At 43.7% G+C, this 72089-nt stretch overlaps 3 protein-coding genes across 10 annotated transcripts; 2 read left to right on the top strand and 1 right to left on the bottom strand.

Moving 5' to 3' along the window:
• The first annotated feature begins 19308 nt into the window (after positions 1-19308).
• Positions 19309-47748, top strand: LOC142663754 (uncharacterized). Of its 8 annotated transcripts, none has more exons than XM_075842584.1 (9): positions 19309-19586; positions 26001-26111; positions 26713-27828; positions 33649-33727; positions 44316-44401; positions 45313-45450; positions 46418-46562; positions 46645-47179; positions 47657-47738. In XM_075842584.1, exons 7-8 carry the CDS (start codon positions 46536-46538, stop codon positions 47161-47163), a joined length of 546 nt encoding a protein of 181 aa, XP_075698699.1. In that variant the 5' UTR covers positions 19309-19586; positions 26001-26111; positions 26713-27828; positions 33649-33727; positions 44316-44401; positions 45313-45450; positions 46418-46535; the 3' UTR covers positions 47164-47179; positions 47657-47738. The 8 variants fall into 8 exon arrangements, 6 of the variants coding, with proteins under 6 accessions (XP_075698699.1, XP_075698695.1, XP_075698694.1 ...); XM_075842580.1 differs by adding an exon at positions 25744-25928 and having other exon boundaries at positions 19311-19586; positions 46645-47748; XM_075842579.1 differs by having other exon boundaries at positions 19311-19586; positions 46645-47748.
• A 160-nt stretch (positions 47749-47908) lies between these two features.
• LOC142663743 (uncharacterized) lies at positions 47909-49779 on the top strand. Its single transcript, XM_075842566.1, has 2 exons — positions 47909-47997; positions 48812-49779. Exon 2 carries the CDS (start codon positions 48820-48822, stop codon positions 49663-49665), a length of 846 nt encoding a protein of 281 aa, XP_075698681.1. The 5' UTR covers positions 47909-47997; positions 48812-48819; the 3' UTR covers positions 49666-49779.
• Positions 49780-65227: 15448 nt separating this feature from the next.
• Positions 65228-67159, bottom strand: LOC142663757 (oocyte zinc finger protein XlCOF29-like). Its single transcript, XM_075842587.1, has 5 exons — positions 67122-67159; positions 66939-67049; positions 66156-66329; positions 65950-66073; positions 65228-65855 (listed from the first exon to the last, which is right to left on the bottom strand). The coding sequence occupies exons 1-5, from the start codon at positions 67137-67139 to the stop codon at positions 65659-65661; spliced, it is 624 nt and encodes a 207-aa protein (XP_075698702.1). The 5' UTR covers positions 67140-67159; the 3' UTR covers positions 65228-65658.
• Between the last annotated feature and the right edge of the window lie 4930 nt (positions 67160-72089).

The following is a 72089-nucleotide window of genomic DNA, read 5'->3' on the forward strand; positions in this document are numbered from 1 at the left end:
TTACCAGCATTATGTGCCTGTTCCTTCTTATTACCGGCATTATGTCCCTGTTCCTTCATATTATCGGCATTATTTCCCTGTTCCTTCATCTTACCAGCATTATGTCCCTGTTCCTTCATATTATCGGCATTATTTCCCTGTTCCTTCATATTACCGGCATTATGTCCATGTTCCTTTATATTAACGGAATTACGTCCCTGTTCCTTCATATTACAGGCATTATGTCCCTGTTCCTTCATATTACAGGCATTATGTCCCTGTTCCTTTATATTACAGGCATTATGTCCCTGTTACATCATATTACCGGCATTATGTCCCTGTTCCTTCATATTACAGGCATTATGTTCCTGTTCCTTCATATTATAGGCATTTTGTCCCTGTTCCATCATATTACCGGCATTATGTCCCTGTTCCTTCATATTACAGGCATTATGTACCTGTTTCTTCATAATATAGGCATTATGTCCCTGTTCCCTCATATTACCGGCATTACGTCCCTGTTCCTTCATATTACAGGCATTATTTCCCTGTGCCTTTATATTACCATCATTATGTCCCTGTTCCTTCATATTACATGCATTATGTCCCTGTTCCCTCATCTTACCAGCATTATGTGCCTCTTCCTTCATATTACCGGCATTATGTCCCTGTTCCTTCATATTACAGGCATTATGTCCCTGTTCCTTCATATTACAGGCATTATGTCCCTGTTCCTTCATATTACATGCATTATGTCCCTGTTCCCTCATCTTACCAGCATTATGTGCCTCTTCCTTCATATTACCGGCATTATGTCCCTGTTCCTTCATATTACAGGCATTATGTCCCTGTTCCTTCATATTACCGGCATTATGTCCCTGTTCCTACATATTACCAACATTATGTCCCTGTTCCTTCATATTACAGGCATTTTGTCCCTGTTCCTTCATATTACTGGCATTATGTCCCTGTTCCTATATATTACAAGCATTATTTCCCTGTTCCTTCATATTACCGGCATTATGTCCCTGTTCCTTCATATTACTGGCATTATGTCCCTGTTCCTACATATTACAAGCATTATTTCCCTGTTCCTTCATATTACCGGCATTATGTCCCTGTTCCTTCATATTACCAACATTATGTCCCTGTTACTTCATATTACAGGCATTTTGTCCCTGTTCCTTCATATTACCGGCATTATGTCCTTGTTCCTTCATCTTACCGGCATTATGTCCCTGTTCCCTCATCTGAACCGGCATTATGTGCCTGTTCCTTCATCTTACCGGCATTATATCTCTATTCCTTCATATTATCGGCATTACGTCCCGGCTCCTTCATATTATCGGCATTACGTCCCTCTTTCCTCATCTTACCGGCATTATGTCCCTGTTCCCTCATTTTACCAGCATTATGTCCCTGTTCCTTCATATTAACGGCATTATGTCCCTGTTCCTTCGTCTTACAGGCATTATTTCCCTGTTCCTTCATATTACCGGCATTATGTGCCTGTTCCTTCTTATTACCGGCACTATGTCCCTGTTCCTTCATATTACAGGCATTATGTCCTTGTTCCATCATATTACCGGCATTATGTCCCTGTTCCCTCATTTTACCAGCATTATGTGCCTGTTCCTTCTTATTACCGGCATTATGTCCCTGTTCCTTCATATTATCGGCATTATTTCCCTGTTCCTTCATCTTACCAGCATTATGTCCCTGTTCCTTCATATTATCGGCATTATTTCCCTGTTCCTTCATATTACCGGCATTATGTCCATGTTCCTTTATATTAACGGAATTACGTCCCTGTTCCTTCATATTACAGGCATTATGTCCCTGTTCCTTCATATTACAGGCATTATGTCCCTGTTCCTTTATATTACAGGCATTATGTCCCTGTTACATCATATTACCGGCATTATGTCCCTGTTCCTTCATATTACAGGCATTATGTTCCTGTTCCTTCATATTATAGGCATTTTGTCCCTGTTCCATCATATTACCGGCATTATGTCCCTGTTCCTTCATATTACAGGCATTATGTACCTGTTTCTTCATAATATAGGCATTATGTCCCTGTTCCCTCATATTACCGGCATTACGTCCCTGTTCCTTCATATTACAGGCATTATTTCCCTGTGCCTTTATATTACCATCATTATGTCCCTGTTCCTTCATATTACATGCATTATGTCCCTGTTCCCTCATCTTACCAGCATTATGTGCCTCTTCCTTCATATTACCGGCATTATGTCCCTGTTCCTTCATATTACAGGCATTATGTCCCTGTTCCTTCATATTACAGGCATTATGTCCCTGTTCCTTCATATTACATGCATTATGTCCCTGTTCCCTCATCTTACCAGCATTATGTGCCTCTTCCTTCATATTACCGGCATTATGTCCCTGTTCCTTCATATTACAGGCATTATGTCCCTGTTCCTTCATATTACAGGCATTATGTCCCTGTTCCTTCATATTACAGGCATTATGTCCCTGTTCCTTCATATTACCGGCTTTATGTCCTTGTTCCCTCATATTACAGGCATTATGTCCCTGTTCCTTCATATTACAGTCATTATGTCCCTGTTCCCTCATCTTTGAGGCATTATGTCCCTGTTCCTTCATATTACCGGCTTTATGTCCTTGTTCCCTCATATTACAGGCATTATGTCCCTGTTCCTTCATATTACAGGCTTTATGTCCCTGTTCCTTCATATTACAGGCTTTATATCCCTGTTCCCTCATCTACCAGGCATTATGTCCCTGTTCCTTCATCTGAACCGGCATTATGTGCCTGTCCCTTCATCTTACCGGCATTATGTCCCTGTTCCCTCATATTATCGGCATTACGTCACTGTTCCTTCATATTACCGCCATTACGTCCCTGTTCCCTCATCTTATTGGCATTTTGTCCCTGTTCCCTCATCTTACCGGCAATATGTCCCTGTTCCCTCATTTTACTGGCATTATGTCCCTGTTCCTTCGTATTACCGGCATTATTTCCCTGTTCCTTCATATTATCAACATTATGTCCCTGTTCCTTCATATTAGAGGCATTTTGTCCCTGTTCCTTCATATTATCGGAATTACGTCCCTGTTCCTTCATATTACAGGCACTATTTCCCTGATCCTTCATATTACAGGCTTCATGTCCCTGTTCCTTCATATTACAGGCATTATGTCCCTGTTCCCTCATCTTCGAGGCATTATGTCCCTGTTCCTACATATTACAGGCTTTATGTCCCTGTTCCTTCATATTACCGGCATTAAGTCCCCGTTCCTTCATATTACCGGCATTATGTCCCTGTTCCTTCATATTACCGACATTATGTCCGTTCCTTTAAATTACAGGCATTATGTCCCTGTTCCTTCATATTACAGGCATTATGTCCTTGTTCCTTCATCTTACCGGCATTATGTCCCTGTTCCCTCATCTGAACCGGCATTATGTGCCTGTTCCTTCATCTTACCGGCATTATATCTCTATTCCTTCATATTATCGGCATTACGTCCCGGCTCCTTCATATTATCGGCATTACGTCCCTCTTTCCTCATCTTACCGGCATTATGTCCCTGTTCCCTCATTTTACCGGCATTATGTCCCTGTTCCTTCATATTAACGGCATTATGTCCCTGTTCCTTCGTCTTACAGGCATTATTTCCCTGTTCCTTCATACTACCGGCATTATGTGCCTGTTCCTTCTTATTACCGGCACTATGTCCCTGTTCCTTCATATTACAGGCATTATGTCCTTGTTCCATCATATTACCGGCATTATGTCCCTGTTCCCTCATCTTACCAGCATTATGTGCCTGTTCCTTCTTATTACCGGCATTATGTCCCTGTTCCTTCATATTACCGGCATTATGTCCATGTTCCTTTATATTAACGGAATTACGTCCCTGTTCCTTCATATTACAGGCATTATGTCCCTGTTCCTTCATATTACAGGCATTATGTCCCTGTTCCTTTATATTACAGGCATTATGTCCCTGTTCCATCATATTACCGGCATTATGTCCCTGTTCCTTCATATTACAGGCATTATGTTCCTGTTCCTTCATATTATAGGCATTTTGTCCCTGTTCCATCATATTACCGGCTTCATGTCCCTGTTCCTTCATATTACAGGCATTATGTCCCTGTTCCCTCATCTTCGAGGCATTATGTCCCTGTTCCTTCATATTACAGGCTTTATGTCCTTGTTCCCTCATATTACAGGCATTATGTCCATGTTCCTACATATTACAGGCTTTATGTCCCTGTTCCTTCATATTACCGGCATTAAGTCCCCGTTCCTTCATATTACCGGCATTATGTCCCTGTTCCTTCATATTACCGACATTATGTCCGTTCCTTTAAATTACAGGCATTATGTCCCTGTTCCTTCATATTACAGGCATTATGTCCTTGTTCCTTCATATTATCGGCATTATGTCCCTGTTCCTTCATATTATCGGCATTACGTCCCTGTTCCTTCATATTACCGGCATTACGTCCCTGTTCCCTCATCTTATTGGCATTTTGTCCCTGTTCCCTCATCTTACTGGCATTATGTCCCTGTTCCTTCGTATTACCGGCATTATTTCCCTGTTCCTTCATATTACCGGCATTATGTCCCTGTTCCTTCATATTACCGGCATTTTGTCCCTGTTCCTTCATATTATCGGCATTACGTCCCTGTTCCTTCATATTACCGGCAATATGTCCTTGTTCCTTCACATTACCGCCATTATGTCCCTGTTCCTTCATATTATCGGCATTACGTCCCTGTTCCTTCATATTACCGGCATTATGTCCTTGTTCATTCATATTACCGGCATTATGTCCCTGTTCCTTCATATTATCGGCATTACGTCCCTGTTCCTTCATATTACCGGTATTATGTCCTTGTTCATTCATATTACCGGAATTATGTCCCTTGTTCCTTCATATTACAGGCATTATGTCCCTGTTCCTTCATCTTACCGGCATTATGCCTCTGTTCCCTCATCTGAACCGGCAATATGTCCTTGTTCCTTCACATTACCGCCATTATGTCCCTGTTCCTTCATATTATCGGCATTACGTCCCTGTTCCTTCATATTACCGGCATTATGTCCTTGTTCATTCATATTACCGGAATTATGTCCCTGTTCCTTCATATTATCGGCATTACGTCCCTGTTCCTTCATATTACCGGTATTATGTCCTTGTTCCTTCATATTACAGGCATTATGTCCCTGATTCTTCATATTACCGGCATTACGTCCCGGCTCCTTCATATTATCGGCATTACGTCCCTGTTCGCTCATCTTACCGGTTTATGTCCCTGTTCCCTCATATTACCGACATTATGTCCCTGTTCCCTCATCTTCCCGGCATTATATCCCTGTTCCTTCATATTATTGGCATTACGTCCCTGTTCCTTCATATTACAGGCATTATGTCCCTGTTCCTTCATATTACAGGCATTATGTCCCTGTTCCTTCATATTACAGGTATTATGTCCTTATTCCATCATATTACCGGCATTATGTCCCTGTTCCTACATATTACAAGCATTATTTCCCTGTTCCTTCATATTACCGGCATTATGTCCCTGTTCCTTCATATTACCGGCATAATGCGCCTGTTCCCTCATATTACAGGCATTATGTCCCTGATCCTTCATATTACAGGCTTCATGTCTCTGTTCCTTCATATTACAGGCATTATGTCCCTGTTCCCTCATCTTCGAGGCATTATGTCCCTGTTCCTTCATATTACAGGCATTATGTCCCTGTTCCCTCATCTTCGAGGCATTATGTCCCTGTTACCTCATCTTACCAGCATTATATGCCTGTTCCCTCATATTACAGGCATTATGTCCATGTTCCTACATATTACAGGCTTTATGTCCCTGTTCCTTCATATTACAGGCTTTATGTCCTTGTTCCCTCATATTACCGGCATTATGTCCCTGTTCCTTCGTATTACAGGCATTATGTCCCTGTTCCCTCATCTTACCAGCATTATGTGCCTGTTCCTTCCTATTACCGGCACTATGTCCCTGTTCCCTCATCTTACCAGCATTATGTCCCTGTTCCCTCATCTTACCAGCATTATATGCCTGTTCCTTCATATTACCGGCATTATGTCCCTGTTCCTTCATATTACCGGCATTATGTCCCTGTTCCTTCGTATTACAGGCATTATGTCCCTGTTCCCTCATCTTACCAGCATTATGTGCCTGTTCCTTCATATTACCGGCATTATGTCCCTGTTCCTTCATATTACCGGCATTATGTACCTGTTCCTTCGTCTTACAGGCATTATGTCCCTGTTCCCTCATCTGAACCGGCATTATGTGCCTGTTCCTTCATCATACCGGCATTATATCTCTATTCCTTCATATTATCGGCATTACGTCCCTGTTTCTTCATATTACCGGCATTACGTCCCGGCTCCTTCATATTATCGGCATTACGTCCATGTTCCCTCATCTTACCGGCATTATGTCCCAGTTAACGCATCTTACCGGCATTATGTCCTTGTTCCTTCATCTTACCTACATTATGTCCTTGTTCTTTCATATTACCGGCATTATGTCCCTGTTCCCTTAACTTACCGGCATTACGTCCCTGTTCCTTCATATTACCGGCATTATGTCCCTGTTCCCTCATCTTACCGGCATTATGTCCCTGTTCCTTCATATTACAGGCATTATGTCCCTGTTCCATCATATTACTGGCAATATGTCCCTGTTCCTTCATATTACAGGCATTATGTCCCTGTTCCTTCATATTACTGGCATTATGTCCCGTGTAGGAGGGCACAGGGACTTAATGCCGGTTATATGTCCCTGTTCCCTCATCTTCGAGGCATTATGTCCCTGATCCTTCATATTACTGGCATTATATCCCTGTTCCTTCATATCACAGGCATTTTGTCCCTGTTCCTTCATATTAACGACATTATATCCTTGTTCTTTCATATTACCGGTATTATGTCCCTCTTCCTTCATATTACCGGCATTATGTCCCTGTTCCTTCATATTATCGGCATTACGTCCCTGTTCCTTCATATTACCGGCATTACGTCCCGGCTCCTTCATATTATCGGCATTCCGTCCCTGTTCCCTCATCTTACCGGAATTTTGTCCCTGTTCCCTCATCTTACCGGCATTATGTCCCTGTTCCTTCGTCTTACCGACATTATCTCCTTGTACTTTCATATTACCGGCATTATGTCCCTGTTCCTTTATATTACTGGCATTACGTCCCTGTTTCTTCATATGATCGCCATTACGTCCCTGTTCCTACATATTACAGGCATTATGTCCCTGTTCCTACATATTATCGGCATTACCTCCCTTTTCACTCATATAACAGGCATTACGTCCCTGTTCCTTCATATTACAGGCATTACGTCCCTGTTCCTTCATATTACAGGCATTATGTCCATGTTCCTTCATATTACAGGCATTATGTCCCTGTTCCATCATATTACAGGCATTATGTCCTTGTTCTTTCATATTACCGGCATTATGTCCCTGTTCCCTCAACTTACCGGCATTATGTCCCTGTTCCTTCATATTACAGGAACTATGTCCTTGTTCCTTCATATTACAGGCATTATGTCCCAGTTCCTTCATATTACAGGCATTATGTCCCTGTTCCCTCATCTTCGAGGCATTATGTCCCTGTTCCTTCATATTACCGACTTTATGTCCTTGTTCCCTCATATTACAGGCATTATGTCCCTGTTCCTTCATATTACAGGCGTTATGTCCCTGTTGCCTCATCTCCGAGCCATTATGTCCCTGTTTCTTCATATTACCGGCTTTATGTCCTTGTTCCCTCATATTACAGGCTTTATGTCCCTGTTCCTTCATATTACTGGCTTTATGTCCCTGTTCCCTAATCTACCAGGCATTATGTCCCTGTTCCTTCATCTGAACCGGCATTATGTGCCTGTCCCTTCATCTTACCGGCATTATGTCCCTGTTCCTTCATATTATCGGCATTACGTCCCTGTTCCTTCATATTACCGCCATTACGTCCCTGTTCCCTCATCTTATTGGCATTTTGTCCCTGTTCCCTCATCTTACTGGCATTATGTCCCTGTTCCTTCGTATTACCGGCATTATTTCCATGTTCCTTCATATTACCAACATTATGTCCCTGTGCCTTCATATTACAGGCATTTTGTCCCTGTTCCTTTATATTACCGGCATTATGTCCTTGTTTCTTCATATTACAGGCATTATGTCCCTGTTTCTTCATCTTACCGGCATTATGTCCCTGTTCCCTCATCTGAACCGGCATTATGTGCCTGTTCCTTCATCTTACCGGCATTATATCTCTATTCCTTCATATTATCGGCATTACGTCCCGGCTCCTTCATATTATCGGCATTACGTCCCTGTTCCCTCATCTTACCGGTTTATGTCCCTGTTCCCTCATATTACCGGCATTTTGTCCCTGTTCCTTCATCTTACCGTCATAATGCCGGTAATATAAAAGTACAAGGACAAAATGCCAGTAATATGAAAGTACAAGGACATAATGTCCCTGTTCCCTCATCTTATCGGCATTATATCCCTGTTCCTTCATATTATCGGCATTATGTCCCTGTTCCTTCATATTACAGGCATTATGTCCCTGTTCCTTCATATTATCGGCATTACGTCCCTGTTCCTTCATATTACAGCCATTATGTTCCTGTTCCTTCATATTACAGGCATTATGTCCCTGTTCCTTCATATTACAGGCATTATGTCCCTATTCCTTCATATTACAGGTATTATGTCCCTGTTCCCTCATATTACCGGAATTATGTTCCTGTTCCTTCATATTACCGGCATTATGTCCCTGTTCCTTCGTATTACAGGCATTATGTCCCTGTTTCCTCATCTTACCAGCATTATGTGCCTGTTCCTTCATATTACCGGCATTATGTCCCTGTTCCTTCATATTACCGGCATTATGTCCCTGTTCCTTCGTCTTACAGGCATCATGTCCCTGTTCCCTCATCTAACCAGCATTATGTGCCTGTTCCTTCATCTTACCGGCATTACGTCCCGGCTCCTTCATATTATCAGCATTACGTCCCTGTTCTCTCATCTTACCGGCATTATGTCCTTGTTTCCTCAACTTACCGGCATTATGTCCCTGTTCCCTCATCTTACCGGCATTATGTCCCTGTTCCTTCATATTACAGGCATTATGTCCCTGTTCCTTCATATTACTGGCATTATGTCCCTGTTCCTTCATATTACTGGCATTATGTCCTTGTTCCTTCATATTACCGGCATTATGTCCTTGTTCTTTCATATTACAGGCATTATGTCCCTGTTCCTTCATCTTATCGGCATTATGTCCCTGTTCCCTCATCTTACCGGCATTATGTCCCTGTTCCTTCATATTACAGGCATTATGTCCCTGTTCCTTCATATTACTGGCATTATGTCCCTGTTCCTTCATATTACTGGCATTATGTCCTTGTTCCTTCATATTACCGGCATTATGTCCTTGTTCTTTCATATTACTGGCATTATGTCCCTCTTCCTTCATCTTACCGGCATTATATCTCTATTCCTTCATATTATCGGCATTACGTCCCTGTTCCTTCATATTACTGGCATTATGTCCCGTGTAGGAGGGCACAGGGACATAATGCCGGTAATATGTCCCTGTTCCCTCATCTTCGAGGCATTATGTCCCTGATCCTTCATATTACAGGCATTATATCCCTGTTCCTTCATATCACAGGCATTTTGTCCCTGTTCCTTCATATTAACGACATTATGACCTTGTTCTTTCATATTACAGGCATTATGTCCCGGCTCCTTCATATTATCGGCATTATGTCCCTGTTCCTTCATATTACCGGCATTATGTCCCTGTTCCTTCATATTACATGAATTATGTCCCTGTTCCCTCATCTTACCAGCATTATGTGCCTCTTCCTTCATATTACCGGCATTATGTCCCTGTTCCTTCATATTACAGGCATTATGTCCCTGTTCCTTCATATTACAGGCATTATTTCCCTGTTCCTTCATATTACCGGCATTATGTCCCCGTTCCTTCATATTACAGGCATTATTTCCCTGTTCCTTCATATTACCGGCATTATGTCCCTGTTCCTTCATATTACAGGCATTATGTCCCTGTTCCTTCACATTACTGGCATTATTTCCCTGTTCCTTCATTTTACCGGCATTATGTCCCTGTTCCTTCATATTACCGGCATTATGTCCCTGTTCCCTCTTATTACCGGCATTATGTCCTTGTACCTTCATATTACCAGCATTATGTCCCTGTTCCTTCCTATTACCGCATTATGTCCCTATTCTATTACATCGTGTAGAAGAAACCAGAGACTGCTCCTCCAATAACCAGGCAATCACAATAACGACTAAACACACTAGAGTTTGCGGCTCCAATAACCGTGCACCAAAAAAAAGAAACAACAAAGTTTGCTCCACCTGTATTACAATAACCCTGAACAGACTAGCAACTATAGTCTGCTCCACCTGTAATACAATAACCTGGAACAGACTAGCAACTATAGTCTACTTCACCTGTAATACAATAACCCGGCACAGACAAGAAGCTATAGTCTGCTCCACCTGTATTACAATAACCCGGAACAAACGAGCAACTATAGTTTGCTTCACATGTAATACAATAACCCCGCACAGAATAGACACCAGAGTCTACTTCACCTGTATTCATAAAACCCAGCACATACGTATTGATGTAATACAGATGGAACAGATTCTAGTGTACTGTAACAGACAAGACATTAGAGTACGCTCCACCTGTATTACAAAAAAACAAAGTCCCAGCACATGCAGTACGCTAGAATCTGCTCCACCTGTATTACAATAACCCAGCACAGGAAAGACACCAGCGACTGCTCCTTTCGTAATAGAATGACCAGGCACATACAAGACACTATAGTCTGCTCCACCTGTATTACAAGAAACCAAGTCCCAGCACATGCAGTACGCTAGAATCTGCTCCACCTGTATTACAATAACCCAGCACAGGAAAGACACCAGCGACTGCTCCTTTCGTAATAGAATGACCAGGCACAGACAAGACACCATAGTCTGCTCCACCTGTATTCAAATTACCCAGCACAGACAAGACACCAGAATGCTCCTATTTTACTACAATGAGCCGGAAAAGACTAGAACTAGAGCAGGGGTGTCAAGCACTCGGCCCGCGGGACACAGAGCCACTAATACAGGCTCTGCTCCGGGACTCTGTGGAATTCCCTGACATCGTTGTCCATATATGGACAGTGTTGTCACGGTCTTCCCTAGAGCGGAGTATCGTGCAGAGCGCTAGAATCGGCTCTGCTCCGGGACTCTGTGGAATTCCGTGACATCGCTGTCCATATATGGACAGAGTCCCGGAGCAGAGCCGATACTAGCGCTCTGCTCGGGACTCTGCTCTGGGGAAGACCGTGACAACACTGTTCATACATGGACAGCGATGTCAGGGATTCTACAGTGTTGTAAGTGTCTTCCCAGAGCGGAGTCCCAGTTAGAGTGCTAGTATAGGCTCTGCGCCAGGACTCTGTGGAATCCCCTGACATCGCTGTCCATATATAGACACGCAATGTCTAGGGTTTCCTAGAGCCGGAGTCCCAGGCAAAGCGCCAGTATAGGCTCTGCTCCGGGATTCTGTGACATCACTATCCATATATGGCACTGTGGCAGCATATACAGAGGGCACTGTGGCAGCAGCTACAGAGGGCACTGTGGCAGTATCTATAGGTGGGTGTGTGGCAGCATCTTTAGAGGGCACTGTGGCAATATCTACAGAGGACACTGTGGCATTATCTATGGGTGGTGTGTGGCAGTATCTACAGAGGACACTGTGGCATTATCTAGGGGTGTGTGGCATTATCTACAGCTGGCACTGTGGCAGAATTTACAGAGGGCACTGTGGCAGCATCTACAGTGTGCACTGAGGCAGCATCTACCGAGGGCACTGTGGCACCATCTACAGAGGGCTCTGTGGCAGCATCTACAGAGGGCTCTGTGGCAGCATCTACAGAGGGCACTGTGGCAGCATCTACAGAGGGCTCTGTGGCAGCATCTACAGAGGGCTCTGTGGCAGCATCTACAGAGGGCTCTGTGGCACTATCTTAAAAGGGGCTGCCCCATCATGGCATTTGTGTGTCTGCCAAACGCTTAGCGACACTTGATTGCTGAAATGCAGCCCGTCAACTTCTATTTATTCATATATGTGGCCCACTTACCCGGCCGAGTTTGAGACCCCTGAACTGGAGGCTGTTCCACTTGTATTACAATTACTAGACGAGACACTAGAGTCTGCTGCTACTCTTCTACAATAAACCAGCACAGATGAGACACCACAGTATGCTAATCATGTGTAACAATAACAAGACATACAAAACACCATAGTCTGCTCCGCCTGTACTACAATAACTTGACAGAGAACACACTGTAGTCTGCTTCACCTGTATTACAATTACACGACATACACTCAATACGCCAGGGCCGCACACTCTACGGCTTCGGAGGTTAATTCCGCTCCTGCTCAGCTCCATCTTACACAACACAAAGGCTCTTCTCAGAGCCGCCACATCCTCTATAGATCAGCTATGATGTCTGCTGATGACCGCTCGTGTATAATCTGAGCAGCGACCTTCTACTTCTATATACACGGGGGTAGGGGCTTCAGTATCACGTCGGTCTTCCAGTGAGGTGCCGGATATGTGGACCGCAGTGTGTTCCCTAATGTAATCCAGGTGAAGAAGACTATGTCGTGTAATTGTAATACAGGTGAAGGAGACTGCAGTGTCTTGTCTGTCAAGTTATTGTAGTACAGGTGGAGCAGACTATGGTGTTTTGTATGTCTTGTTAGGGTATGTTCACACGACCTATTTTCAGACGTAATGGAGTTGTTTTACGCCTCGAATTACGCCTGAAAAGACGGCTCCATTACGTCGGCAAACATCTGCCCGTTGCTTGCAATGGGTTTTACGATGTTCTGTGCAGACGAGCTGTAATTTTACCCGTCGCTGTCAAAAGACGGCATGTAAAAATACGCCCGCGTCAAACAAGTGCAGGACACTTCTTGGGACGTTTTTGGAGTCGTTATTCATTGACTCCAATGAAGAACAGCTCCAATTACATCCGTAAAAGTCGGCGCGAAAAACGTGAGTACTTGCAATTACGTCTGAAATTCAGGAGCTGTTTTCGCCTGAAAACAGCTCCGTAATTTCAGACGTATTTTGCGTTTGCGTGTGAACATATCTTTATTGTTACACATGTTTAGCAGACTGTGGTGTCTCGTCTGTGCTGGTTTGTTGTAGAAGAGTAGCAGCAGACTCATTGGCGTAACTACCGCGGTAGCAGCCGTAGCAGCCGCTACGGGGCCCGTGGCTTGTGGGGGCCAGTGCCGCCAGCTGACACGCTCCCCCCATATGCTCGGTGGCGCCACTAGCAGCCGTTATGGCTAGTACAGCGGTAGTGCTGCTATTATGGGGCGCACGCCTCCGAGTCTCTAAGAAGTATGGGCAGGACGACACAGGCCCTCTCATGCCCGTAGACGTCGCTACCACCGGAGGGGATCCCGGTGCTAGCGACAGTCAAATACATGCATTAGCGCTGAATGGCCGGGCATGTTAGGTGCCTGACCATTCAGTGCCTTACAATGACGCTGATTGGCTAGCGGCGCGATCTCATCCGTGCTTGAAAGGTGCTGATTGACGGGGCAAGTCATTCTGCCCCGCCAATCAGCGTCATTGAACGACGTGTCGTTCAGCTCCTGCAGACCCGCTCAGAAGAGAGCATGTCTGCATTGTCAGCGGACAGGGTGGGAACGGGGTCATGTGAGTATGTAAAGTTTTTTTCTCATAAATCTGTGAGTAGCAGTATCTATAGTGGGGGCTCTATCTACAGGGGGGTCGTCTATATGTGGGCCACTATATACAGGGGGGTTTATTTGTGGGGATGTGGGGCACTATATACAGGGGAGGGTCTATATGTGGGGATGTGGGGCACAATCTACATGGGGGTCTATATGTGGGGAAGTGGGCAACTATATACAGGGGGGTCTATATGTGGGGATGTGGGCCACTATATACAGGGCGGTCTATATTTGGGCCACTGTATACTGGGGTGGTCTATATGAGGGCCACTACATACAGGGGGTCTATATTTGGGCCATTGTCTACAGGGGGGTCTATATGTGGAGATGTGGGTCACTATATACAGGGGGGTCTATATTTGGGCCACTGTCTACAGGGGGGTCTATATGTGGGGATTTGGGGCACTATTTACAGGGGGTCTATATGCGGGGAACTATGTACAGGGGGAGCTATATGTGAGACGATACAGGGCTGGGCTATATGTAGAGCACTATCTATAGAGGAGCTATTTTTTTTAGGGCACTTTCTATAGGGTGGACTATATGTGGGACATATATGGGCTATATGTGGGGCACTATATACAGGGGGTGGGTTATCTGTGGGGCACTAGCTACAGGGTGGCTATATGTAGGGCACTGTCTACAGGGGTGGGCTATATTTGGGACACTATATACAGGGGGAGCTATATGTGAGACTATCTACAGATGTGGGCTATACATTGGGCACTGTCTATAGGGGAAGCTATATGTATGGTGGCTTAGTGGTTACCACTATTGCCTTGCAGCTCTGGAGTCCATATGTGGGCACTATCTACAGAGGGCTGTATGTGGGACACTATCTACAGGGGCTTCTATGTAGGTCACTTTCTACAGAGGCTCTATGGGGGTCACTATTTATAGGGGGCTATGGGGGCACTATCTACAGGGGGCACGGTGTGTGTGTGACAGTGTATGGTACGATTATAATCAGGGACACAGTGTATGGCGTGTGAAGGATGGTTTATTTGCTTATATTCTCTGTATGAAATTACATTGTGAATTATCAAGCAGGAGGCCGAATTACTAAGATATGTAATATGTGAAAGTGATGATAATGTGTAAATGATTTAGTTTCGTGCAGCAGCGTCTTGTCCGGAGTTCCCATCTTGTCTGGAGTTCCCATCTTGTCTGGAGTTCCCATCTTGTCTGGAGTTCCCGTCTTGTCTGGAGTTCCCGTCTTGTCTGGAGTTCCCATCTTGTCTGGAGTTCCCATCTTGTCTGGAGTTCCCATCATGTCTGGAGTTCCCATCTTGGTTTTATTGTAGTGAATAGAAAAGTCATTGTTCCTTTAATACAAGTAATGTTGATTTCGTATGTTTTATCTTTGACCTTGGTTCCCATGCGAAGTTTGTAGAGAATGGACAGGGAGTGAGATGGGAGGATGGCAAGTATGCGTGAGGGAAGGTCTCCCCCATCTCCACGAGAACATTCTGTCCAAAAGAGATAAGGCCACCTGCAAACCTAATGTGTGAAGAATTGTAATGATGTATCTGGGATGTATTTTATTGTATGCTTTTTACTGAATAACAAATATTGTTACATTGTCTCTGATTGGTTAACCTCAAGCCTACACCCCTTCTGAATTTCAGTTTAACAGTTTGAGTCTGGTAATAAATCCTTCAGAGGAGTATTTTTGAGCATATCAGCGTGTCTGTGTGTTTTCTTCTCCTCTCTCGATATATATCGGTGAAATATCCTAATTAGGATACTGACTAATGGAGTCTGGCCTTGAGAGTCTGTTTGGACTTGTCTAAATTTCAGTCTAACATATTTTGAGCCTTCCACGACAGGCGCTATTATAGTTAGAGGTGCAGTGTATGGCGCTTTATTATATTTAGAGGTGTTGAGAATTTTAACTTCGTTTATAGGTGCAGAAATGGTTTAGAAGTGAGAAGCTGAAGATATCTGAGCGGAAAACTGCAGAAATGGGTCATGGCCGGTAGAAATCCATCATAGAGGTCTGGACCGGAGGGAGAAGAAAAGAACTCGAATCTGAGATGTCACCGGTGAGTCACTTAATGTGAATGTTTATTCTACCTCTAATCAGCACTGTAGTCACTGTATGATCTGCAGCGAGATGATGGGTGGTATGATATATTTTGTGTGAAACAGCATCTCCCAGAATGTCCTCAACATTGTTCAGGCCATGCTGGGAGCTGTAGTTTTACACCGTATAAACCTATACGGCAGGGGTTGCACTAAATTGAGCTGTATTTGATCTGGTGTTGTATATATGTACTACTCTTGGTTCTAATGCTGTATGTAAGTACTGAGCTTGGTTCTGGTGCTGTATATACGTATGAGATTTGTTTTGGTGCTGTATATATGTAATGAGTTTTGTTCTGGTGCTGTATATATGTAATGAGTTTGGTTCTGGTGCTGTATATATGTAATGAGTTTTGTTCTGGTGCTGTATATATGTAATGAGTTTGGTTCTGGTGCTGGATGTATTCATGTACTGAGGTTGGTTCTGGTGCTGTATTTATGTACTGAGGTTTGTTCTGGGGATGTATTTATGTACTGAGCTTTGTTCTAGTGCTGTATTTATGTACTGAGCTTGGTTCTAGTGCTGTATTTATGTACTGAGCTTTGTTGTGGTACTGTATTTATGTACTGAGCTTGGTTCTAGTGCTGTATTTATGTGCTGAGCTTGGTTATAGTGCTGTATATATGTACTGAGCTTGGGTGTGGTACTGTATATATGTCAGAGCTTGGTTCTAGTGCTCATTTTATGTACTGAGCTTGGTTCTAGTGCTGTATATATGTACTGAGCTTGGTTGTGGTACTGTATATATGTCAGAGCTTGGTTCTAGTGCTCATTTTATGTACTGAGCTTGGTTCTAGTGCTGTACATATGTACTGAGCTTGGGTGTGGTACTGTATATATGTCAGAGCTTGGTTCTAGTGCTCATTTTATGTACTGAGCTTGGTTCTAGTGCTGTATTTATGTGCTGAGCTTGGTTGTAGTGCTGTATATATGTACTGAGCTTGGGTGTGGTACTGTATATATGTCAGAGCTTGGTTCTATTGCTGTATATATGTACTGAGCTTGGGTGTGGTACTGTATATATGTCAGAGCTTGGTTCTAGTGCTCATTTTATGTACTGAGCTTGGTTCTAGTGCTGTATATATGTACTGAGCTTGGTTGTGGTACTGTATATATGTCAGAGCTTGGTTCTAGTGCTAATTTTATGTACTGAGCTTGGTTCTAGTGCTCATTTTATGTACTGAGCTTGGTTCTAGTGCTGTACATATGTACTGAGCTTGGTTCTGGTGCTGTATATATGTCAGAGCTTTGTTCTAGTGCTCTTTTTATGTACTGAGCTTGGTTCTATTGCTGTATATATGTACTGAGCTTGGTTCTATTGCTGTATATATGTACTGAGCTTGGTTCTGGTGCTGTATATATGTCAGAGCTTTGTTCTAGTGCTCTTTTTATGTACTGAGCTTGGCTCTATTGCTGTATTTATGTACTGAGCTTGGGAGTGGTACTGTATATATGTCAGAGCTTGGTTCTAGTGCTGTATTTATGTACTGAACTTGGTTGTGGTGCTGTATATATGTCAGAGCTTGGTTCTAGTGCTCTTTTTATGTACTGAGCTTTGTTCTAGTGCTGTATATATTAACTGAGCTTGGTTGTGGTACTGTATATATGTACTGAGCTTGGGTGTGGTACTGTATATATGTCAGAGCTTTGTTCTAGTGCTCTTTTTATGTACTGAGCTTGGTTCTATTGCTGTATATATGTACTGAGCTTGGTTCTATTGCTGTATATATGTACTGAGCTTGGGTGTGGTACTGTATATATGTCGGAGCTTGGTTGTGGTACTGTATATATGTCGGAGTTTGGTTCTAGTGCTCTTTTTATGTACTGAGCTTGGTACTGGTGCTGTATATATGTCAGAGCTTGGTTCTAGTGCTGTATATATGTCAGAGCTTGGTTCTGGAGCTGTAATTATATAGGATATATTTATAACAAAATTGCAGGGCAGATGGCATTTTTCTCAATTCATTGTATATTTCATGGGAACCTGTCTGGTAGTTTTAACCCCTTGGACCGTCACCATGCGGTAATACATGATCTGACAGTATTCCCCTGTATGTTTTTTTCAGATGCAGCAAAATCTTTAAAATCCACTTTTAAAACGACGCACACTATATGCAAATTACTCATTAGAGGGTCATGGAGCGGTGCCGATATCCTCACGAGTCACATAGTCCTGCCTCCAAACCCACCTTTCCATGTATGAGTGACATCTCACTGGCTGATACAATTTTCTCGGATGCGCCATTGCCTTGTGGCACTATACACAAGGGGGAGAGATGTGTGGCACTATACACAAAGGGGGGCTGTGTGGCACTATACACAAGGGGGAGCTGTGTGGCACTATACACATAGGGGGTCTGTGTGACACTATACACAAGGGGGAGCTGTGTGGCACTATACACATAGGGGGGCTGTGTGGCACTATACACAAGGGGGAGCTGTGTGGCACTATACACAAGGATGAGCTGTGTGGCACTATACACATGGGGGAACTGTATGGCACTATTTACAAGGGGGAGGGATGTGGCTCTATCTACAGGTGGCTGAGTGTGGCACAATCTACAAGTGTCTGTGTGTGCCACTATCTACTAAGGGGGGGGGGCTGTGCTGTACTTTCTACTAAGTGGGGCTGTGTGGCACTATATACAAGGGAGGGGGCTGTGTGGCACTATATACAGTGGGCACTTTATGGCATTCTACAAGGGAGAGGTGGGGGTGCTATCTACAAATGGGGTGACACTGTCTATAGGAGGGGCTATATAGCACTGTCTACAGGGGGGCTGTATGGCACATTCTACAAGGGGCACTATTTATAAGGGGGGGTCCCGGGCCAAGAGTTTGCTATGGGGCCCAGTCTTTCCTAGTTACGCCCCTGAGCAGACTCTAGTGTCTCGTCTAGTTATATAATGCAATTGGAACAGCCTCAATAGATGATGCGCTGCAGGAAAAAACGTACAATGTATAATGTAGAGCGCCACGGTATGGTCACCGAGGGGAACTGTTTACTTTCATGGATGAAGTAATAGCGCAATTATGTGGTCATCGCTGGTACTACTGACTATATTTTACGACCTTATTACTTATGGAAGGCTGCATTGGCTATACGGCGCAATAGCGCCATCGTGTGGTCAATCCTGGGAAATGCTCACTAAATTCATTGTATTGCAGGCAGCCTTAGTGATACGCTAAGCAGCAGCGCCATCATGTGGTCAATGCTGAGAAATCTCACTAAATTGAATGTAATGCAGGTAGCCTAGTGATACGCTGAGCAGCAGCGCCATCTTGTGATCAATGCTGGGAAATGCTCACTATATTCAATGTAATTCAGGCAGCCTAGTGATACAAGGAGCAGCAGCGCGCCATAGTGTGGTCACCGCAGGGAACTTTTTACTTTCAAATTATTCCGATATGGTATATATTAATCAATAATCTAGCAATACTGCAGGGAATTTATAGACCTAGTTTTATATGATGCAGACAGTACAAAAGATGTGCAATAGCAACAGCGGCCTCGTGTGGTCACTGTGGCAACTGTCTTGGTAGGCCATCTGAGTGCCCGGAAGAAAAATGACTGGAACACACAAACAGGAAGTGACGTTTATGACTTCTGGGTTGAAGCGAGGCAATCATTCAGGTATTTACAGTCAGAATCTTTCCTGTCCGTTTATTACGTGTCAGTGTGTGACGCATGATGCGCGTAGTATAAACATATTCAGCTTCTTTGTATGTGAGATTTTTACTAAAATGCTTATCAGGCGGATGATGAACGCAGTCTGTACTATGGCCACTAGGTGGTGCTATGACATAACATTATTATATTATTACCATTTACATGTTCCAGAATCAAACCTCACACTTTTTGGAGATATAAAACAGAGATTTGATCTTTTTTCAGAGCCCCTGTGACACCCCCCTCTCCTATGTAACCGTGTTAACACCAGTGTAGCCATAAGGGTATGTTCACACAACCTATTTTCAGACGTAATTCAGGCATTTTAGGCTATGTTCACACAGAGTTTTTTGATGCGGAAACCGCGCCAAGAAAACTTGACAAAAACGGCTCGAAAATGCCTCCCATTGATTTCAATGGGAGGAGGAGGCGTCTTTTTCCCGCCAGCGTTAAAACCGCATAGCGGGAAAAAGAAGCGACTTGCCCTATCTTCGGGCGTTTACGCCTCTGACCTCCCATTGACTTCAATGGGAGGCAGAGAAAGCGTATTTCGCTGCGTTTTATGCCTGCGGCACTCAATGGCCGCGGGCGAAAAACGCAGTAAAAATCGGCGTGCAGGGAGAGGAAAAATTGCCTTAAACTTCCAAACGGAATTTTGAGGCAGAAATTCCGCCTGCAAAAAACTCTGTGTGAACCCAGCCTTACGCCTCGATTTATGCCTGAAAAACCGTCTCCATTACGCCTACAAACATCTGCCCGTTGCTTGCAATGGGTTTTACGATGTTCTGTTCAGACAAGGTGTAATTTTACGCGTCACTGTTAAAATACGGCGCGTAAAATGATGGCTCGTCAAAAGAAGTGCAGGACACTTCTTGGGACGTTTTTGGAGCCGTTTTTCATTGACTCTATTGAAAACAGCTCCTGATTTTCAGACGTTTTTTAAGTCACTCGCGATTTTTGCAGCGTTTATCGTTGCGTCTTTTACGGCCGTTTTTTGGAGCCTTTTTCGCTAGAGTCAATGAAAAACGGCTCCAAAAAATTCTCAAGAAGTGACCTGCACTTCTTTTTCGCGGCCGATTTTTTTATTCGTAAAAAAAACGCAGCGAAAAACGCTCTGTCGGAACAGAATGCCGTTTTCCAATTGAAATCAATGTTTCTGCCTTCGATCTTTCGGACGCTTTTCGGCCGTTTACGGATGGAAAAACGGCAGAAAATAGGCCGTATGAACATACCCTAAGGGTATGTTCACACGACAGCGCAAAATGCATCTGAAATTACGGAGCTGTTTTCAATAGAAAACAGCTCCTGAATTTCAGACGTTTTTGCATGCACTCGCGTTTTTCGCGGCCGTAATTGGAGCTGTTCTTCATTGGAGTCAATGAAAACCGGCTCCATAAACGTCCCAAGAAGTGTCCTGCACTTCTTTGACGCGGGCGTAATTTTACGTGCCATCTTTTGACAGTGACGCATAAAATTACACCTCATGGGAACAGAACATCGTAAAACCCATTGCAAGCAACGGGCAGATGTTTGCAGACGTATTGGAGCCGTCTTTTCAGGCGTAATTCGAGGCGTAAAACAACTCCATTACGTCTGAAAATAGGTCGTGTGCACATACCCTTACAGTGACGGTCACAGTGCCCACATGACAGCAACAGTCAAGGGCCCCCATACCAGGGACAACCACCTTTCTGCCAGAACAGTGACAGCCAAAGTGCTCCCATAACATTGACTGTTGCTGTTATGTGGGCACTGTGAGTGTTACTGTTATGGGAGCACTATGGCTGTCACTGTTCTGGGGGAGAGTTGGTTGTCCTTGTTATGGAGGACTTTGAAAGTTACAGTGCCCACATAACAGCAACAGTCAAAGTCCTCCGTAACAGGGACAACCAACTCTCCCCCAGGAAAGTGACAGCCATAGTGCTCCCATAACAGTGACAGTCACAGTGCCCACGTAACAGCAACAGTCAAAGTCCCCCATAACAGTTGATTAACAGCTGATGGCCACTGTTACATTGTTTGAAGTTCCATCTAAGGGTGCGTTCACATATATCAATTGAATCATCATCAGTTTTTTTGTCTCAAGTGATTACAACTGATGCAAAAACCGATTCAAAAATGTATCAGTTGCATCAGACTTTTTCACAATTTTTACTACAAAACCTTCAGTTGTCGTTAGTTGTCATCCGTTTTTAACATCAGTTTTTACCACAATGGTCCACCAAAAAGGTCGTCTAGGGTCTGAAAATGTCACCCCCCCCCCCCCTGTAGATAATGCCACAGTGCCCTCTGTATATAATGCCATAGTACTCCCTGTATATAATGCCACACCCCCTGTAGATAATGCCACAGTGCCCTCTGTGTATAATGCCATAGTACTCCCTGTATATAATGCCACACCCCCTGTAGATAATGCCACAGTGCCCTCTGTATATAATGCCATAGTACTCCCTGGAGATAATGCCACACAGCGCCCACTGTAGATTGTACCACACAGCGCCCCCCTGTAGACAGCGTCACCTCCACTGTTTGTAGCGCTACCCCCTTCTCCTGTAGATAGCGCCACTCAAGCTCCCTCTAGCATACATGGACAGTGGCGTCAGGGGTTACTCCCTAAACGGAATCCCCGGCCACAGCATTACCAATGCTGTGGACGAGGATTGCCTCATTAAGGACCCCCTAACGCCACGGTCCATATATGGACAGTGACGTCAGTGTCTACTCCTTGAGTGGAATCCCCTTGCCGACTCTGGCCAGGGATTCTGCTCCAGGAGGAGATCCCTGACGTCAATGTCCAAATATGGACATTAACCTCAGGGGTTTCCTCTAGGAGCCAAGATCATCGGCAACGGGGATTCCGCCCAATCCGTAGCCACTGACGTCACTGTCCATATATGGACAGTGACGTCGAGGGCTTCCCCGTAGGTAGCGCTGTGGCCAGAGAGTTCTCAGCAAGTGGAGCAGGTCCCTCTGCTTCTCCACTCTGAACTAATTCTGAAGCAGGGAGCTGATGGTTCCCTGCTTCAGAATTGGGTTCAACTCTATCTGCGTCCTTAGGATGCAGATACAGTTGACAGCGGGACATACCCCCGGCCGCCTTTCCGCCAGGTGCTGCTGTAAGGTGGATGTGGCAGCTCCTGGCGTTCATCCGGCCACAGTTAAAATAGATAGGATACGGCGCCGGACATCCTGGGAGCCAGACAAAAAAACGCTGCAGGTAAAGTTTTTGGATCCTGGTTCCTGCACTGGTCTATCACTGTACGGAGCCACAACTGATGTTCCCTGTGCCAGGACAGATCCCATAGAAAGCTATGGGATCCGTTCTAGCATCAGTTTCACTATGGCTGTTCTGCAACACGATGGAGGGAAACTGACAGGAGCAACGGTCATATGTGAACGGCCCCTAATCTGGCATTGATAACAAATATTTGGTGAAAGTTTTTGGTGGATTGTCAGGATTTTCTCGGCACAGCGTCAGTTCTGAGCATGTTGAAGGTATCAGTGTCTGGAGAGGAGCTGGGTCAGGTGAGATGTGGACACTTCAGTTCAGGCATTATAATGACCGACAACATTATAACCTCTGACAAGGACATTACATGACTGGACCATAAAGTTGACTTGTTTACAGAACGTTGAGTTGGCTCCATTTTTGGTCAGAGATCTCCAAGTGTAATACTGGAAGGTTCCCACGGCTAAAGAGAGTTCAGTGCTCCAGAATTAAAGGGGTTGTCCGGGCAGGGGGCGGTTTTTCATACTGATGACCTTTCCACAGGATAGATCATCGGTATATCATTGATGGGGGTCCATTCCGGAAGCAGATGGCTCACAGTATAGCGGCCGTGAATGGGACTAGAGCTGCAGTTCTGCAGCACGGCCGCTATACAGTGTATGAAGCACTGCATACCCAGCATAACATCCGGTGCCCGGAGGCAGCCCGAACAGCTGATCGGTGTGGGGTCCGGGTGTCATATTTCACCACTTATTACATTACCGGATACATATCACAATGTAATGACCATTACTCACCGTCTGCTGGAAGTTGACATGGCCATAACCAAGAGACCATCTTTTGATCATGTTCCTGCAGACACGTATAGACAGCTCAGGCCCATCTGGACTAAACTTCTGATAGATAGAGGAAGGCCATAGGATATTGGCTGTTACTGTGCGGATCTCCACTGAAGAAGTAACGGAATATTCTCATCACACAAAGTGATGGCATATCGTTGGGTTATGCCATCATTTTGCGATCGGTAGAAGTTTTACTGCCATATGAACCCTCGTTCTCGATCATTGCCCTTGTAAAGGATTTACCAGACACAGCTTCTGTGTCGACGCCCGTGATTAATCAGTCTGCACCTGCTCCTAGGTCTGATAGAGTGACTCGATCTGCTACGACTCAGGCTGGTAGGCTGAGGAGTGGGAGAACCTATCACAGCCTTGCCAGACGGCGCTAGCTGCCGCCCTCGGTCTATTTATACCTTCATTTCCTGCTTTTCTTTTGCCTGTGATTCTGTCTGGCTTCCTAGCTCTGCTGTTCCTGCTAGTACTATTGACCTCTGCTTCAATTTGACCCTGGCTTTACTGACCACTCTCCTGCTCTGCGTTTGGTACCTCGTACACTCCTGCTTTGACTCGGCTCGTTCACTACTCCTGTTGCTCACGGTGTTGCCGTGGGCAACTGCCCCATTTCCCTTAGCTTCTGTGTACCCTCGTCTGTTTGTCTGTCGTGCACTTATTGAACGTACGGACCGTCGCCCGGTTGTACGCCGTCGCCTAGGACGGGCCGTGCAAGTAGGCAGGGACTGAGTGGCGGGTAGATTAGGGCTCACCTGTCTGTCTCCCTACCCCGGCATTACAGCCCTTTTGCGGCTTTAACAGTCTCTACTCTTCTGGGAAGGCTTGCCACAAGATTTTGGAGTGTGACCTCACAAATGCTTTTTTTGGCTGATTGGGCACAAATTCCCACAGACAAGCACTGATATTGGATGAGTAGGTTTTGCTCGCAACCCGTGTTATAATTCATCCCAAAGGTGTTGGATGGTCCTTTGTGCAGGCCACTCGAGTCACTACACAACAAACTCATCAAACCATGTCTTTATGGACCTTGCTTACAGGGGCGCAGTCATGCTGGGACAGGAAAGGTCCTTCCCCAAACTGTTCCCACTATTGTCCAAAATGTCTTCCTATGTGGAAGCATTAACATTACTCTTCAATGGAAATAAGAGATGTAGCCCAAACCCTAAAAACCATCCCCAGACATTTATCTTTCCTCCCCTAAATTTTACAGTAGACACTATGTATTCCTGTAGGTAACGTTCAGAGGCCCAGATTGACCCATCAGACTACCAGATAACAAGACGTTATTCATCACTCTAGAGAACGACTTGCTATACACCTCTCCAGCTGACGCCTGGCATTGTGCATGGGGATCTAAGGAAATCCATTTCATGAAGCTCCTGACACACAGTTCTTGTTCTGCACCACGTTTAAAGCCACTGAGCTCTTCAGTATGACCCATACTACTAGCAATGTTTCTCTGGAGATTGCATGGCTGTGGGCTTGATTTTATGCACCGGTTTGCAATGCGTGAAGCTGAAACACCTAAGCTCAATAATTAGGTGGGGAGTTCACGTACTTTTATCCATATAGTATTGTCTCTCACCTCCCACATGCTGTATTTTCTCCTTACTGCCAAAAGACACGGAACTAAAAATTAAAGAAGAGCTCCAGTGGAAGCACAACTTTCCATGTCTGCACCCCTCACCTGACTGTATATATCACTCTACACTTCTTTTATGTATACTGTACTTACTTTTTGAACTCCTGCCTTGTCCGTGCTTTAAAAAAGCCTCCGTCTTGATTCTTAGATTTCCCCAGCTTTCTCTTCCTCTCTGCTTTGCTATCAATCACATGACCAGCTAAAGACCATATAATTTCTTTATGCTGGGGGACACTGTGATTATTATTCTCTCTATATTCTTCTAAATAAGCTGAGAAACCATAAGTATACAGACAGAGAGGCTGCACTATATTCTTCTACACCTGTGTGACAGGAACCTGTCTAAGTATCAGTGGCAGTTGATGATAGAAGTTTCTGTTTCCCCCTGTGTATAACTAGTGCGGTACAGAAACTGCTGAAGCCTGTGACGGGTGACACATAGATCTCCAGAGACCCAAGTAGAGAAAGCAGTCACCGAGCCGGATTCACACTGCTGCTAAGCAACCGTCCCGGTCTGATATATAGAGATAAATAACAGGGGAGAGACTGACACATGGAATACCAGAATGCAGCACATGGGAGAGGTCAGTTTTGGCCGGAGTGTCCCTTTAACATTTCATAATTCTATCATCTAGTTATCATCTCTTTATTTGTAGATCTCATTCGAAACCATCTACACGTCATTGTTCTTTGTGATGGATAAGGGACACATAACGGAGAAGATACTGAACGTCACCCTGGAGATAATCTACCTTCTTACCGGAGAGGTAAAATAATCCGGGCCTCATGTATATGTCCTTTCTCTTATCTTTTTATCCTACGAACAATATTATATAAAAAGCAAAAGATCACGTCATCATAATTGATTTGTAAATATAAATGCTGTAACAAATCTTCTCTGGTGCATAGTGTGAAGGTAGCGCCCACTAGCATTTTGACTGCCCCCCTAATGCTGCTTCCACCTTCCTAAACAGTCCGCGGTGGACACGCATTACAAAAGTTATGATTTTTGGAATGGTGGGAGGTGTCGTGGAAATCCATTGCTCAAAATATATTAGACTAAAATTTATACGAGTCCCAACAGACTCTCAAGGCCAGACTCCATTAGTCAGAATCCTAATTAGGATATTTCACCGATATATATGGAGAGAGGAGAAGAAAACACACAGACGCTGCTGATAATGTTCAAAATGCTCCTGTGAAGGATTTATTACCAAACTCAAACTGTTAAACTGAAATTCAGAAGGGGTGTCGGCTTGAGGTTAACCAATCAGAGACAATGTAACAATATTTGTTATTCAGTAAAAAGCATACAATAAAATACATCCCAGATACATCATTATAATTCTTCACACATTATGTTTACAGGTTTCTTATCTCTCTTTTGGACAGAATGTTCTCGTGGAGATGGGGGAGACCTTCCCTCACGCATACTTGCCATCCTCCCATCTCACTCCCTGTCCATTCTCTACAAACTTCGCATGGGAACCAAGGTCAAAGATAAAACATACGAAATCAACATTACTTGTATTAAAGGAACAATGACTTTTCTATTCACTACAAAAGAACCAAGATGGGAACTCCAGACAAGATGGGAACTCCAGACAAGATGGGAACTCCAGACAAGATGGGAACTCCAGACAAGATGGCTGCTGCACGAAACTAAATCATTTACACATTATCATCACTTTCACATAATACATATCTTAGTAATTCGGCCTCCTGCTTGATAATTCACAATGTAATTTCATACAGAGAATATAAGCAAATAAATCATCCTTCACAGAGGTAAAAACGAAAATTGAAAAAACCGAAAATAGGCTGTTCATTAAGGGGTTAATAACCTATCATTCACTTGTTATATACCTGGACAGTGTTACCTGGTGGTGGTTGCATTCAGTTATCCTTTGGATGCATTACTATGGACTGATCTGTGGGCTACAACATAAGGTGTCTTAGCCTGGGGACTGTGTTGCTCCCTCTGCAGGCGGGGTGTTGCGGTGGCACTGGTTGCCATGTGGTGCGGCACCTAATAGAGTAGGGACCCACTTAAAAGAAGTCGCCATGAGGAGGCAGGTGCGCTTATACAATCAAAATGTTTACTAAGAACTTCCTGTTCATTTTGATTCTCTTGTATGTTCCATCTCGATATCCAGGATTGTTCAGTAGTGAAGAAGACATCTGGTGACTCTCTATCCCCCAACAGCTGTCCCTACATGTCTGGAGGATGGATCAGTACCATCACGGAGCTTTCACTGATACCTAAGAGAAACAACGAGCAGAAGATCCTAGAACTCACCAACAAGATCATTCATCTGCTGACCGGAGAGGTGAGGACTACCGGGAATGCTGGGACATTATATAGTATAAGGTGTCAGGATGTCTCCGTCTATTTCTCCATGGAGGAGTTGGAGTATATAGAAGAACACAAGGATCTGTACAGGGACGCCATGATGGAGGACCACCGGCCCCTCACATCACCGGGTAAGAGGAGAGCATTTTTGACAGTCCACAAGATACACCCATCACCTGATAACTACATATAAACAATGTCTTCCACTGTATGTGTCTCCTACAGGTACAGTGAAGGAAATAAGTATTTGATCCCTTGCTGATTTTGTAAGTTTGCCCACTGTCAAAGACATGAACAGTCTAGAATTTTTAGGCTAGGTTAATTTTACCAGTGAGAGATAGATTATATTTAAAAAAAAATCACATAGTCAAAATTATATATATGTATTTGCATTGTGCACAGAGAAATAAGTATTTGATCCCTTTGGCAAACAAGACTTAATACTTGGTGGCAAAACCCTTGTTGGCAAGCACAGCAGTCAGACGTTTTTTGTAGTTGATGATGAGGTTTGCACACATGTTAGATGGAATTTTGGCCCACTCCTCTTTGCAGATCATCTGTAAATCATTAAGATTTCGAGGCTGTCGCTTGGCAACTCGGATCTTCAGCTCCCTCCATAAGTTTTCGATGGGATTAAGGTCTGGAGACTGGCTAGGCCACTCCATGACCTTAATGTGCTTCTGTTTGAGCCACTCCTTTGTTGCCTTGGCTGTATGTTTCGGGTCACTGTCGTGCTGGAAGACCCAGCCACGAGCCAGTTTTAATGTCCTGGTGGAGGGAAGGAGGTTGTAACTCAGGATTTGACGGTACAAGGCTCCATCCATTCTTCCATTGATGCGGTGAAGTAGTCCTGTGCCCTTAGCAGAGAAACACCCCCAAAACATAATGTTTCCACCTCCTTGCTTGACAGTGGGGACGGTGTTCTTTGGGTCATAGGCAGCATTTCTCTTCCTCCAAACACGGCGAGTTGAGTTAATACCAAAGAGCTCAATTTTAGTCTCATCTGACCACAGCACCTTCTCCCAATCACTCTCAGAATCATCCAGATGTTCATTTGCAAACTTCAGACGGGCCTGTACATGTGCCTTCTTGAGCAGGGGGACCTTGCGGGCACTGCAGGATTTTAATCCATTACGGCGTAATGTGTTATCAATGGTTTTCTTGGTGACTGTGGTCCCAGCTGCCTTGAGATCATTAACAAGTTCCCCCCGTGTAGTTTTCGGATGAGCTCTCACCTTCCTCAGGATCAAGGATACCCCACGAGGTGAGATTTTGCATGGAGCCCCAGATCGATGTCGATTGACAGTCATTTTGTATGTCTTCCATTTTCTTACTATTGCACCAACAGTTGTCTCCTTCTCACCCAGCGTCTTACTTATAGTTTTGTAGCCCATTCCAGCCTTGTGCAGGTCTATGATCTTGTCCCTGACATCCTTAGAAAGCTCTTTGGTCTTGCCCATGTTGTAAAGGTTAGAGTCAGACTGATTAATTGAGTCTGTGGACAGGAGTCTTTTATACAGGTGACCATGTAAGAGCTGTCTATAATGCAGGCACCAAGTTGATTTGGAGCGTGTAACTGGTCTGGAGGAGGCTGAGATCTTAATGGTTGGTAGGGGATCAAATACTTATTTCTCTGTGCACAATGCAAATAAATATATATCATTTTGACTATGTGATTTTCTTTTTTTTTTTTTTATATAATCTATCTCTCACTGGTAAAATTAACCTAGCCTAAAAATTCTAGACTGTTCATGACTTTGACAGTGGGCAAACTTACAAAATCAGCAAGGGATCAAATACTTATTTCCTTCACTGTATATCCAGTAAGAGAAATCCATCAGAGAGATGTCCCAGTTCTGTGTTTTCCTGGGATTGTCCACAGGAATATCACAACGTCCCAGAGGGTCATCACGTAGGTGGAACCAAAGTCTTGTCAAATCCCATAAAGGTGAATGTGCACTTCATGCTTTGCCAATATTACCTAATAATTTGTTACATTTCAGCTCATTAACTGAGGAAATAATTTGTAATATTTTATGTGAGTGTTTAGGGAAATATTCATATTAAAGTTGAGAATGTAGACGGATGATACAAGGCGTATGTGTGGGAGGATCAAAGGTGCAATAAGGAAGAAACTTCTAACAATATCTACCCAGGTGAGCGACAACCACAAACTGTTCAGTGACTAAAACAATCTCTTTTTATGAACTCTCCTTGGCTACATGCAGACGACCGTTCTTCTCGTCAGTGTGCTATCCGTATTGTAACGGACGGCCGACTGACCCCTTCATTTCTATGGCTCCGTGCACACTGCCATGTTCTTCACAGATCCTTGTGTGGGACCAGGCCACAAAACTCAGAGCAGGTCCTGTTCCTGTCAGTATTTGTGGCTCGGTCTCGCCCATTCAAGTCAAACCTATGGAACAAATGGGACGGATGCGGAGGACACACTGTCGTACCGCAAAAAAACGGACAATGGATCCATTGTTTGCAGGACGCAAATACAAACAATCATGAGCAGGTAGCCTTGGTATGTGAGAAGTGTCCAGTAGGGGCTACGGGGAGCCAACATCATCTTTTGGACTCCTGTAATCCTTGGAAATGTTGTGACATCTATCATCATTGTCATAACTTTCTACTCTGACACCTTGATAAGAGATCTTTACATTTAACATCTTTACATTTGCTCCCACAGATGGAGAGGACAGCAAAAATATTTTGGAAGGATGTCTCTTTTTATCTCCAGACTGTATACTGGACAACGGCAACATCACTCAAGGTTCTCCAGGAGAAAACGTCACTTCTCCAAGGGTTGTTAGTGCAGGTTTTTTCATCCGATTCTTCTGACCACCAGGAATGTTCTTCTATTAGATTGAGCGTCAATTCACCTAGTACAGATCGTAAGGACAATAATATGTTTTCATGTTCTGAGTGTGGGAAATGTTTTCCACTAAAATCCTATCTGAATAAACATAAGAAAACTCACACCGAGGATAAGCCGTTCCAATGTGGACAATGCGGAAAATGCTTTCGAAGTGGATCAAAACTTAGAAGACACCAGAGGGTTCACACAGGGGAGAAACCATATCTATGTGCTGATTGCGGGAAGCTCTTTGCTCATAAACTAAGTCTCGTCAACCATCGGAAAACCCACACAGGTGAGAAGCCATTCTCCTGCACCGAATATGGGAAATGTTTTTCATTGAAGACGTATCTGACCATCCATCAAAGGACGCACACTGGAGAGAAGCCATTTTTCTGCTCTGATTGTAGAAAATGTTTTGCACAGAAAACAAGTCTTAATATACAGCAAAAATCCCACAAAAGTGAGACAAAAATGACATGTTCAATTGTGGGAGAACATTGATGTAAAGAATGATTATGTTCTCTAAACGGGAAATTTACAAATCACCGTCCTTGGATGGAAACAGATTTTATAAATAAAAACCCGGCACCGATCAGCGGCTCCGGCTGATTCCGAGCACCGGATGTCCATGCCTATCCTGAGGACCTATCCTGTGGATAGGTCCTCCGTATTAAAAACCGCCCCGTGCCCGGACAACCCCTTTAAGGACCAAGCATTGTTTTTGGTTTTTCCATCATTGCATTCCAAGAGCCATAAAGTTTTTATTTTTCTGCTGAGGTTGCTGTATGGACGTCATTCTGTGTTAAGGGGTTATAGAAAACTTGTAATCACATGTTCAGATTTTTTGGGGCGAGAAATATTATTTTTCTGTTCACTAAAAATAGACATACGAAATACACAAACTCTTCCCTTGTCAGTCTGGGTATTAATACCTACGATATCTACTTGTGCCTACTTTGATTAGTGCAAAGTGGAGGGCACTCCGTCACTAAGTAGATGCACCCACACAACCGCCCATGAGAGTTTAGAAGGCAAAGCCCCTTCTCTTAGGATATCCATTCATTACAATGGAGGACCCACTGGCGGTAAGGCAGCTGGCCAACAGGGAGCAGGTGAGGGTCTATAGTTCTATAGGTACCTGTGGCATCTCAGACAGCAGCAGGGCAGGCTCGGCTGGGACTTGGGTAGCAGGCGAAAGTCAGGCGAGGTGAAGCAAATCAGACGTGGATGCTAGACCAGGAAGGTATGGATTGCTAGGAACAGGAACTGGAAACGGGTATAGGGACAGGGACTGGAACAAGAAACACACTAGGAGGCCATCACATATACAAACTAGGCAACACAACGCTCTGGCATAGAACTAGGGGACTGGACCCCTCTTATAGTCCAGGGTACTCACGGGTCAAAGTTCGTCCATGAGGTTCAGTGCGCGCGCTGCCCCTTTAAGAGCGGGCACGAGCATGCGCACGCACCCTACGGGACGGCAGAGGTGAGTGGATGCAAGCGCTGGCGTCTCCTGAGGAGGAGACTGGGGCCAGCGCTTGCCGACTCGTGGCTGCGGCTGTCAGGGGGAGGTTGGCACTGACAGCCCGCAGCCACGGACATTACAGGAGGCAGCTGTCCGGCAGAAACCAGTTATTATTCGATGTATGTTTCAAAAATATTCGTCACAAGCTGTAACTAAAGACTGGATCTCCTAAGACGACTGTCTGACCTTTATGGATAATTCTTAGCTTTGTCGGGTATATAAGTGAAAACTCAACGTTTTTGTTATTTTTTTTACCTCCAAAAAGACCCTCTCAGCTTTTGATCTCTTTTACAGTCTGAGAATAACATTATTTTTTTTACTTTATTACGCGAATTTCCCCTTTACGCCACAACTTTTTAAGGATCACATCTCGGTCTATTGAGTATAGACATTTAGTAGAATAAATACTGCAGATTTTTTGCAACGTATTTCATTGCATAAAGTCTGCAGCCTAAGGCCTCATGCACACGAACATATTTTTTTCCTCCCGTAAATACTGGCGTAAATGCGGGTCCCTTGTCACACGTATTTGACCCATATTCCACCAGTATTTACGGACCCGTGCCCGTAAATACGGGTCCGGTGTCACCAGTATTCAACCCGTATTTACGGACCCGTTTTCTCTGCACTAATCGGCAGCCCCTTCTCTCTATCAGGGCTGGAAAGAGAGAAGGGGCAGCCCTTTTGGGCAGAGTTTCCGCAGCGATTGAAAGTAAAAGAAGTTGATACGTACCGTTGTCTTGGTGACGCGTCCCTCTTTTGACATCCAGTTCGTCCTCCCTGGATGACGCGGCAGTCCATGTGACCGCTGCAGCCTGTGATTGGCCTGTGATTGGCTGCAGCAGTCACATGGGATGAAACGTCATCCCGGGAGGCCGGACTGGAGGAAGAAACAGGGTAAGTTAACTTTTAATACTATTAACTCCTGTAGTCACTGTCCCGGGTGCTGAAAGAGTTACTGCCGATCAGTTAATGGAAAACAGGAAAAGGAAGGTAGGATCCAGCGTTGTGGTGCATTTAAAATGGAAATCGATGTTTCCAAGTTTAATTGTCCTGGGTTAAAATGGAGTCCAGTGGTATAGGTCCAGGGTGTGCATGAAGTGGGGAGAGGGTATCCTCTGTGGCCTACGCGTTTCGGACGTCGCTGCGTCCTTAGACTTGGCTGTGATTAACTTTCAAAAAGAGCGCGCTGTCTTATATGAGCCGTGGTGGTAGGAACAGCTGGTGAGTGAGAAGGTGATTGCGTTTCACGGTTGTCTTATGGTGGAACGCAAACATCAACGTGAATCTCTTACTGACTGTCATGAATGAATATTTGATAAATATAGCAATTGGAATTTGTTAGTTTTGTTTTTGTTCTTGATGCTATAACATTGTATTTCGTTTCTTTACTTTTGTTTGTATGTGTGTTTGTTACAGGACTTGTCGGATAACGTGTTTGTCATTTGTTAAAGTTTTATTTGGTTTAGTTGCGTTCCGGGACTCGTCCTGGAAATGGCATAGGGATGTGTGTTTTGTCATTTTGTTAAAGTTTTATTTGATTTGGTTGCGTTCCAGGACTCGCTCAGGAAAACAACTCCGGGACAAAGTCGACAGTTCGATTTCACACTAAGTCCAGAAATTTCATCACACATCGGTAAGTCAATATATTTTATAGAAACTGTGATCTTATAAGTGATAATTGATATGTAAATTACCACTGGTTTGGCTAAATATTGATTTAATTTGCCTGTCCTGTTACTCAATACTGGATGTTATCATGTGCAAGTATTTATACCTTGCAGTTTGCCATTATATCAGTTTGTGTACCCTGACAGTTTACTCACTGGGAAAGTATATTTATTTTTTTATTTTTTTGTATGAAAAAATGTGTTTCGTTGTTCCAAATTACGATATACGACTATCAATCTTGCTTGAATTTGGTTTTATGACCTTAAGAACAGGGCTCTGATTGTTATTGGCGAGGATAGTGATGTGGGGAAGTGTCGGTTGGACCACAACTATCTGGTATCGTGGGGAAACTTACATAATACATAAAGAAAAAGTGTGTTGGTTCGTGTGTACATGGCAATTAGCATATGTTATGTCTGTACATGAGGGGGGGTGCTTTTAATTAAAAATTCCAAGATTGGAACTGTATAGATACCTCGGGTTAGTTTGGGTATAATGGTTTGATTGCGTTTTAATATCATGATGGCGTATGGGGACCCATTTGGGTAGAAGTGAGTTAATAAAGATACATTAATTCTTTCCTTAAATTAAGGCCTTCTGGGTATCTTGTATTTAGCCTATATATCCAATACGCTTCCCTTAGATGAGTCTTATGTTTAATATCTCCACCTCGCTTTGGTGGCTGTATTTTTTCAATGGCATAGCAACGAAGATTATTGGTGGATCTGTTGTGATGAGAGATAAAATGCTTGGCCGCATTTGATATATTAACAATGTTTGCGTTTCTTATATAGCTCAGATGTTCTAAAATTCTCGTCTTGAATTTTCTAATAGTGCAACCAACATATTTAAGTTGACATTCTGTACATTCAATTAAATAAATAACTGACTCTGAATTGCAATTGATATAATTTTGGATTGTAAAATTATCTGTTTTTGTAGAATTGCTGAAGTTTTTTGTTGGATATACATAAGAGCAAGTTTTACACGGGTGTTGGCCACATCTGTAAAAGCCTTTGGTCTCTAACCATGTTGATGTTGTATTGGTATTGGATGTATATAACGAGGGAGACAGAGTGTTGCCTAGTGAGGAGGCTTTTTTTGCTACTATCCTGCAACCTCCTGACAGAATTGTACGTAGTGTGTCGTCCTCCATGAGGATTGGCATGTACTTGTTGACTATACTTTTTATTTTGGTAAATTGGTTGCTTTGTTGTAGGATAAGTGTCGGTTGATTGGCAGCCGATTGTGATTCTTTTTTATTCTTTATAGTTTTTTGTTGACCAAGGAGTTGATTTCTTGGTTTTTGATTAATAATATTGCTAGCTCTGGTCAATGTCCATTTTGGATAACCTCGTTCTTGTAACCTTAATTGTATTGATTTTTGTTCAAGCTCGAACTGGTCTTGGCTGGTACAATTTCGTTTAGCCCTGTGCATTTCACCCAGAGGTATGGCTCTGATGGTATGTATTGTATGGTCACTTTTTGCATGAAGGATGTTATTGGTGGCTGTTGGTTTTCGATGGGTTTTTGTTGAAATGAAAAAACCTTCGTCTCCTTTTAGTTCCAAATCTAAAAATGTGATTTGTGAAGTATCATGATGGTACGTATATTTTAGATTGCACTGGTTGTTGTTGAGTGCTGCTACAAATTCAGGTATGGTGTTTGTTTCTCCTTTCCAAATAATCAGGATATCGTCGATATATCTACCGTACCATTCTATGCAATTGCTATACAAATTGTTAGGCGAAAAAATGTGAAAATGTTCCCACCATGACATAACTATGTTGGCTATTGATGGGGAGAATTTGGCCCCCATAGATACACCCTTTAATTGTAAGTAATATTTCTTGTCGAATTGGAAATAATTGTTAGTTAGTAGGAACATGAGTACTTCTGTTATGTAGGTTTGGAAATTTATTTCATATGTACTGTATTTCTTCAGGTGAAATTTCAGAGCAGTACAGGCTATTTCATGAGGAATTGACGTGTACAGTGACACGACGTCACATGTGAGCCAGGAAAAATTTATTTCCCAGATTTTATTATGAAATATATTGAGGACATGTTTGGTGTCCTTTAAAAAACCAGGTGTATTTTGTGCTAAGGGCTGTAATAACGTATCTAGCCATTCGGATAGCTTTTCCAAGATTGATCCTATACCAGAGACTATTGGTCTCATTGGAGGAGGTACTGTTTGTTTATGAACCTTAGGTAACGCATGGATTATGGGAGTAATTGGTTGTTCAATATACATGTACTCCTTTTGTTTCTGGGTGATGAAACCGTCTTGTAAACCATCTTCCAGTAGTTTTTTCATCTGGTATTTAATCGTGTCAACAGGATTCCTTGTCAAGATTTTGTAAGTAGTTTTGTCAGAAAGCATATTGATAATAGATTGTTCGTAATCTTTTTTGTTCATAACTGTGACATTGCCACCTTTGTCTGACATTTTGATGGTTATATCCTTGTTCTCTTGTAGTGATTTTGCTGCTTTTTTGAGTTTAGTTGACATATTCGTTTTCGGATATTTATTTTTAAGACTGTGTGCGAGGTTGTGTAGCTCTTTTTCTATGATGGTTTGAAAACGGTCCAACGAATCCGTACGTGAGCTGATAAGATAAAATTTCGGATTTGATGTGGTAAAATTATGTGCCATTGTGACAATTTGGTTTTCCGTTTCGTTACGTAGAAGATCTAGGGATACCATGGTTGACAGTTCTTGAAATGTGAAGTCTTTAGGTATTGATGCTATCGTTGCTTTGGATCTGGTCTCATCTGATAATGTAGTTATAGTTGTTGTCTCCATTAATGTAGGGTCAGAGTTACTTTCATTTTGAAAGAAATGTTTTTTGACCGTTAAATTGCGTATGAATTTGTTAATGTCTAGTATTGTATTAAATAGATTGAAATTTTTCTTTGGGGCAAAATTGAGCCCCAAGGTTAATACTTCGTTCTGCTCAGGGGTTAGCTCTGTAGAAGATAGATTGGTGACATTGGTTATCGATATTGTTGGTATTTTCTTGGGCGGAGGCGACGGTTTTGTTCTTGATTTGTACGACTTATGTTTCCTACCGCCCCTCCTTCCCCGTTTTTTGAATTGTAAATGGGACGGGGACACGTTTGATTGATGTCATCTTCTGAAGTACCATCCGCAGACTCTAGTTCGGTCGAGCTGAAACTGACCCTATTTGGTAGATCTCTGTATTGTTTGAATTGTTGGTTCCTTTTCTTTAGGATCGGTCTTGGTCTGGTATAATTTCTTGTTTTGTGACTCCAATTGTATACTTCGTTGCTGTTGTAATCCTTTGTGTCTCGTTGAAATTTATTTTTCTTAATTTCCGCAATAGCATGATCAAGTTTATCAATGGCAGCTGAAGTTCTGTTGTTAAGGAGATCATAAGAAGGTGAATTGACAAATGTTTCTAATGATTTGTTTGTTTCAGATATATGGGTATCTAATTCTTTTAATTTTAGTTCTTCCTGTTCCGTTATTAATTTCATTAAGTTGATGGAGCAGGTTGAAAGAATTTGATTCCATTGATTCTGGAATTCTTCGTTGTAGATGAAACTTGGTGTTTTCTTGAGTCGTAAACCTCTGGGGATCATGTTTTTGGAAATGTAATTTTTAAGGGTGGTCAAGTCCCACCAGATTTTTGCTTGCTGAGCTAGATGTTTTTCCAGCATGTGGAACAGATGTTCCATGTCCTTGTTGTTTTCCGGAAGGTTATCATGGTGACCAAAAACTTTTTCCGCTAATTCAAAGCGAGTGTGCTTGCTATCTTGGGTCATGATGTTGGTATAGTTTTCGATTTTTAAGAGAAATTTCTTCAAGATATAGTTTTCGATTTTTGAGAGAAATTTCTTCAAGGTATGGATACAGAGTGAGTTATCGTTAAAAACAAAAACACTGTGTTGCTAAAGCCAAGTGACGTTCTTTGTCTAGGAATTGTGTCCTAGAACTGTTTCGTATAAATCGTTTCTTGAAAGGTTGTGGCCTTATGCTTTGATTAGTACTAATGCGTTATAAACCACTTCAGCATACACCAGATAACATATGGAGGTTATACAAGCAATAATGATATAGTAACTTCACTGGTTATTCATAGGGAGCTCGTGAGGAGACACTTGACCGAAATATTGTATCCAAAGAAAAACATGTGGAGAAATCCTCCAGCTCACCTGACACACACCTGTGTGTCGTAGATAGCGCCCGGTTCCTCGTGTCGGCACACGGGTTGCAAATGGAAAACAGGAAAAGGAAGGTAGGATCCAGCGCTGTGGTGCATTTAAAATGGAAATCGATGTTTCCAAGTTTAATTGTCAGCACCCTGGACAGTGACTATCCCCTGATGTCGCCTAGCAACGCTCCCGTAATTGCGGGTGCACACACGTAGCCAGCCGTAATTACGGGAGCCCCATAGACTTTTATGGGCCTGCACGTGCCGTTATTACGGCCTGAAATAGGGCATGTTCCATATTTTTCAACGGCACGGGCAGCTTCCTGTAAGCAAACGGGAAGGTACCCGTGGCCAATAGAAGTCCATGTGCATGAGGCCTAATGCAGTAGCAGTAGAGTGAATGAGATTTGAACAATCAGATTTATTTAATCCGCAGCATTATGCTGTGAAATTGCTGTTTTTTTCATGCAAGTTTTCCCCATTTAATTCAATGCGGAGGTAAAACTTGTGACAAATCTCAAATGTTGCGTTTTTTTGCGACAGAATAACTGAAACAAAAGAAAAGCTTAAACTTACCCGTTTTATATACTTCTCCATCCAGGCCGGCCTCCTCGGATGACGTTTCATGACGCCAATCACAGGCTGCAGCAGTCACATGAGATGAAACGTCATCCCAGGAGGCCGGGCTGCTGGACAATACAGGGACACGTCGCCATGACTACTTTTAGACCCTTAACTTAGTGGTCCCATTATTAAATATCATATACATTGTAAAGATCATAAAAAAAATAATGTTTTCCATTTACTGTTAAAAAAAAAATATGATCCAGTGGAGAGTTATGAAATTTACCTTACATATTTATGGCGCCTCCGGGTGTTCAAAGTGTATAACAATGTGCACATCCACCTACTGAGCTCAATTCTGGTGGACATGCACTCTCCCCACAACCTTGTCTCTGCATTGTAATCTTCTGATACCTGCAGATCAGCCAATAGAAATAGCTTTCATTCCTGCTTGTCAGGAAAGGAGCGGAGCCTCTGCAGTTCCATGTCGGTATAGCTTTGGAGAAACCTTCTGCTGTGAAAATAAAGCACTGTTGTCAGCTGCCAGAGTAGGAAGGAGAATAATTTTGCTTAGAGCCTCTCCCCCAGGAGCACAGATTAGCTGCAGCACCAAGGGGCAGGACAAAGATCCGAAGTCCACAAACAAGTCCACCTCTGAATGGGTCAACAGAAACAAAATTAAGGATTTGGGGTGGCCGAGTCAAAGCCCTGACTTGAATCCCATTGAGATGCTGTGGCAAATCCATAAATTGGCACTTCATGCTCGAAAACCCTCCAATGTAACCAAATAAAAACAATTCTGCAAAGACGAGCGGGCCAAAATTCCTCCACAGAGATGTAAAAGACTCATCACAAGTTATCGCAAGCATTTGATTGCAGTTGTTACCACCAAGGCTGGCGCAACCAGTTGTTCGCTTTAGGGGGGCAATTACTTGATCGCATGGGCAAAATAGGTTTTGAATTATTCTCATTAAATGGAATGGAATTAAAATAGGTTGGATGATCTGAAACATTTAAATGGGACAAATTATCAAAAAAATTAGAATTCAAGTAAGGGGCAAATATTTTTTCAACGCACTGTATAATGTTAGTGCAAAATGTTTGGTGTAGGCACCACTAAAGGAGCGCACCTACTAGTAGTCTCTATAGGCCTGGCTTGGAAATACCTGTAGGTTAAACTACACCCTGGATTTGGGAGGCCGTTGTGTGACCGATTCTAAAAAAGAGACGCAGTAAAACTCTCCTGAGGTGGTTAGTTAGAAAGAAGGGGATGTGAGGGCCACAAGGGACCTGTGCTCACCAGATGTGGAAGAAAGAAGGCAACTCGGAGGAGCTCAGCGGAACGATGCTGCTGCTACAGTCGCTGTTGTATTCTGGAACCAGCCAGTGGGAGTAACATCTAATGGATAAGGGAACTCCTGGTGGAGTCTACGTAGAAGGGGTTGTTGGTCACAGATGTGAGCAGTTCACTGGTTGTAGCTGCTTTCTGCAGATGTCCGTAGTTCAGAGGGTGATGACACCTTCCTGTGTACAGTCATCAATATACCAGGTGGCCGGTTGGAATCCAGGAGGCCGTCATATGGAGATACATCTGTAAAGACCTGTGCCAGGCAAAATGGCTTGAGTGGATGTCACCAAATGCTAGTGGCAAACTCACAGATACCTGCTGGGGCCCTGTATCTAAGCCTACCATGTTGTAGACTTAGATACAGGGCCCAGCAGATAGTATCACACATGGTGTGAGACTGTCTTTTTGGGCCATGTATCTAAGCCTACCGTGTGTGATACTGTCTGCTTGGGACCTGTATATAAGCCTATCATGTGTGATACTGTCAGTTGGGCCTGCTATCCAAGCCTATCATGTGTGATACTGTCCTCTGTATCTAAGCCTATTATGTGTAAAATTGTTTGTTTGGCCCTGTATCTAAGCCTATCATGTGTAATACTGTTAGCTGGGACCTGTATCTAAGCCTATCATGTGTGATATTGTCTTCTGAGCCGCTGTATCCAATCTTATCATGTGTGATATTGTCTGCTGAGCCGCTGTATCCAATCTTATCATGTGTGATACTGTCTGCTGTTCCCTTTATCTCAGCCTATCATGTGTAATTCTGTCCTCTGTATCTAAGCCTATTATGTGTAATACTGTTAGCTGGGACCTGTATCTAAGCCTATCATGTGTGATACTGTCTGCTGAGCCGCTGTATCCAATCTTATCACGTGTGATACTGTCTGCTGGGCCCTGTATATAACCCTATCCAGTGGCATAGCTATAGGGGTCATAGTCCTATAGATATGCTGTCAAATATACATTTTCTGGGGGGGTAAAACATGTCTTGGGGCTTGTGCCCCTGATGTTCTAGGACCTTAGCAGCTCCACTGGCTGATAGTGCTGCATCGATGGGTCACTTAGGAGACCCAGGATACAGCTGAAAGCTTTGGGCCATCGGCCATGAAGTGAAGTTGTGTTGGGCCCAAAAATAACTTTTACAGCGCGGCCCGTGAGCCTCCAGCTACGCCCCTGGCAGCCGGTGTATTCCTGCAGGCACCTCATCTCCGGGCTATAGAATATTTGTTGGGGCAGTTGATGAGGAAACTGCTGCAGACTTGGTTCATCAGTGCAGGTTGTGTGCCGGCGGCTTGGTTAGAAAGGATTGTTCTTCCATTCCTTCAGATCTCCTGGCCTCAGATTGAGGGTGTCGGTTATAGTTCTTAGGCCTCATTTACACGAGCGGAATATACGCGCGTGCGACGCACGTGATTTTCACGCGTGTCGTACGCACCTATATTACTCTATGGGGCAGTGCAGACGATGCGTGAATTTTGCGCAGCGTGAGTGCGTTGCGTAAAACTCACAACATGTTCTATAATCGTGCGTTTTTCGCGCATCACGCACCCATTGAAGTCAATGGGTGCATGAAAACCACGAAGGTCGCACTGAAGCACTTCCGTGCGAACTGCGTGATTCGCGCAAGAGCTGTCAAAAGGATGAATGTAAACAGAAAAGCACCACGTGCTTTTCTGTTTACAAACATCCAAAAGGAGTGTCTTAGAGATGAGCGAACCGAACTTCACCGGGTTCGGCCGAACTCGTTTTGGCCGAACCTGGCAAAAAATGTTGCGGGACGCGACGTCAGGAGACAGTCACTGTCCAGGGTGCTGAAATAGTTAAACTGTTGCAGCACCCTGCACAGTGACTTCCGATCCCAATATACGTGAACGTGTAAAAAAAAAAAAAAGTTCTGACTTACCGATAAAACTCCCGGCTTCTTCCTCCAGTCTGACCTCCCGGGATGACAATTCAGTCCAAGTGACAGCTGCAGCCAATCACAGGCCAAGCACAGGCTGCAGCCAATTACAGGCTGCAGCGGTCACATGGACTGCCGCGCATCCAGGGAGGTGGGGCCAGATGTCAAGAGAGGCGCGTCACCAAGGACGCGTCACCAAGGCAACGGCCGGGAAGTTCTCGGTAAGTACGAACCTCTTTTTTTTTTAAACAGGTTACTCGATATGGTGATCGGAATTTACTGTCGAGGGTGCTGAAAGAGTTACTGCCGATCAGTTAACTCTTTCAGCACCCTGGACAGTGACTGACGTCGGCTAGCCTCATCTCTATGATGGCGGCTGCGCGAAAATCACGCAGCCGCGCATCATACACGGATGACACACGGAGCTGTCAAGTGCCTTTTGCGCACGCAAAACGCTGCGTTTTTTACGAGCGCAAAACGCACACGCTCGTGTAAATGAGGCCTAACTCTGTGTGTTTGCCATGTGCTGGCCTGATTGTGTGTGCCAGTCTAGTATTCTGTTTTACAGCCCTGCCGAGGTATCCTCAGTCCGTGTTTGCTTTGTTGTGCGTTTGTCTTGTTAGTTGGTTAGTGTCCTCTTACATGGCCTGACTTGGGTCGTGTAAACGAGCGCTGATCAACGAGATATCTTCACGATCGGCGCTCGTTTGCTCAATTGACAAGTAGCTGTGTATGGGGGCGAGTGCTCGTTATTATGATCACCCGTCCTCATACATTTCTATCATGTCGGCAGCGCGTCTCCCTGATTACACACCAGGATGTGCTGTCGACAACGATAATATTTCATTTCGCATAAACAATACAATCAGCAATGAACGAGCTGATTGGCTCGTTCATCGGCTGATTGTTGCCGTTTACACGGGGCGATGATCAGGGACGTTCTGTGAACGCTCGTTTGCCCGATAATTGGCCCGTGTAAAAGGGCCTGTAGTTTCATCCTGTTTCATTGTTTTCTTTTCGGTTTGCCGGCTTTCCCTGAGTGTTTCATCGGTTTGTATTGTTTTCATTGCCTCTGGTTTCTAGTGTTTTCCTGGGGCTGTGTCTTCGGATTAGGAACTCCATTACAGACAGTCTTTGGGACAGTGGGGGTTAGTGGTGTTGGGGTCAGTGCTTAGGAACAGATCCAGGGATAGATACAAGGTCAGCTAGTTAGGGTTAGCTTGTTATCATCTACCATCATGTTTGGTTTCCATTATCTGTCTGTTATCATTACCCATCATCCGTTTGATCCCATCATCCACCTGACATCTTGTTCCATCCCTGTCTTCAGTCGGTGACTGCCTGTTATCTTATATTGCTGCTGCCTGTCAGTATTGTGATACGTGCTTCATAAATCCCTTACCTTTCACTGTCCGGTTTGTTCACATTTCGGCTCCTCTGTAGTCCTGGAATTGCTATAGGAAAAGTCTAGTCCTGCTATCTTGTGGCCAGCCGGCATCGCTATATTATAACCGACCATAACCGGGCTGGAGGTGAAGGTCCCCCAGATACAGAAGCTGAATAACCCAACGCATGGTATCTTTACCTGACAATTTACTCCGAACATGCAGGGTAAGGCCCTGTTCACACAGTTTTTTTGCAGGCGGAAAAATGCCTCAAAATTGCTTCAGAAATTTTGAGGCAGATTTTGACCTGCTGGCAGAGCTTTTCGCACCGCGGCCAAAAAATGCAGTGAAAAACGTTTTGTCTGCCTCCCATTGTAAATGGGGGGTCAGAGATAGAAACGCCCGAAGAAAAGGCATGTCGCTTCTTTATCCTGCAAGCGGGAAAAAACGCCTCCGCCTCCTATTGAAATCAATGGGAGGCAATTTAGGGCATCTTTTTTTTTTAGCTGTTTCTGCCACGGTTTCCACGTCAAAAACTGCGCCAAAGTACTCCGTGTGAACTAGCCCTAACACTATATCTTTGCAGAACCTCGTATTAATTTACCTAATGGTTTTTCTGGTGATTGTACTCAGTTTAAGTGTTTCTGTAAGAGCAGTAAGTCCTATTGCCTGACAGTATTACAGCTTTCTCCCTTTCACGTGTGTCGGCAAATCACAGTACGAGCAGGTAAGCAATGAAGGGGAAACGAGTGCTGCGGCCCCTTTAAAACAACTGATTGGCAGGGGTGGCGAGAGTCGGACTCACACTGATAAGATATTGATCACATCTCCTGAGGACAGACCATAAATTTCTTATGGCTGGCCTGCCCAATGTGATCGGGGTTACTAGCGATAACATTGAAAGTGGGTCCCTGACTAGTAACCCCGGTATCATAGCTAATGCAGGACACTGACACTCTAGGTCCCTGCTTTAGCTTTTTCTGGTGCACAGGACCTCCCAGATGCGCCAGATTTATTAATACCTATTGATATTTCTTGTGCATCTCCAGGCCCCGTACGCTACAATAGGAACTATAGTTCATTGGCCTCTATTTTGCGGCGCAGGGGAGAAGACAGACCTCTGCTGTAGGTGAGTACGGGTTTTATTTTTCATACTGCTCTTTTTTTTCCCACAGGTTCCACTGGACCATTTGGACTATTTTGGAGATTCATTGGACTACTTCGATGATCTACTTTTTAAAAAAAAATAAAAAATTAAATGGTGAAAAAGAGTTTTTAAAACATTTTCTTATGTCTCTTTGTTTTTTAATACTCTATTACCGCCTTAGTAATGGCCGTTCTGATTGACAGAGTCCATTACTAAGGCGGGGCTTAGTGTTAGCCAGTAAAAAGGCTACCTCGGTTCTCCACATAGGTGCGGGTCCCAGAGGTGGATATGACATAATTTTGTGAGTTGTGAATACCCCTTTAATGGGCTGTAGACAAGGGTTAAGAACAAAGTGGCTCCTCATTGATTTTGAATGGTCTCGTAAAGAGGACCTGTCACTGGTCATATAAGTTGAACTGGTTTACTGACCTGAATTGCGCTGTCTCCCTGATTCCTGCGCTGTTTTTCTTTTTTTCCTGGACACCCCCCCCCCCCCCCGTTCCAAAGATATGGCCACTGTTGTGTAGGCTCCCCATAGGCTAACTTGCTGTAGTTAGCCAACCGCTAAAACAGCGCTGGAATCAGGGAGACAATTCTTACCAGCTGATTGTTTCACTTCCAATCCTTTTTAAAAACAGGCGTCTAGAAACATACATTCCACGTGGCATCCACCATAGAAACAGTCAGGGACACTCAAACCCCTTTTGAGTATTCATAATGCGCTGAAAGTCTTTATTGCGCTATGTCCATATTTCATGTTTCACAATACAGTGAATATTCTCTACACAAGTACTTGGATGGAACGTGCAACGATCAGCGAGTAGGGATTCACCTTGTGTATCTCTTCACGTCGAACCGGTAGAGCGCAGTCACATTTTTTTTTTATTGCATGTGACTTTTTGAACATTTTGGACACCGTTTAGTTGCTGCTTCCGGTTTCTAATACTTGTGTTTATTGGACAGATATGTTTTTAATGTCATCTAGGATCAAAAGTATATTGTGTAATAACATCAACAATCTGTAGTTACAGGAGTCATGTGACCTGCGGCAACTGAGAAGTAACAGTGCCCATAGAGTCTTCATCATGGACCAAGTCCGTAATCACAAGAGTGAAAGGATATTAAACCTCACTCTGGAGATCATCTACCTGCTGACCGGAGAGGTGAGGGATTCTGGGAGTTATGTCACATGGCAGCAATCCTTTTATTGATTTTTCTTTTACCCCTTAACGACCAGCGACGGATATATCCTTCACAAGTGGGTGCTAGTTCCTGCATCGTGACGGATATAGATCAGCCGCAGGAGCCCGGCTGTTCTTCACAGCCAGGCTCCAGCGGCAACTGCCAGAATTGGAGAGAACTCCAATTACGGCAATTTAACCCCTTAGGCTTCGTTCACATCTGCGTCGGGACTCTGTTCATGGGTTCTGTCTGAGCTTTCCGTCAGGGGAACCCATGAACGGAATCCAAATTAAAACAAACGGAATTCATAGGCTTCCATTTGTCACCGTTGTGTACAGGTTCCATCATTTTGACGGAATTAATACCTCAGTCGACTACGGTATTGATGCCGTTAAAACGACGGAACCCCTACACAATGGTGACAAACGGAAACCTATGGTTTCCGTTTGGATTCCGTTCATGAGTTCCCCTGACGGAAATATCCGATAGAACCCATGAACGGAGCCCCGATACAGATGTGAACGAAGCCTCAGATGCCGTGGTCAATAGCGTCCGTGGTCAATAGCGACCGTGGCATCTAAGGTGTTTGGCAGACAGAGGGAGCTCCCTCTATCACCCCATCAGCACATCCGTGACGCGATCACGTGGCGCTGATTTGTTACCATGGCAGCCGGTGGCCTGACAAAGGCGCCCAGGTCTGCCATCAGTAACTGCCTATTAGGAAATGCCAGAGGCACGGCCTTATAGATTGTCTGTCAATTTTACACTGATGCTTTGTTAGACTAAATATACCAAAGCATTATAGAAGCGATCAGAAGATCGAATCATAAAGTCACCTAGTGGGACAAAAAGTAAAGGATTACTTTGATTTAAACAAACAAAAAGAGTATGTAAATTTTTTAATGTTTTTTTAAACATAATTTTTTAAATGCAAGTTTACACCCACAGCATCAATTCCAGCATCCCAGGAGAAAGGAGCTGGACCCAGAGCCCAAACAAGAAGCTTCCTCCTCCATCCCTGATACATGAGAGGAACGATGAGCAGAAGATCCTAGACCTCACCAACATGATCATTCATCGGCTGACTGGAGAGGTGAGGACTACCGGGAATGCTGGGACATTATATAGTGACGCTATGAAGGTGTCGAGATGATGACTGTCTCATTGTGTGTCAGGTTCCTATAAGGTGTCAGGATGTCACCGTCTATTTCTCCATGGAGGAGTGGGAGTATATAGAAGGACACAAGGATCTGTACAAGGACGTCATGATGGAGGACCACCGGCCCCTCACATCACCAGGTAAGAGGGATCTGTACAGGGACGTCATGATGGAGCACCACCGGCCCCTCACATCACCGGGTAAGAGGGATCTGTACAAGGACGTCATGATGGAGGACCTCCAGCCCCTCACATCACCAGGTAAGAGGGATCTGTACAGGGACGTCATGATGGAGGACCACCAGCCCCTCACATCACCGAGTAAGAGGAATCTGTACAAGGACGTCATGATGGAGGACCACCAGACCCCATCACCGGGTAAGAGGGATCTGTACAAGGACGTCATGATGGAGGACCACCAGACCCCATCACCGGGTAAGAGGGATCTGTACAAGGACGTCATGATGGAGGACCACCGGACCCCATCACCGGGTAAGAGGGATCTGTACAAGGACGTCATGATGGAGGACCACTAGACCCTCACATCACCGGGTAAGAGGAGACTTCCATTATAGGGGTTATGCAGGGTCCAAAAAAATTATTATCCCTGCAGTATGTGAGTACATTCGCTAATATACATTCCGGTCCCCTTCTTTGATGACGATTCTTTGTCACGTGACCGAGCCCGTTGTACTCTATGTAATCGCTGTTCTATTTTTCCTGCTTGTACATGGAGTAAAGCGGGGCCGGTCACATGACGAAGAGTCATATCGTCATCAAAGAAGACTGTGCAACTAGACTTCCGGTCCCCCGACAGCGCTATAAAAATCTATTAAATCTCATAATCCGCGCCACCGGGGACCGGCATGTATATTAGCGAGTGTACTCACATACTGCACAGACTACACCGCTAATAAATTTTGGTCCCCGCATAACCCCTTAAGAAGAGAACGGTTTTGAGGGTCACCCCACCATCTTTTCATCAAATATACACTATGTATTCCGTCATTGTCTACGTGTTTCCTATAGATGGATCCAGTAGGAAATGGCCAGCAGGGAGATGTGCCAGTCCAGTGAACCCCAAGGATAGACCAGAGAAAAATCACAATGTCCGACAGAGTCATCAGGTATATAGCAAATATCTTAGAAACGACATTGTGACCTGTGGAACCTCTACACATATTGAATGTTATTATGTTTGATTTGTAAGTTTAGATTTTTTTTCTTTCTTGATTTATTTCTTTTTTTAGGCTGAAGAACTGGTTATTATTCAAGTTGAAGAGGTGGAAGGGCTAGAGGAAGAAGGAGAGACATTTATCTGGCATGATTGGCAGAATACAGAGGAGGACATTCCACAGATACCAGTCTAGGTGACTACTAACCACTAAATACAGAAAAGAGTAACATATTGCCCATGTCTAATCACTGCGTCAGTCTCGTATTCTGCCATCTTCTCTGCCAATGTAAACTAGTGAGGAAAATGCATTTGCCAAATGAGAGGTGGGAAGGAGGAGCCTTCAGTGCACATGCACACGATGCGTATTACGTGCGGAGTTGCCGTGCAGGTTTTCCTGCAGCAAATCCGCAGCATAATACAGTACCGGCGAAGGCAAATCAGGTTTCAACTAATCTCATCTACACTAAGCAGAATTTTTCCTGCACATAAATCGCCCTGCGGTGCGTATTTTATAATCTACAGCATGTCAATTTATCTTGCGTTTCTGCCTCACAATTGTATCTGACAAATTTGGAAAAAAAATGCAGCAAAATGTAAAAACCGACCTAAGAAAGGTGCGGATTTTACCTGCCTGTCTTTACCTACCGTTTTGATTCAGATTTTCCGCATCAAATTGCGCAATAGCCTAGATGACTAGGCTATTGCTTCCGGCAAAACTACGGGTCTGATGCACAACAGAGAAAATCGGAAACCATGGGCACCGGATCCGTCACCATTGAAATCAATGGCGATGGAAACGGAAACCTCTGCTTTCCGTTTGTGTCTGTTCAGGGTCCCGTTCTGACGGAAACCTCCGACGGAACGTCAGAATGGGACCCCAACGCAGATGTGAACGAGGCTTTAGCCTTGATCCTTTCAATAATAGTGATTTATAAATATTTGCTTGTTATTGTAAGATGTTTCTGTAGTAAACTTTAATGTTTAAAGATTTTATTTTTCTCATGCAGATGGATCCATGATCAAGAATAGACTGGAGAAATGTCTCATGTTGTCTTCTGATTGTAACATAGACAATGACAAGCCCGCACACAATTCTCCAGGACATTACCCCATTTCTCACAATATAACAGACTCCCATAATGGTAGAATAGCCCATGGAAGTGGTAACAAGTATCAGTGCTCTGAATGCGGGAAATGTTTTACCCAAAACGGGTCTCTTAACGTCCATAAAATAATCCACACAGGGGAGAAACCCTTCTCTTGTTCAGAATGCGGAAAATTGTTTATGCGTAAATCTGACCTGGTTAGACATTACCGAGTTCACACTGGAGAAAAGCCCTTTGTATGTTCATTGTGTGGGAAGTGTTTCAGTCAAAAGTCAAAGCTTGTAAGTCATCAACGTACCCACACGGGCGAAATCCTCTTCCCATGTCCCGAGTGTGGAAGATGTTTTACAAATCGAGCTATACTTGCAACACATCTGAAATTTCACTCAGGAGAGAACCCATTTCAGTGTTCCGATTGTGGGACGTGTTTTCAGTACAAATTGTATGTTGTTAAACATCAAATAACTCACACCAAGACAAAACCCTTTTCTTGTTCGGAGTGTGGAAAATATTTGACCAACAAGGGCGCCCTCATCTATCACTTGAGGACACACACAGGGGAGAAACCTTTCTCCTGTTCTGAATGTGGGCGATGTTTTACAAGTAAAGGACACCTTGTCACTCATAAGCGGACCCACACAGGGGAGAAGCCATTTTCATGTGCAAAATGTGGGAAACGTTTTGCCCGTAAGGCAGACATGGCGATACATCAAATCATGCACTCAATCGAGGAGCCGTTTTCATGCTCCAACTGATGAGGAATATTACAGAAATGTCAATCAGAAAATGACTCCTAAGGCATCAATTCTATTTTTGGAACCTGTAATGCTTAAAAAAAAACTAAATAAAACTCATCTTAATTTATTACACACATGTGGATGTGAATCCATTTTTATCTTGCAACTAATAGTGTATTTCTTCTCCAGTTTTTCTTCTCCAAATTTAAAGAGGACCCGTCACTTGGTCATATAAGTTGAACCAGTCTACTGACCTGATTAGCGCCTTCTCCCTGATTCCAGCGCTGTTTTTCTCTTTTTCCTGGACCCCCTCATTCCAGAGATATGGCCACTGTTGTGTTGGCTCCCTATATGCTGTAGTTAGCCAACAAGGCGTGAACTACCCTCAAGCTGCCTCGCGCTGGTTGGTCAGTATCAGAGGCAGGGAAGCTAGCCCCACCCCCTTGGCTAACTACAGCAAATTAGCATATAGGGAGCCAACACAACAGTGGGTCATATCTCTATATCAGGGGGGTCCAGGAAAAAATGAAAAAACAGTGCTGGAATCAGGGAGACAGCGCTATTCAGGTCAGTAGACCAGTTCAAGTTATATTATCTAGTCACAGGTCCTCTTTAAAGCATCAGTGTGTTATTATTACAGACCATTTTTGAAAAAAATCTTTTCTATCTTTATGGTCACTGATAGGGTCCTGATCCACGATCATAATTTAGTCATTCAGAAACACCAAACTCGGTAAGTTGCAAAGTGAATACTTCCTTCACCTAGATAGGAGCTTTGTTTTTCTCCAGTTTGTGAAGAAGCTGCGTGACAATGCCCAAAGGAGTGCAAAAGTGGCTGCCCATAGTAGTTTTTAGTCCTTTGGAAAAACTTCTTTGCATTGGTAAATAGAGGTCTGCACACATTCGGTAAGATTCATGAAAAGTAGCAGGGCTGTAAAACAGAATACTAGACTGGCACACACAATCAGGCCAGCACATGGCAAACACACAGAGTAAGAACTATAACCGACACCCTCAATCTGAGGCCAGGAGATCTGAAGGAATGGAAGAACAATCCTTTCTAACCAAGCCGCCGGCACACAACCTGCACTGATGAACCAAGTCTGCAGCAGTTTCCTCATCAACTGCCCCAACAAATATTCAATAGCCGGGAGATGAGGTGCCTGCAGGAATACACCGGCTGCCAGGGGCGTAGCTGGAGGCTCACGGGCCGCGCTGTAAAAGTTATTTTTGGGCCAAACACAACTTCACTTCATGGCCGATGGCCCAAAGCTTTCAGCTGTATCCTGGGTCTCCTAAGTGACCCATCGATGCAGCACTATCAGCCGGTGGAGCTGCTAAGGTCCTAGAACATCAGGGGCACAAGCCCCAAGACATGTTTTACCCCCCCAGAAAATGTATATGAGACAGCATATCTATAGGACTATGACCCCTATAGCTATGCCACTGGATAGGGTTATATACAGGGCCCAGCAGACAGTATCACACGTGATAGGTTGAGATAAAGGGAACAGCAGACAGTATCACACATGATAAGATTGGATACAGTGGCTCAGCAGAGAGTATCACACATGATAGGTTGAGATAAAGGGAACAGCAGACAGTATCACACATGATAAGATTGGATACAGCGGCTCAGAAGGCAATATCACACATGATAGGCTTAGATACAGGTCCCAGCTAACAGTATTACACATAATAGGCTTAGATACAGAGGACAGTATTACACATGATAGGCTGAGATAAAGGGAACAGCAGACAGTATCACACATGATAAGATTGGATACAGCGGCTCAGCAGACAGTATCACACATGATAGGCTTATATACAGTACATGGCCCAGAGTTTTTTGCAGGAGGAAAATTCCTCCTGCATTAACTGCTCCAGACGTTTTTTGCACAGTGGTTTGACAAAAACTCGTCAAGGTGTTTTTTTTACCCTTTCTGATTGAAAGATGGGTCGTGTCGCTTCTTTTTACCGCAACATTTTTTTTTACTTGCGGTAAAAAAACTTGTCCAACTCCCATTCCCATTGAAATTCAATGGGAGGCATTTTCGGGAGTTTTTTGACGAGTTTTGTGGAGCGGTTTCCGCGCCAAAAAACTCTGTGTGAACAGGGCCTTAGACACAGGGCCCCAGCAGGTATCTGTGAGTTTGCCACTAGCATTTGGTGACATCCACTCAAGCCATTTTGCCTGGCACAGGTCTTTACAGATGTATCTCCATATGACGGCCTCCTGGATTCCAACCGGCCACCTGGTATATTGATGACTGTACACAGGAAGGTGTCATCACCCTCTGAACTACGGACATCTGCAGAAAGCGGCTACAACCAGTGAACTGCTCACATCTGTGACCAACAACCCCTTCTACGTAGACTCCACCAGGAGTTCCCTTATCCATTAGATGTTACTCCCACTGGCTGGTTCCAGAATACAACAGCGACTGTAGCAGCAGCATCGTTCCGCTGAGCTCCTCCGAGTTGCCTTCTTTCTTCCACATCTGGTGAGCACAGGTCCCTTGTGGCCCTCACATCCCCTTCTTTCTAACTAACCACCTCAGGAGAGTTTTACTGCGTCTCTTTTTTAGAATCGGTCACACAACGGCCTCCCAAAACCAGAGTGTAGTTTAACCTACAGGTATTTCCAAGCCAGTCCTATAGAGACTACTAGTAGGTGCGCTCCTTTAGTAGTGCTTACACCGAACATTTTGCACTAACATTATACAGTGCGTTGAAAAAATATTTGCCCCTTACTTGAATTCTAACATTTTTGCTAATTTGTCCCATTTAAATGTTTCAGATCATCCAACCTATTTTAATTCCATTCCATTTAATGAGAATAATTCAAAACCTATTTTGCCCATGCGATCAAGTAATTGCCCCCCTAAAGCGAACAACTGGTTGCGCCAGCCTTGGTGGTAACAACTGCAATTAAATGTTTGCGATAACTTGCGATGAGTCTTTTACATCTCTGTGGAGGAATTTTGGCCCGCTCGTCTTTGCAGAATTGTTTTTATTTGGTTACATTGGAGGGTTTTCGAGCATGAAGTGCCAATTTAAGGATTTGCTACAGCATCTCAATGGGATTAAAGTCAGGACTTTGACTCGGCCACCCCAAATCCTTAATTTTGTTTCTGTTGACCCATTCAGAGGTGGACTTGTTTGTGGACTTCGGATCTTTGTCCTGCCCCTTGGTGCTGCAGCTAATCTGTGCTCCTGGGGGAGAGGCTCTGAGCAAAATTATTCTCCTTCCTACTCTGGCATCTGACAACAGTGCTTTATTTTCCCAGCAGAAGGAGTCTCCAAAGCTATACCGACATGGAACTGCAGAGGCTCCGCTCCTTTCCTGACAAGCAGGAATGAAAGCTATTTCTATTGGCTGATCTGCAGGTATCAGAAGATTACAATGCAGAGACAAGGTTGTGGGGAGAGTGCATGTCCACCAGCATTGAGCTCAGTAGGTGGACGTGCACATTGCTATACACTTTGAACACCCGGAGGCGCCATACTATGTAATGTAAATTTCATAACTCTCCACTGGATCATTTTTTTTTTAACAGTAAATGGAAAACATATTTTTTTTAATGATCTTTACAATGTATATGATATTTAATAATGGGACAACTACGTTAAGGGCCTAAACCTATGGCTGGAGGAACAGTTGAGGAGGGAAAGCTTTGCTGCCTTGAACTTCATTGATGTAGCTCACAGAGTTCTTGCAAGGCCCTTACCACCAGCAGACTGTGACCACTAATCTTTAAGGCTATGTTCACACAGGGCGGATACGCTGCGTAAAAGTACACAGTGTATCTGTCCTGGAACTCGCATGGAATTGCGGACGAAAAAACGCACCAGATTGTGGTGCAGTTTTTCGTGCGGAATGACTGTTGCGCAAAAGAGCAGGTTAAAAAAAAAAGCAACTTATAATTATCCCTGGTCTCCGTAGTCATGGAGACGGGTCCCTCTATTGCCCAGCAGCCCCGCCTCCTGGGATGACGTTTCATCTCATGTCATGTGACTGCTGCAGCCTGTGATTGGCGGCAGCCATTCACATAGGATGAAACGTCATCCGAGGAGGCCGGCCTGGATGGAGAAGTATATAAAACGGATAAGTTTAAGCTTTACTTCTGTTTCAGCTATTCCGCCGCAAAAAACGCAACATTTGAGATTTGTCGTGAGTTTTACCTCCGCATTGAATTCAATGGGGAAAACCCGCAAGAAAAAAACAGCAATTTCACTGCATAATGCTGCGGATTAAATAAATCTGATTGTTCAAATCTCATTCCCTCTACTGCTATTGCATTAGGCCTCATGCACACGAACGTAAAAACGCCCGTAATTACGGCCAATAGACTTCTATTGGCCACGGGTACCGTCCCGTTTGCTTACAGGAAGGTGCCCGTGCCGTTGAAAACATGTCCTATTTCAGACCGTAATAACGGCACAGGCAGGCCCATAGAAGTCTATGGGGCTCCTGTAATTACGGGTGGCTACGTCTGTGCACATGTAATTACGGGAGCGTTGCTAGGCGACGTCAGGGGATAGTCACTGTCCAGGGTGCTGAAAGAGTTAACTGATCGGCAGTAACTCTTTCAGCACCCGGGACAGTGACTACCGGAGTTAATAGTATTAAAAGTTAACTTACCCAGAACTCCCTGCTTCTTCCTCCAGTCCGGCCTCCCGGGATGATGTTTCATCCCATGTGACTGCTGCAGCCAATCACAGGCCAATCACAGGCTGCAGCGGTCACATGGACTGCCGCGTCATCCAGGGAGGTCGGACTGGATGTCAAAAGAGGGACGCGTCACCAAGACAACGGTACGTATCAACTTCTTTTACTTTCAATCGCTGCGGAAACTCTACCCGAAAGGGCTGCTCCTTCTCTCTTTCCAACCCTGATAGAGAGAAGGGGCTGCCGATTAGTGCAGAGAAAACGGGTCTGTAAATACGGGTGGAATATGGTTCGAATACGTGTGACAAAGGACCCGTATTTATGCCAGTATTGACGGGAGGAAAAAAATACGTTTGTGTGCATGAGGCCTTAGGCTGCAGGTTTTACGCAATGAAAAACAGCTACGTCGACAGAAAAATAAAAATGTTATGGCTCTTGGAATGCAACGATGGAAGAAAAAAAAACAATGCTTGGTCCTTATAGGGGTTGTCCGGGCACGGGGCGGTTTTTAATACGGAGGACCTGTCCACAGGATAGGTCCTCAGGATAGGCATGGACATCCGGTGTTTGGAATTAGCCGGAGCCGCTGATCGGTGCCGGAGCCGCTGATCGGTGCCGGGTCTTTATTTATAAAATCTGTTTCCATCTAAGGACGGTGATTTATCAATTTCCCGTTTAGAGAACATAATCATTCTTTACATCAATGTTCTCCCACAATTGAACATGTAATTTTTGTCTCACTTTTGTGGGATTTTTGATGTATATTAAGACTTGTTTTCTGTGCAAAACATTTTCTACAATCTGAGCAGAAAAACGGCTTCTCTCCAGTGTGCGTCCTTTGATGGATGGTCAGATACGTCTTCAATGAAAAACATGGGGGGCGTGGCCGAATGCCGAGGTGAGAGGTCGCATAACTCGGAGCTCCGCACCTAACCTTCCTTAAACCGGCTCACACAGCATCTCCACCGCAGAAAACAAGGAGATAAATCACAGGAACCAACAGACTAGTATCTTAGAATACTAGAATGGGGAAAGGCAGACCGAAAACACCGGGCCCGGCAACGCTTACCTCTTACTATCCGCCGGCGGGAACTTCACAAAATGGCGCCGGACGCTCCGGCAATGAGGAAATGAAGGAGTGTGCTGCTCCCACACTGACCCTCCACGGCACAGACACATCTCCCAGCCCTGAGTGCTCCTCGGACAGTCCACCTCTGCTGCATAAAACAGACAACAGGTCAGTGTTATCTTCATCTACAATACCTAAACTATGTGACCTGCCTGTTCTTACTCCCCATGAGGGATCAGTTATTAGTCTGGAGAGCATGAGGGGGTTAATGTCTGAACTACGCAGCTCTTTACAAAAAGACTTCCACACTGCTCTTACCTCTTTGTCCAAAGATATTAAAGACATAGGGGACAGAACATCACATCTTGAAAGTAAAATGGATGACTTCACTTCTGCATACAACACTTTGGTAGATGCGCAGAATGATACAGATGAAGACATAATGGCGGTTAAACTTAAACTAGCTGACCTGGGGGATCGTTCACGCAGAAACAGCATCCGATTTCGTGGCGTCCCTGAGACCATTCTACCTGCTCAGCTTAGAGAATTTCTGATTGATTACTTCACTATCATTTTACCTGAAGCAGATCAGAGAGATCTAATCATTGATAGAGTGCATAGACTGCCCAAACCCAAACATCTCCCACAAACGACACCAAGGGATGTCCTGGCAAAAATCCACTTTTACCAGACGAAAGAATCCATTTTAAAATTTTGCTTTAAAAAATGCAAAACTTCCTGACCGTTTCACTGGTATATCATTGTATGCGGATCTATCCTCAGCCACTTTGAACCGTAGAAGAGAGTTTGCGCCATTTACCAAACAGCTACGTGAACATGACATACCATACAAATGGGGATACCCAGTCAAGCTCATTTTTACTAAAAATGGCGTCACTCACGTCCTCAACACACCTAAGGAGGCTGAAATTCTGCGGGAGAAATGGTTCCCAGAATCTTCAACATCGGATCAGCAGTCGCTTAAAAGAAAGACTCCTTCATTGTCTCCAGAGTGGACCACGGTTGGTTCATCGAAGCAATAATCTGCTCGCCAGAAATAAGGAATCAAGATTGCATTATAATATCACTATGCCTTATACTTATATATTGTATGTATGGTTACCTGGATACAACACATTTTATTTTTCAGCATTTCAACTCCTGAGAAGGTTAGGTAGGCACTGCTGTTACATTTTATTATTGTAATGTACTACCACCCTCACCACTTGCCAAAAACCCAAACAAGGTTTTGGTATGTTCACTTTGAACAACATTTTGTGTTCACTTTACGGTTCTACTGTTATATAGTTCCGCTTATTCTGTGTGAAATGTATAGTTTGCAATGCACATTACTCGGTGCACTTAGAGGAGTAAGATCTGATCATCCCTTAACCCCTTCAGGACCAAGCTCATTTTGGCCTTCAGGACCAGACCCATTTTTTCAAATCTGACATATTTCACTTTATGTGGTAATAACTCCGGAACGCTTTTACCTATCAAAGCGATTCTGAGATTGTTTTCTCGTGACACATTGGACTTTATGATAGTGGAAAAATGTGGTCGATAAATTCAATATTTACCAGTGAAAAACACCAAAATTTGGTGAAAAATTGCAAAAATTAGCATTTTTCTAAATGTAAATGTATCTGCTTGTAAGACAGGCAGTTATACCACACAAAATTGTTGCTAATTAACATCCCCCATATGTCTACTTTAGATTGGCATCGTTTTTTGAACATCCTTTTATTTTTCTAGGACGTTACAAGGCTTAGAACTTTAGCAGCAATTTCTCACATTTTCAAGAAAATTTCAAAAGGCTAATTTTACAGGGGCCAGTTCAGTTGTGAAGCGGCTTTTAGGGCCTTATATGTTAGAAACCGCCAAAAAGTCACCCCATTTTAAAATCTTCACCCCTCAAAGTATTCAAAACAGCATTTAGAAAGTTTCTTAACCCTTTAAACGTTTCACAGGAATTAAAGCAACGTAGAGGTGAAATTTTCAAATTTCATTTTTTTTTGCAGAAATTCATTTTTATTCAATTTTTTTTGTAACACAGAAGTTTTTACCAGAGAAACGCAACTCAATATTTATTGCCCAGATTCTGCAGTTTTTAGAAATATCCCACATGTGGCCCTAGTGTGGTAATGGACTGAAGCACCGGCCTCAGAAGCAAAGGAGCACCCAGTGGATTTTGGGCCTCCTTTTTATTAGAAAATATTTTAGGCACCATGTCAGGTTTCAAGGGCTCTTTCGGTGCCAAAACAGTGGAAATCCACCAAAAGTGTCCCCATTTGGGAAACTACACCCCTTGAGGAAATTATCTAGGGGTATAGTGAGCATTTTTACCCCGCAGGTTTTTTGCAGAAATTATTGGAAGTAGGCCGTGAAAATAAAAATCGTCATTCTTTCAAAGATTATGTAGGTTTAGCTAATTTTTTCTAATTTCCACGAGGACTAAAGGAGAAAAAGCACCACAACATTTGTAAAGCAATTTCTCCCGAGTAAAACAATACCCCAAATGTGGTTATAAACGGATGTTTGGACACACGGCGGAGCTTAGAAGGGAAAGAGCGCCATTTGGCTTTTGGAGCTCAAATTTAGCAGGAATGGTTTGCGGAGACCACGTCGCATTTGCAAAGCCCCTGAGGTACCAAAACAGTGAAAACGCCAAAAAAGTGACTCCATTGAGAAAACTACACCCCTTGAGGAATCCATCTAGGGGTGTAGTGAGCATTTTGCCCCCACAGGTGTTTCATAGATTTTATTAGAATTGGGCAGTGAAAATAAAAAAAATCCTTTTTCTTCAATAAGACGTAGCTTTAGCTCCAAATTTTTAATTTTCTCAACAAATAAAGGAAAAAAAGAACCCCAACGCTTGTAAAGCAACTTCTCTGGAGTACGGCAATACCCCACACGTGGTCGTAAAATGCTGTTTGGGCACACGGCAGGGCTCAGAAGGGAAGGAGCGCCATTTGCTGCATTTGGTTTCTGGTCGCTATGTTGCATTTGCAAAGTCCCTGTGGGACCAAAACAGTGGATCTCCCCCAGAAGTGACCCCATTTTGGAAACAACACCCTCAAGGTATTCACCTAGGGGTGTAGTGAGCATGTTAACCCTACAGGTGTTTTGCAGAAATTCGTGTGCACACGATGTGGGAGAATGAAAATGGGAATTTTTCCTTAGATACGCCAATATGTGGTGCCCGGCTTGTGCCACCATAACAAGACAGCTCTCAATTATTATGCGGTGTTTCCCTGTTTTAGAATCACCCTACATGTGGCCCTAATCTTTTGCCTGGACATTCGACAGGGCTCAGGAGTGAAAGAGTACCATGTAAAATTGAGGCCTAATTTGGCGACTTATAAAGTATTGGTTCACAATTGCAGAGGCTTTGATGTGAAATAATAAAAGAAACCCCTGAGAAGTGACCCCATTTTGGAAACTGCACCCCTCAAGGCATTTATTAAGAGGTGTAGTGAGCATTTTCACCCCACAGGTCTTTTCCATAAATGATTGCGCTGCGGAAGGTACAAATTAAAATGTTCCCTAGATATGCCAATTCAGTGTCAAATATGTCATGACCAGCTTGTGCCACTTTTTTTTTTATATACACCGTTCACCGTACGTTATAAACTACATGTTACCTTTATTCTGCCGATCAGTACGATTCCGGCGATACCAAATTTATAGAACTTTTTTATAACTTTTTGCACAATAAAATTACTTTTGGAAAGAGAATGTATTTCTTCTGTCGCAATGTTGCGAGAGCCATAACTTTTACATTTTTTCATCGATGGAGCTGTATGAGGGTTTGTTTTTTGCGAGACGAGGTATAGATTTTATCGGTACTTTTACTCGGTATTTTTGGATACATGCGACTTTTTGATCACTTTTTATTTCAATTTTTGGAAGACAGTGACCAAAAAAACAGTAATTATGGCAGTGTTTTTGAGTTGTTTTTTTACGGCGTTCACTGCGCTGGATAAATAACATAATATTTTTATAGTTCAGGTCGTTACGGTCGCTGCGATACCAAATATGTATGGCTTTATTATTTTTTTCAATAATAAATGACTTGATAAGGGAAAAAGGGCGATTGTGTTTTGTGTTATTATTTGAAACTTTTATTGTATGTTTTCCAACTTTTATTTTTACTTTTTTTACACTTTTTTTTACACTTTTCTTTAGTCCCACTAGGGGACTTGAATGTCCAACTGTTTGTTTGATGTTCTAATACATTGCACTACCTATGTAGTGCAATGTATTGGAACTGTCAGTTGTTCACTGACAGCAAGCCGATCAGGCTCCGCCTCTGGGCGGGGCCTAATCAGCTTACGTAATGGCAGACAGGAGTCCATTGTTAGGGCTCCTGTTGCCATGGTAGCAGTCGCCAGCCTTGCCATCGCATGGCAAGGCTGCCGATTTTCTACAAACCTCTAGGATGCAGCGATCACAATGGATCGCTGCATCGAAGGGGTTAATGCCAGGAATCGGAGCTAGCTCCGGTTCCTGGCGATAGATCGGGGTGTCCGCTGTTACATACAGCGGACACCCACTGCTGATGACGCCGGCTCAGCTTTTGAGCCGGAAGCTGAGCCGGCGCCATCTTGCCGATGTTACCGGAAGCCTCCTGGGCCCCGCCGACGACGGGGCATAGGAGGATTCCGTTACAGGCTGATCGGGAGGTAAGCATTAGCCCTCCGATCGCCTTTGCAGCCACCGGCAACCCAGCGATCACGTTGCATGGGTGCCGGTGGCTATAAACTCCTCACATGCTGCGATCTCTATTGAACGCAGCATATGAGGGGTTAATCGGTCGGATCGGAGGCTAGCTCCGGTCCTGGCCGATACCTTAGGGTGCCAGCTGTAACATACAGCTGTCACCCGGCGGTGATGTCGCTGGCTCAGCTCCTGAGCCAGCTTCATCTCCATGACGTACATTTACGTGAAAAGGCGGTAAGCCACCGATTTTAATGACGTATATATACGTGATCCGGCGGGAAGGGGTTAAAGGAGACGAATGCGGAATCTCAACGCCTCTCACCTCCATACACTGCACTCCACAATCTCAAATACAATGGTATTTAAAATCTCTTCCATAAATGTTAAGGGCCTCAATAGCCTGTACAAACGCTCTCTTTTGTGGAGAGAATGTAAGGCACTTAATTGCGACATTTGGTGTGCACAGGAAACACATCTTTTAGACAAAGACTCCCACAGGGTTAAACACACCCAATTCCCCCATATTTTCTGCACTCCCAATGCACACAAAAAGAAAGGCACCTTAATCGCTATTAAAAATTCATTGGCTTTTCAGTTGACCCAGGTTACCTATGACAAGTGGGACAGATATATAATTCTACAATGCATTATCAACAACGAAAAATTCACTATAGTATCGCTATATGCTCCGAACAAACGTCAGGGTAAATTTCTTAAGCATCTACTCAAACGCATTGAGAATTCCAGGTATGGAGCCCTCGTTATATGTGGAGATTTCAATAAAGTACTCAATCCCCAGTTAGATAAGAGCCACTGTAAGCCAAAAGAGAAAAACACTGATGTATACAATATTACTTATAGGGAAAATCTCTACGACACATGGTTTAACCCTTCCGAAAGGGACTACACTTTTTTTTCACACCCCCATAAAAACTACTCGAGAATTGACTTTATTATGGTAGATCAATGGTTACTTCAACGAGTACTTAACCCTTCAATTGGCCTCATAACCTGGTCGGACCGTGCCCCGATATCAGCCCTTTTCAAAGAAAAATGTAACAATGTTCCCACCTCTCCCTGGCGGATAAACAATTCCCTTCTAAACAATGTAACTAGCAGCGACCAGATAGAAAAAGCACTGACCGACTTCTTTGATCTCAACGACGCTAAGGACACCTCAACTTTTAATAATTGGTGTGCCCATAAAGCCGTTATCAGGGGACATCTTATCAAATTGTCATCAACCGCCAAAAAAATAAGACAGTCCAAAACACAAGAACTGTTAGCAAACATTAAAAAACTTGAAGATCTCAATAAATCAGCAATGTCCAGAAAACTGGTTTTAGAATTAAAGCAATTGAGAAACCAACTCCACCAACTGTTATATCATAAATGTGAATATGCATTGAGAAGAACTAAGATGCGATACTACTGGCAGGGCAACAAGGCTGGGAAAATGTTGGCCAACAAATTCAAAAATAAAACTAATAAAACCAAAATCCCCTTTATTTTTGATAAGACAGGGGGAAAAATTATGAACCCTCAAAAAATAGCTGAATCCTTCGCTGACTATTATAGCAACTTATATAACCTTCACAATGACCCAAATACTATCCAACCCTCACAGCAGATGATAGATAATTTCCTAAAATCTGTTAAACTGCCTCTAATATCAAGTGAACAGCTAGCCAAACTGAACGCGCCCTTCTCACTTCTAGAAATTCAAATGGTTCTTAAACACCTCAAGATCAATAAGTTTCCCGGGCCAGACGGCCTAACAAACGAATATTTCAAAAATTTCTCCCATATTCTTTCACCACATCTGGTTTCAGTGTTCAACCAAGCAACAGATATTGGCACCTTTCCTCAGGAAATGCTTCGGGCCCTTATAATAACCTTACCCAAACCTGGCAAGACCCCAGATAAACCTGAAAACTTTAGACCGATATCTCTACTCAATAGCGATTTACTCTAAGGCCATAGCTAACAGATTTGTTGATATTTTACCAGCACTAATCAAAAATGATCAAGTCGGCTTTATTAAGAATAGACAGACAGTGGATGGCACCAGAAGGAATATAAATCTTCTCCATTATGCTGAAACACACAACGTGCCCTCTTTGCTCCTGTCGCTAGACACAGAAAAGGCATTCGACAGGGTGCATTGGGGATACTTGAAATCGGTGTTAGACAAAATAGGTATTACAGGTCCAGTTGGACGTGCCATCTTGGCTCTTTATTCGGGACCCTCCGCAGCAGTATATACAGCTGGCTTCCTGTCCTCTAGCTTTACAATCACAAATGGCACTAGACAGGGATGTCCACTCTCCCCACTGATCTTTGCCTTGCTCATGGAACCTCTAGCTGAAAAGATCAGAACATCCGATCTGATTAAAGGTATAACTATTGGTACATATGAACATCGCATAGGCCTTTTTGCAGATGACGTCATCATAATGTGCGCCTCCCCGTTGACATCTCTTCCAGAAATAGAAAAAATCCTCTGCAAATTCAGCAAAACGTCTTATTATAAAATTAACACAACAAAATCCCAAATATTAAACATGGGTCTTCCTAAGAAAACTGTTAAATATCTCAAAAATAAATTCCCTTTCAAATGGGTAGAGGGGGCCCTGCCCTACTTGGGTATTAACCTAACATTTCCTATCTCGTGCATGTTTAACCAAAACTACATACCTTTGCAAAAGTGTATAGAAGAGGATTTACGCAGCTACAAACATCACGGAGTGTCTTGGTTAGGTAGGATTGCAGCGATCAAAATGCTATCTCTTCCCAAAATACTTTATTTCTTTAGGAATGTTCCTATAAGTGTGCCTATAACTTATCTTACAAAGCTACAATCTGTTCTGATGAAATTCATATGGGGCAAAAATAAACAGAGAGTAAAGGCAGAAATTCTTTAGAAACCATTGCAGAAGGGGGGAATGGGTTGCCCATCAGTATTACAATATTACCGTGCCTCTATAATGGACCAATTAAAATCCTTATGGTCCAATGACATATCGAAGTTGTGGGTATCTACCGAATCCTCTCTATTAGGGAAAATACACATCTCGGATATTCTCACTGCTTCTTCTCTCTTTGGTACTCATGTACAATCCACGCATCCCACTATCAAAGCAATTATGGATTTGTGGAATAATTTTGTACGCAGAACTGACTTGTACTCAACAAATTATAATAAATCAAATGTTATTATCTTAATGGCCCATATACCAGACCTTGACATATCAAACTGGATGGCCAATGGCTTACATATATTGTCTAACTTATGGAAAAGGGACCTGTTCATAACCTTTGAAGATCTTACCCAATCCTATTCTGTACATAAACACGACTTCTATAAATACTTACAGATCAGACATGCGACTTCTTCTCTACCCTTTCCTCTTCCCTCCATATGCTCTCCCTTACACAAATGGATGACCTCCAACTCCGCATCCAAAGGCAACATCTCACACTGTTACAGACTGATACTCAGTTCATACCCTGACGCCCTTCAAAATTATACTCGGAAATGGGAACAGGACTTGAATATTACATTCTCAGAGAATCAATGGGCCCTAGCGTTTACTGCCATTGCTTCCATTTCAAGATGTACTAATCATATAGAAACTGCTAGAAAGCTTTTATATAGATGGTATCTCACCCCGTCGAAACTTTCTAGATACTACAATGTTTCAAATAGCTGCTGGAGATGTAACGCCGTAGGGACCATGAAACATATTTGGTGGGACTGCCCCCCCATTTTGGCTTTCTGGAAAAGAATTACCAAATTTTTATCTTCAATTTGCGGGTACCCGATAATTCTGAATGCACCCTTGACTCTTTTAACCATAGACGCAGATAACTTTGACTGGACACATAGAACAGTTATTTTACACACATTAATTGTAGCAAGGTCCAAAATTGCACAAAATTGGAAATCCAACAAAATTCCTACTATGTCGGAAATCATACAGGGAATTAATAACAACTGTTGGTTTGAATCCATGATTGCTTCCTCACTAAATAGGAAAAAGGTGTTCGATGATAGTTGGGATGTGTGGATTACCAGCCGCCATTGTAAAGCGTTACATTGACTCTTCATTCTAAGACTTCGCTGCACCTACATTCTATCTATACTGCCTAATTGTACAAATAATTGCGGAAATGTTAAAATGTTACATTTTGTTTTTCTTATTTTCTTTTCTTTTATTACCTTCAAAATCAAATGTTATTGACATATTTTTGAGTGATTGTAACTCAATGTATGCACTTCATTGCCATGTTATTTTATAAATTCACTTGAAAAAATTCAATAAAAATAAATGTGATAAAAAAAAAAAAAAAAGAAGAAAAACATTTCCCACATTCGGTGCAGGAGAATGGCTTCTCACCTGTGTGGGTTTTCCCATGGTTGACGAGACTTAGTTTATGAGCAAAGAGCTTCCCACAATCAGCACATGGATATGGTTTCTCCCCTGTGTGAACCCTCTGGTGTCTTCTAAGTTTTGATCCACTTCGAAAGCATTTTCCGCATTGTCCACATTGGAACGGCTTATCCTCGGTGTGAGTTTTCTTATGTTTATTCAGATAGGATTTTAGTGGAAAACATTTCCCACACTCAGAACATGAACACATATTATTGTCCTTACGATCTGTACTAGGTGAATTGACGCTCAATCTAATAGAAGAACATTCCTGGTGGTCAGAAGAATCGGATGATAAACCTGCACTAACAACCCTTGGAGAAGTGACGTTTTCTCCTGGAGAACCTTGAGTGATGTTGCCGTTGTCCAGTATACAGTCTGGAGATAAAAAGAGACATCCTTCCAAAATATTTTTGCTGTCCTCTCCATCTGTGAGAGCAAATGTAAAGATGTTAAATGTAAAGATCTCTTATCAAGGTGTCAGAGTAGAAAGTTATGACAATGATGATAGATGTCACAGCATTTCCAAGGATGGCAGGAGTCCAAAAGATGATGTTGGCTCCTCGTAGCCCCTACTGGACACTTCTCACATACCAAGGCTACCTGCTCATGATTGTTTGTATTTGCGTACTGCAAACAATGGATCCATTGTCCGTTTTTTTGCGGTACGACAGTATGTCCTCCGCATCCGTCCCATTTGTTCCATAGGTTTGACTTGAATGGGCGAGACCGAGCCACAAATACTGACAGGAACAGGACCTGCTCTGAGTTTTGTGGCCCGGTCCCACTCAAGGATCTGTGAAGAACATGGTAGTGTGCACGGAGCCATAGAAATGAAGGGGTCAGTCTGCCGTCCGTTACAATACGGATAGCACACTGACGAGAAGAACGGTCGTGTGCATGTAGCCTTAAGGAGAGTTCATAAAAAGAGATTGTTTTAGTCACTGAACAGTTTGTGGTTGTCGCTCACCTGGGTAGATATTGTTAGAAGTTTCTTCCTTATTGCACTTTTGATCCTCCCACACATACGCCTTGTATCCTCCGTCTACATTCTCAACTTTAATATGAATATTTCCCTAAACACTCACATAAAATATTACAAATTATTTCCTCAGTTAATGAGCTGAAATGTAACAAATTATTAGGTAATATTGGCAAAGCATGAAGTGCACATTCACCTTTATGGGATTTGACGAGACTTTGGTTCCACCTACGTGATGACCCTCTGGGACGTTGTGATATTCCTGTGGACAATCCCGGGAAAACACAGAACTGGGACATCTCTCTGATGGATTTCTCTTACTGGATATACCTGTAGGAGACACATACAGTGGAAGACATTGTTTATATGTAGTTATCAGGTGATGGGTGTATCTTGTGGACTGTCAAAAATGCTCTCCTCTTACCCGGTGATGTGAGGGGCCGGTGGTCCTCCATCATGGCGTCCCTGTACAGATCCTTGTGTCCTTCTATATACTCCCACTCCTCCATGGAGAAATAGACGGAGACATCCTGACATCTTACAGGAACCTGACACACAATGATACAGTCATCATCCCGACACCTTCATAGCGTTACTATATAATGTCCCAGCATTCCCGGTAGTCCTCACCTCTCCAGTCAGCAGATGAATGATCTTGTTGGTGAGTTCTAGGATCTTCTGCTCATTGTTTCTCTTAGGTATCAGTGAAGGCTCCGTGATGGTACTGGTCCATCTTCCAGACATGTGGGGACAGCTGTTGGGGGGTAGAGAGTCACCAGAAGTTTTCTTCTCTACTGAACAATCCTGGATATCGAGATGGAACATACAAGAGAATCAAAATGAACAGGAAGTTCTTAGTAAACATTTTGATTGTATAAGCCCACTTGCCTCCTCATGGCGACTTCTTTTAAGTGGGTGCCGCACCACATGGCAACCAGTGCCACCGCAACACCCCTCCTGCAGAGCGAGCAACACAGTCCCCAGGCTAAGACACCTTATGTTGTAGCCCACAGACCAGTCCATAGTAATGCATCCAAAGGATAACTGAATGCAACCACCACCAGGTAACTCAGTCCAGGTATAGAACAGGTGAATGATAGGTTATTAACCCCTTAATGAACAGCCTATTTTCGGTTTTTTCAATTTTCGTTTTTACCTCCCACCATTCCAAAAATCATAACTTTTGTAATGCGTGTCCACCGCGGACTGTTCAGGAAGGTGGAAGCAGCATTAGGGGGTCAGTCAAAATGCTAGTGGGCGCTACCTTCACACTATGCACCAGAGAAGATTTGTTACAGCATTTATATTTACAAATCAATTATGATGACGTGATCTTTTGCTTTTTCTATAATATTGTCCGTAGGATAAAAAGATAAGAGAAAGAACATATACATGAGTCCCGGATTATTTTACCTCTCCGGTAAGAAGGTAGATTATCTCCAGGGTGACGTTCAGTATCTTCTCCGTTATGTGTCCCTTATCCATCACAAAGAACAATGACGTGTAGATGGTTTCGAATGAGATCTACAAATAAAGAGATGATAACTAGATGATATAATTATGAAATGTTAAAGGGACACTCCGGCCAAAACTAACCTCTCCCATGTGCTGCATTCTGGTATTCCATGTGTCAGTCTCTCACCTGTTATTTATCTCTATATATCAGACCGGGATGGTTGCTTAGCAGCAGTGTGAATCCGGCTCGGTGACTACTATCTCTACTTTGGTCTCTGGAGATCTATGTGTCACCCGTCACAGGCTTCAGCAGTTTCTGTACCGCACTAGTTATACACAGGGGGAAACAGAAACTTCTATCATCAACTGCCACTGATACTTAGACAGGTTCCTGTCACACAGGTGTGGAAGAATATAGTGCAGCCTCCCTGTCTGTATACTTATGGTTTCTCAGCTTATTTAGAAGAATATAGAGAGCATAATAATCACAGTGTCCCCCAGCATAAAGAAATTATATGGTCTTTAGCTGGTCATGTGATTGATAGCAAAGCAGAGAGGAAGAGAAAGATGGGGAAATCTAAGAATAAAGATGGAGGCTTTTTTAAAGCACGGGCAAAAAGTAAGTACAGTATACATAAAAGAAGTGTAGAGTGATATATACAGGGGGGCGTGGCTTAGCGGCGTATGTGAGCAGACGCAGGAACCGGAGCTCCCGCTGCCGATATCCTGAAACACATCCTGTGGCTGAATTTCTCTAACGAAGACATACCTGTGCAGAGAGGGGAGAAGGAGGAGAACCTGGTGACACTATTCTGCAGAATCTGGAGGCTGTAATGACCCGTTCAAGGAAGTCTAAGGCGGCAGAGGAAGGTGAGCTGGGATTACAAGATGGCGCCGACATGTGCGTGATGGCAGAGAGCAGAGACTTGAGAGGGGCGGCGGCATCCCGACTGGAGCGCTTTGCCAGAAAGACACCAGTGAAGGCAGATGCTGGAGGAGAGATGACAGGAGGAGGGAAAAAGCAGGCAGGTTTCTCCGGGTCCAGATATGAACCGCTGCGGGCACAGGTGGACTCAGAGGAGGAGGAGGAGAATGGAGAAGATGTTGCAGGCAGCTCAGGAAGAGGGCTGGATCGAGGCCCGCACAATTCAAATAAGCCTGGGCCTACGTTGGCAGATGTTTTTTCGGCGGAAAGCCTATGTAATGCCACGCTAGCTAAACTCACTTGCCAGGTGGGCGGAATAAAGGAGGATATTTCCATAATACGGCACGATCTGCAGAAGGTGTCGGAGCGTACAACAGCGGTGGAAGGTAGAGTCAGTGATGTGGAAGACTGAATGCTGCCCATGAGGAGAGATGTAAATGCGGTAGCTGTGGATGTTACTTATTTGTTATCTAAAACGGATGACCTGGAGAACCGTCTACGTCGCAATAACGTACGGATGGTGGGAATACCCGAAAAAGTGGAAGGGTCCAATCCGGATTCCTATTTCGAAAAATGGTTACTGGAGGTGTTTGGCAAGGAGTCGTTGACACCATTGTTTGCGGTGGAAAGAGCCCATAGAGTACCAACTCGCCCGGGTCCACCTGGACGGCCGCCAAGACCTGTGCTGGTAAAGCTGCTTCATTATAAGGACAGAGATTTAATTCTTCGCCAGGCCCGGGAAAAGCAGGATATACGGGTGAATGGTGTGAAAGTGTCATTTTACCCGGATTTTTCTGTAGAGGTCCAGAAAAGAAGGATGCAATTTCTGGATATCAAGCGACGACTGAGAGATCTGCGTGTTCAATACTCCATGTTGTACCCGGCGAAACTTCGAGTTGCGGCGCTGGGATCTGTACAATTTTTTGAGAACTCAAAAGATGCGTTAAGATGGCTGGACAGTCACGAGGATCGCCTTCGTCAGAATCGAGAGGAAGCTGCTGCGTGATTGTCAGGTGGATGGTTGAAGAGGGGACTCTGCTTACTATGAAAAAGGAGGATGCGCCGCACAGAGGAATAAGGCATTGTTTTTTCTGCATTTTATTATTTTACTGTTCTAATTTGGGGCTGCAGCCTCTAGGTTTATAATGCTGAAGGAAAGACAGAGATGTCAGGTTAATTGAAGATGTTGGAGTCACTAAAATGCTATGTGTCTATGGTAGTAAGGTGGCGGGAGGTTTGTGGTTCTCAGGTTTATATTGTGGGAAAAGATGTGTTTCTGCAGTGTAAATGGGAAGCTGAACAGTCACATTGGTGGAGATTTCTTCACCAGCCCGGGCCCTCTTTGGAGGGTAAGTTTCTGGAATGTTGGGCGGGCTAGGGAGGGGGGAGGAGGGAGGAGAATGTTTTGGAGGGAAAGGGAGTTGGAAATGCAGTACGCTCTGATTGGCACTGGATTCAAGGGTAATGGCCTCTGTCAGATAAAAAAAATGGATAGATGGGGGGTAGGGTAAATCTTTTGTCCTGGAATGTGAGAGGTATGGGAGAGGCAACAAAACGGCGAGCTATATTTGACTTTCTGAAAGGGCAGTCTGCTGGAGTGATGGGACTACAGGAAACGCATCTTACCGCTGATACGGTGCAACAGACACATAGGGTGTGGATTAGACACAGCTTTCACTCCTATCATTCCACATATTCAAGGGGGGTTAGTCTTCTGGTTCATAGGGATGTACCTTTTTGCTGTTTGGCTTCCTTTAAAGATGGAGAGGGCAGATATGTAGGGGTACATTGTAAGTTGTTTAATTGGGAATGTATAATTGTGGTACTGTATGTACCTCCCCCATACTCGGTGGTTCCAATAAGAGAAGTGTTGGAAAGGCTGTCTAGTTGGCCGATGGTCCCGACTATACTTATGGGAGACTTCAACAATGTAATGGATATAAGACGTGATAAATTTCCAAAAGGGAGGGGGGTAGGTGAGGCTGTTCTGACGCGGTTTGGGAAGTACATGATAGAGGTGGGGTACACGGATATTTGGCGGGCAAAGTGGCCCTCTACTACGCAATATTCTTGTGTGTCATCTACTTATGGATCGTTGTCTAGAATAGATTTGATGTTTAGTAACGGGTTAGGGATTGAGTGTGTGGAAGGGGTGGAATATCTGCCAAGGTCACTGTCCGATCACTCCCCAATGATATTGAAAGTTCGAACTAGTCCGCAGATAGGGGGGCTAAGACTGCATTGGAGGCTAAATCCGTTCTGGATACGACTAGTGGGGGAGGAGATAATAACTGCGAGCTTGCAGGAGTACTTTGAGTTTAATAAAGGTACGGTACCTATAGATATCTTATGGGATGCTATGAAGGCGAATATCAGGGGGGTGTATATCCGGGAAATCACGACCATTAAAAATAGATCACGACAGGTGGGAAAACATCTACTGGAAAGGGTGACATTATCCGAGGAGACTCATGTAGCTAATAATACAGCAGAAACGAAGGCCCAGTGGAAGGTAGCCCTAAAATTACTAAAGGAACATCAACTAGAACAGGCAGCTAATAAAAGGTTGTTTTTGCAGCAAAAATATTATGAGGGGGAAATGACGGGCAGATTGCTGGCAAATATGGCTAGGCCTCAGCGGGAGGGTGCGTTCATCCACCAATTGCAGGACAAAGAGGGGACACTGGTTGGAGAAACAGGGGACATACTGGATGTGTTGAAATCCTTCTATACCGAGCTGTATCGTACGAGGGTAGATTATCCGGAAGATCTATTGACAGACTATCTAGAGGAAATGGAGTGGGTTACCTTAGGGGAGGAGGAGAGAGAGTGGCTGGAAGAGCCAATTACATTGGAGGAATTGCAGGAAGCAGTGAGTTCTATTGCTAATGAAAAGGCTCCAGGCATGGATGGTATACCTACAGAGATGTACAAAACATATGGGGGGGAGCTTCTGCCAGAGTTATTAGAGGTGTTCCAAGATAGTTTTGCCAGGGGACGACTGCCACAGACTATGTATGAAGCGGCAATAGTAGTCATTCCTAAAGAGGGGAAAGATCGAACACAGCCGGATTCTTATAGACCAATATCCCTGCTGTCGGCAGATGTAAAAATTTTGGCAAAGGTTCTGGCTAAAAGGCTGACAAGAGTGGTGACTAAGATAGTGGGCCCGGATCAGTCGGGATTTATGCCATCAAGATCTACAGCAGTTAATCTGAGAAGATTATTCTTGAATTTGCAGACAGAGGCTGCAGATACACAGGGTAGAGCAGTGTTGTCCTTAGACGCGGCTAAGGCATTTGATAGTGTGGAGTGGGGGTATCTGTGGGCTGTTTTGGAGCGGTTCGGATTTGGGAGAAATTTTATAACATGGGTAAAATTGCTGTATAAGGAACCGGTGGCTAGGATTCGAACCAATGGGCGGATGTCAGATTCCTTTAGACTAGAGAGGGGGACGCGTCAGGGATGTCCAGTTTCCCCACTATTATTCGCTCTAGCGATCGAACCTCTGGCAAATGTGGTAAGGCAACATCCGGGTATAGAAGGGTTTCGATGTGGGGAGCTGGAGGAACGCATAGCATTATATGCGGATGATATTTTACTATTCCTGGGAGAGATAGTTCGGTCACTGCCGTTGATAATGACCATATTGGAACGGTTTGGCAAATTTTCAGGGCTTCAAATTAATTGGAGTAAGTCGACATTGCTGCCACTCAAACCATTGGAGGGGCCACTGGTGGTGGGGGGAATTGCTGTACCTTGTGTTAAGGAATTTAAATATCTGGGGATTAAGGTCTCGGGGAGGGTGCAGGATTTTGTTGCGCTGAATGTGAAACCATTATTGGACAAACTAAAAGATAAGACCAGAATATGGCTTGGACTACCACTTTCAGCGCTAGGAAGAGCAAACCTGATTAAAATGATTCTGATGCCTCAGGTTCTTTATGTGGTGCATAATGCCCCAGTGTGGTTGCCTAAATATTGGTTCAGGAGAATACATAATCTGTTTAGGGACTTAGTGTGGAAAAGGGGGATCCCCAGGATTAAATTGGAAAAATTACAATTACCAACGGAAAAGGGAGGATTAGCTATTCCAAATGCGTGGATATATTACTTAGCAGGCCAAGCACAACATTTTAAAGGTTGGAAGAATAGGGAAGAGTGGGACTCTAGTGGGAAACTGG

Source organism: Rhinoderma darwinii, chromosome 11 (assembly GCF_050947455.1).
Source record: "Rhinoderma darwinii isolate aRhiDar2 chromosome 11, aRhiDar2.hap1, whole genome shotgun sequence".
Taxonomy (NCBI): domain Eukaryota; kingdom Metazoa; phylum Chordata; class Amphibia; order Anura; family Rhinodermatidae; genus Rhinoderma; species Rhinoderma darwinii.

What these genes read in the sequence shown, in the direction of transcription:
- LOC142663754 (XM_075842584.1), top strand. Translation starts at nt 46,536, where the DNA reads ATGATCATTCATCGGCTGACTGGAGAG. An exon ending in TTCATCGGCTGACTGGAGAG is followed by an intron (nt 46,563 to 46,644) that starts GTGAGGACTACC and finishes ATTGTGTGTCAG; the next exon opens with GTTCCTATAAGGTGTCAGGA.
- LOC142663743 (XM_075842566.1), top strand. Translation starts at nt 48,820, where the DNA reads ATGATCAAGAATAGACTGGAGAAATGTCTCATGTTGTCTTCTGATTGT.
- LOC142663757 (XM_075842587.1), bottom strand. An exon ending in TCTACCTTCTTACCGGAGAG is followed by an intron (nt 66,330 to 66,938) that starts GTAAAATAATCC and finishes CTCGATATCCAG; the next exon opens with GATTGTTCAGTAGAGAAGAA. An exon ending in TTCATCTGCTGACTGGAGAG is followed by an intron (nt 66,074 to 66,155) that starts GTGAGGACTACC and finishes ATTGTGTGTCAG; the next exon opens with GTTCCTGTAAGATGTCAGGA.